This window comes from Sinohyriopsis cumingii, chromosome 5, assembly GCF_028554795.1.
Source record: "Sinohyriopsis cumingii isolate HCF-2022 chromosome 5, ASM2855479v2, whole genome shotgun sequence".
NCBI classification, from domain to species: domain Eukaryota; kingdom Metazoa; phylum Mollusca; class Bivalvia; order Unionida; family Unionidae; genus Sinohyriopsis; species Sinohyriopsis cumingii.
The window spans coordinates 103,504,719-103,572,107 of NC_142965.1; the positions used below are offsets into that span (position 1 = coordinate 103,504,719).

At 34.6% G+C, this 67,389-nt stretch overlaps 3 protein-coding genes across 6 annotated transcripts in view; 2 read left to right on the forward strand and 1 right to left on the reverse strand.

Moving 5' to 3' along the window:
- Positions 1-5,264, reverse strand: part of LOC149799913 (pseudouridine-5'-phosphatase-like) — a 28,528-nt gene extending 23,264 nt beyond the window's left edge. The window contains exons 1-2 of one of the 3 annotated variants that reach the window (XM_089959372.1): positions 5,174-5,264; positions 863-1,054 (exon numbers count right to left, since the gene is read on the reverse strand). In XM_089959372.1, coding sequence (XP_089815498.1) covers positions 863-920 — 58 coding nt within the window. In that variant the 5' untranslated portion in view covers positions 921-1,054; positions 5,174-5,264. Of the gene's footprint in view, positions 1-862; positions 1,055-4,762; positions 4,961-5,173 lie in introns of those variants that run through there. The other 2 variants (XM_089959371.1, XM_089959370.1) reach the window with 2 other exon arrangements.
- Positions 5,265-6,721: 1,457 nt separating this feature from the next.
- On the forward strand, positions 6,722-11,378 carry LOC149799914 (uncharacterized). Its single transcript, XM_089957145.1, has 4 exons — positions 6,722-6,968; positions 8,159-8,321; positions 10,214-10,289; positions 10,754-11,378. Exons 1-4 carry the CDS (start codon positions 6,829-6,831, stop codon positions 10,939-10,941), a joined length of 567 nt encoding a protein of 188 aa, XP_089813271.1. The 5' UTR covers positions 6,722-6,828; the 3' UTR covers positions 10,942-11,378.
- Positions 11,379-29,270: 17,892 nt separating this feature from the next.
- On the forward strand, positions 29,271-60,736 carry LOC149799915 (medium-chain acyl-CoA ligase ACSF2, mitochondrial-like). Of its 2 annotated transcripts, none has more exons than XR_016421256.1 (18): positions 29,271-29,370; positions 30,087-30,270; positions 31,057-31,191; positions 31,791-31,838; positions 35,657-35,736; positions 36,315-36,368; positions 36,981-37,098; positions 37,804-37,899; positions 41,238-41,410; positions 42,395-42,486; positions 46,852-46,922; positions 47,216-47,323; positions 47,808-47,956; positions 48,645-48,792; positions 53,960-54,045; positions 56,574-56,626; positions 57,280-57,337; positions 59,098-59,124. XR_016421256.1 is itself a non-coding variant. In XM_089959373.1 (18 exons), the coding sequence occupies exons 1-18, from the start codon at positions 29,330-29,332 to the stop codon at positions 59,745-59,747; spliced, it is 1,749 nt and encodes a 582-aa protein (XP_089815499.1). In that variant the 5' UTR covers positions 29,271-29,329; the 3' UTR covers positions 59,748-60,736. The 2 variants fall into 2 exon arrangements, 1 of the variants encoding a protein (XP_089815499.1); XM_089959373.1 differs by lacking the exon at positions 53,960-54,045 and adding an exon at positions 59,679-60,736 and having other exon boundaries at positions 59,098-59,169.
- Positions 60,737-67,389: the final 6,653 nt, after the last annotated feature.

Consider the following 67,389-nt stretch of genomic DNA (forward strand, 5'->3'; position numbering starts at 1 on the left):
CTCAACTGGTTTTCATACCTTCCATGTAAGGAAAGATATGGATATCCAGCTGACTTTGAAAATAAAAGACTACTAGATGAATCTAATCCACTGGGCGTCTGGATTGACTCAACATATATGTTTACTGCAAGCAAGCAAATGATCCATACTGCACCCTCTAAATATTGGTTAGAACTCAATAAATTTAACTTACGATCAGTTTAGTTACAACTCAAGTACATGATTATTTCGGGCATCAAGCTTTGGCGGAAAATTCCTAGGTTTTTCCCAACTTTCATCAATTTGCAAAATTCAAAGACTTTTCACAGTCAGAAAAAAGAATTATCATTTCTAGAGTCTTTTCCCCAATTTCCCATTAGCGTGGGAACCCTGCACCTACATGGCGGCAAATGCACACATCTTCAGATCATACTGTTCATCCTAATTTCTTTGTTGTGGATAAAACATTACCATAACTAATTATACGTAACACACTAAAATGAATAAAATTACAGACACTATTCCTTTATAGTCGGTATATGAACAAAGCCCGTATTTCCAACCAAACCAGACATGTGAGTGCATCTATTGTCAGAAGGAGGGGTTTTTGTAATGTAATCACTCACTTTATATAGCTTCATTACAACAGTCCACTGATTGAATTGCAAATTTTTGGTTTATTTTTTTCATCTACATACTTTAGTAATTTTAGGCATTTGTTAAATAGTATCTGGTTCACAGTTTTTTATCTGTATTTTCACAAATATGAGTCAAGTCATTTGACCTTACAGCACTTCTTGTGAATTCCGCAACATAGCATTGTCCCATACATTTCTTACCTACATAATTGCATTTTACAGTTAAATCTTAAATAACATAATACCTGGGGGCCCCAAGTGGCTGAGTGGTCTAAAGCGCTCACCATTATGGATCACTGCCATCTCACCTCTTTCAGCGAGGGTTCGAGTCTTGGGCTTGGCCAATGTGGGTATAATAATAACAATAATAATAATGAGGACTTTGTATAGCGCCTAATCTTTAGAAGCTCTAAGCGCTTTACAACATTAGACAACACCTATAAGATAAAAAAACATATATAATAATATCACAAAAACAAACACCATGGAAATTTGAAAACATAAAAAACATGCTGAGAATATTTAAGGTAGAAACATTATTAGGTCTTTAAGTTTGTTCTTGCAGTCGAAATAAGTGAGTTTTGAGAGCACTCTTGAATGGGATCACTGTGTCTTTGTGTCTAAGTTCAGTTTGCAATTCATTTCACGTTGCTGGGCCCTGGTATGCAGAAGAACGCTGTCCATATGACTTTGTTTTCATAGTGGGAATAATGAGTATATGATTGTCAGAAGAGGAGCGTAAGTATCTTGCTGGTGTGTATACATGGGTGAGGTCGGATAGGTATGTTGGACTAGAGTCCGTCAGTGAAACATAACACAGAGAACAAATTTTGTGTTTGATTCTGGATTGAATGGATAGCCAGTGTAGGGTACAGAGCATCAGGGAGGTGTGCTCTGATTGTGGTACTCTAAGTGTGATCCGAGCAGCTGTGTTTTGAACTTTTTGAAATTTCTGGAGTAGATATTGAGATGAACCAGACAGAATTGAGTTACAATAGTCCAGTCTTGAAGGTACTAATGAACACACAAGTGTTTTAGTGGCATCAACTGAAAGATATTTGCAAATGGAGCTGATGCATCTCAGCTCAAGATATGCAGCATTGCATATGTTCATGACATGTTGGTGCAATGTGAGACTACTGTCCAGAGAAACACCTAGGTTTCGTGCAAATTGTGTGAATTTAATGTTGGTGTTGCTGATTTTGTTTGAGGTAAAGGATGTGAATGAGAAAGTCTTTGTGTTGAAATCAGAATGGCCTCAGTTTTATCATCATTCATCTGCAGCTTGTTCCATGTCATCCAAAATTTCACATCAGAAATGCACATCTCCACACCTTGGACGGTAGCATCAACTTCAGTTGGGTGGCTAGATCTGTATATTTGGGTGTCATCAGCATACAATTGGTGAGACACTGGATGATGATCTATGACACTCGAGTGTAGCTGAGTGTACAGAATGAAGAGAACAGGTCCAAGAACAGACCTCTGTGGAACACCACAACATAGATCAACTGGGCTGGACTGTTTTCCATTTGCAGACACAAATTGTGTCCTGTTGACCAAGTAGGACTTGAACCATAGTAAGGCTGTATCATGAATGCCAAATACATGCTGGAGACGGTGAAGTAATATATCATGGTTTATTGTGTCAAATGCTGCAGACAAATCAAGGAGGGTGAGGACTGTAATCTTTCCGCTATCCAAAGCAGAGAGAATGTCATTAATTACTTTTAGAAGAGTAGTTTCAGTGCTGTGGCAAGGGTGATATGCAGATTGTACATTGTGAGAAAGCTTCTTGTGGTTCGGTGGTTCTTTCTGGGATTATCCCAGCTTCCTCCTCCACCATTTATAATGGTCGCCATGTACAGCCAAGTATAGTCTATCTAGTGCTGAAAAATGGCGTTGAACCCTAAAACAACAAGATATTACCTAGGCTTTGCTTTCTATGAATTGTATATTTTTCTCAATATATTTGCCAGATGATTTATGAAAAGAGACAATCTAATAAACTGGTACTTTAATCACAGACACAGCGATGTCCACCATTATTTCTCCATTAGCCTACTGGTTCACTTACAGTTTCAAACTAATTTTATGATGAAAATACTGTGCAAGTTAAAATATTCAGATCAACAATTCTGTTTTTAAAACATGAATTGCTATTTATGTACTATTGTTAAAGTCTCGAAACACAAGTTTTATTATTTTTATCATCAAAGGATAACATGCAGAAATCAGGCAGTGATAGTTGCTAACTTTCTCGGGAAAGGCTTAATAGTCAATCAGCTATCAAAACACATGTCTGTGAATATGCAAGAGTTTGTCTGTCGGCGTAATTGATATCACAACCAGGCCTAACTACTGAAGGCTTGACAAATACATTTCACTACAACACAACACTAGAACTAACCCACCTAAAGCAAGGGGGCATGTAAAAAAGTATGGTCAGTCAATGTACCACTAACAAAAACTCACAGGGCGAAGCTGTTTTTGCTTTCCTAACAGAAGATGGTGAAGTTTACATTTTTAGGTGACTTAGTCGGCAAAGCACATAAGAATTTTTTTTCAAAAATATTTTAAAATAGTTTTAAAATGTTGCTCTTTCTAAATATCTGTGTTGAGCGCGTATCTGGTCTATTACTGGTAAGTGGATCAAATGCAATTTAAACATTTCATTGTTCCTTTACTCACTTTAAAGCATGGTAAAACAAAAAAAAATTATAATAAGGCTAGATTAAACACGATTTGAGGATTTTTCTTTGCATAAATACTAAAAATACCATGCGAGAAGTTATCATCTGAGTACAAGGTATGGTGCAAAAACAGACCTCTTTTGGACTCCGGGTCCAATGTTATTTTACAAAAACTGCTTAGAGTTATCCTCCCACCCATACTAGACATAGGACTGTCAGGGGACATAACTGTTTCTGGCTTCCAGTTTTCTGTGGCTGCTTAGGTTCCAAAACAGTGGTCTGCTTTTACGGCATATTTTTGAGATAAATTTGGAATTTTTTAATGTAAAAATGTTGAAACCCAACAGAATAAACATCTGGATATAAGTTTAAGGCACTAAGCAGTCAGTGGATGGAAAAATAAGTATTTTTTGAAAGTGTTGAAAATTTTAGAAGTTTTATTTACATACATTAAGAGGAGGTAATAATCATAAACACAGTAGGTCTTCAGCTGCCAACCCTTTTGAATGTATCCATGTATATTTCATATTTCTGAATAACCTCTATTTACCATACGAAGCCTCAATTCAAGAGTCCTATCTGGTCATTTCAGCCATATCTGCAATGATCGGTGCATAGGCCAAGTTATCCCTCAAATATTTAGTGCGCTGACCCCATTGTTGGTCAATGGCGTTATTGTGTGAAACTTGATTTAATAAGATAACTTCTTGAGGTTATTTCATATATATATATATATATATATATATATATATATATATATATATATATATATATATATTTTTTCATTCAGATAAACAAAATAGTGTTTATGTTTCTTCTCTTGAACTGTATGTATTCAATTTATTTAACTTAACAATGTCATGGCAAGATTATACCTGTATGAATTTAGTCCTAGAAAGCTCTATTCAAAATATTACAGATAAATGACGAAGAATGATGTAAATGATGATTTGGGTTTGTTTGACATATTTCCTATTCTTCTCTGCTAGAAACCTTCAGTACAGAAAGTTTGATGTGCCACCTGCTAAAAAGTTGGGGTTTTTTTTATAAATATTTTGCACTGTTGGTAATAGGAAAAGGCCCACTGAGTTATCTCCCCCTTACTGCATACCCTTTACAAATAATTTTCATTTCTGAAGTTTAGTATTTATTAAACATTGCTATACTCTGTTGAAATAATTTATACAAACATATGAAACAGTTGTAATGAAGGTCCAACAGTTGAGTTACATTTCATGAAAACAAATATGGGGTCGGGAAAAGGGTACATGCATTCTTCAGCAGGCTGACGACAAATGTGACTTGCTATAGCTTTCATTGTTTGTCCTAATTAAAACTGAAGCTATAAACATGTCTTTTGGCACTATCAAGAGTTAGAGACTGTTCATTTTCATGAAATTAAGTGGAACCGTGTTTTTCTGAAAACTGACAAAAATGCATTTTGAGAATTACCCATGGGCCATTCCCCACTCCTTTCGTGTCCCGAAATCACGCCAAGCTGCATCACAGAGACAGGTAAGACTTCATTTTTATCATTCTTGGATACATCTCCACTGAAAAATAGCATGGTTTACCTGCAGAAACTGGTACTTCAATTTTCATGTCCTACTGTATACATACCAATACCCTTTCCCTCCATGGACCACAGGGGCTCGTTATAAAGAAAATCAAGGGATGGGGGTTCTAACCTTAATATTATTACAGGTTAGAACCCCCATCCTTTGATTTTCTTTGTAACGAGCCCCTGTGCATGGACCTAATATTTTTACCGTTCACCATTGTTCATGTTGGGCGATTGAACTCAGATTTACGCTTTAAAAAATACATAAGCTCTGTTGCTAATATAAGTGAGAAATGACTCACCAAGAATTAAACCATCAACGTCAAAAATTACATGTGTCACTTTTGGTAAGCACGGAGACTTCATTCTCAACTGAAACCGGAAACAAACTGCATTTGACTATTATGCATATCAAATATGCTGACAGCGGATCTACTAAGTGTGTCCTTGTAGGTAAATCCGGATTATATGTTCATTAAGCAAAGATTTTTTAAAAAAAAATTCAACAAAGGAATAATATATTATACAAATAATAAATCTGAGGACATTATTCAGCATCTTTGAGGAACGTGCTTTATTTTCATGTTACCTTCTCTCTTCAAGCTCGTTTAGCAGTTTTTGGCGCGTGTATATTGGTGATAGCGTGTGTGTGCGTGGGGGGGGGGGGTAGTTACTTATGTAAGTATTGGATAAAATGGTTAACCATTAAACCTTTTCACTATCTGATAGTCTAATGACAAATAACAGAACTTGATAATATCTAACGGTGAGAAAATTAATACGAATAACCCTTAATGGTAAAGCAACCCCACCTCCAGTCTCCAGCGTCAATTATCTAAATCGAATGTTCTAAAAATTGCCAGTGTCACATGAATGGGAGAGCACGCGCTCTATGTCACACGATTGCTTAGATATCAGTAAGACATCGTTGTTCTCAAGGTAGAAAAAGGTCAAGAGATACAGAAACGTTGGTAACGCTGTATTACTGTGACTGGGCTGAATGCATGACAGATATGCGAAGATATACGTTTCACAATATTTTATTTGCAGCAATTTCTCGAAGATACTGAGAGAGAGAGAGAGAGAGAGAGAGAGAGAGAGAGAGTGTGTTAAGTTACTACCTTAAACTCTTGATTAGCCAGAGGCAAAAGATAAGCACCCTAACCAGTGATATGTATTTATACAGGAATAATTGCTTATGCTGACGAAAGAAGTTCATGGGAATGTCATTTTGGTGAATAATTTATTTTATTTTGCTTGCGGAAGGGGTGGGCGGCTCCCTACAAAAGGAAATAAAGGCATAAATCATGCTGGGCAAGTCGATAAAGCTGGCACATAATCAATAAATCATATATAGCAGGCTTCATTCATAAGATCGATTTCATCTTTTGAAAACTGAAGGTACCACGTGGATTAGAAACGTAGAATACTCTAGTCACTTGTCCGATCTTAAGGCAATAGTACCAAACAACTACAAAACTATGGTGAGGTTGAATTTCAAATGGAATAGCCTAATGGAAGAGTTTGTAATGTATGTAGGTATGCGAGATTTGAGATGTAGAGTTAGTATTAGGTATAGGTGTGCGAGATTTGATATTTATATTCATATATGTCTTCCCTTTTGCATGTTGGCATACCGACGTATATAGAAACTTGAATTATCTTACCATGTCAACAGCGATTTCATTTTTCAGCCATGCGGTACTAGCATTAACTCAAGAGCAAAAGAATATGCACATTTGAGTGCAGGTGGTTGACTTCTCCATTTAATCTTGACCCTCGCCATTATTTCGTGCTCTTCTAGCATTCTGCTCAAAGAAGAAATAGTGGTTTGATACCTTCAAGTCACAACTTATATGTGACCTACATGTGATGATCAGCTGTCACCACCCGTGTCGGAGTATTTAATCAGTTTAAGGTGTATAACCCAGCACCACTACCCACTTCGTCAGCCGATATGTCTGCAGTACACATTTTCAGCCTGGCAGTTCTTCTGTATTGTCTGAATTATATTTCTGCCCATACAGCTGCACAAACATGTATGTACAAAGATCCTGCTACGGGGAAGGTGTATGACTTACGACCATTGATCAATCCGTAAGTAGAAATATAAATTGTCCTTATTTTCGTAGATCATTCTGATATGCGTTGTACTAAAATCAAATTACACCATTTTTTCTTAGACATAAAAATACCTTACTAATCTATCTTCGATTTTACACTGTTCTCTTTGAATTATACAACATACTGAATGCTACAGATCTAACATCTATGTTATGGCTCATCGATTTATATATGGTCACTAAAAATATCTTCCGGCATACTCAACAAGTTGAAGCAAACTAGTTGAAACATAATAAATTTAAAAGTTTAATTCTAGTAGAAACATCCATGTACACTTGTGCAAACACAGCGGTTTTTCTCTTTTATTCTTTTGTTTTGGCTATGTTTCGTATTTGCCTTTTAAAAAGACTCATGAAGAGTCGAAAGCACTCATGCTAATTAGATACTAGTTTTGCACTGTTCGTTGTCAGTTGCATATATATATATATATATATATATATATATATATATATATATATATATATATATATATGTGTGTGTGTGTGTGTGTGTGTGTGTGTGTGTGTGTTCATCTTTATTAATAGGAGCGCTCAAACAGATCAGATTTAAGTATTGTAATTTTTATCAAATTACCATACCAACTAACCCCGTCTTTACCTGTAATGCGGGCGACGTGATATATTTTATGCAAATGGAAGAATTATTCATGTTGTCACTATTATGTTTTTTTTACTTGTGTTCGTATCGGATCAAAGTTATTTCGAACACAGTCGTATCGATGGATTTTAATCATCCTTTCTTATATTTACACAATCTTTAGAGTAGACACTGTTAACTGAACCTTGTTTAACAACTACTTTGATCCCTTGTACAGTATTCGTTATTATGCAACACAGATGTCGTTGAAAACGCCGATAACGTACGTATGGACAGGGTGGAGATGCATCTAATTGTTGAATATCTGTACTTTTATTCAATAAAAGAAAAAATCCTGATAATCGCAAATTTAAGGCCAGTATCGTTACTCCTTTTACTTCAGTGCTCGTGCTCTACGTTACTATTCCAAAAGTATATATATAGCACACAGGTCGATTCCTGCAAATGTCGGGATGGAATCGTGGCATGATCCCGAACTTTGATCGGATTCACCTAAGTTTTGCGAGTGACACGAAAAAGAACTCGCTGCTTTTCAATGATGACCATATTCTTTTTGTACGACTCAGACAAGGATACTACAAATGGACCCAGTCTATCTGGTCGATTGGTGGGAATTCCCTGGACTCTCTGTCCGCAGACACCCAGATGAACGTTACCTTCTACCTCCAAGTCTGCAAGAATCTTGCAACGCCGCCGCCACCTTGTAAAGACGTTGGCTTTGTGTACTCGGTAAGTGTAGAAATGAGATCGGATTTCTAAGTATAACGAACTTTTCTTATAAGGTCTAGTTAACGCAGTAACAACATATACGCTTTGCACGTTTTCAGTCCGAGGCTAGATCGCCGGTCCCTACAAGTGCAACTCATTATGGCTGCCAAATCATTTGTGGTTTTCTACGGATTCATAAAATATCTCCGTTTGAATGACAAGACAAAACTTTGTTTCTTTCAACGCCAATCGTTACCTGTTATTCATTTAAGACTCTGAAGCGTTTTCTCACATTGATTCAAAAGAGTTTGTATATTTGATGAATAATTAAATTTCTAAATAAACGTATGTATTCATTAGCCGTGGCAAAATAATTGTATTGTTCTTATGCTCCTGTCGCCATAGATCTAACTGTCTAATAGTTGCTTTGTTTGGGGTCCTTAACATTAGTATTTGGATTGTGTTGGTTTTATTAGTTAAGGACAGTTTTTCTATATACTCAAATACACGCTGAGTGAACCATTAACATTTTTAACAGTATAGTTGCGGCCTTAACTGCTCGAGTAGCAACGGATAGTTTTGTAAATTGTCCCCTTTGAAATTTCTTAGCTTAAGACTACGATGTGACTTTTTCATTTATTATTGTTTAATAACTAAATACGTGGATATATTTTTAATGAGATGTTTCTTGCTTTTGTTGTTCTTGAAATTGATCCGAGGCAGGTACACATCCCATAGTTGCCTCGTAGTATGCAGACAGAGATAGTTACCCATAGCAGTAGACACACGGGTTCAAGGCAAGTAGAATATCTCAAACAACGGCCTGGATGGCAAACATTTTGAACTGCATCCAGCTGCTTAGAACACGGTGTTTAAAAAAAAATTATCACATTGGAAAAGAGCTTATGTTTGCACTGTGAGCATCACTTTGTTTCAAAATTGACGTTTGGACGTGAAAAACGCAGGTTTAAATTTGGCGTTGGAGTGCATAAACTTATTTTGCTGTGAATTTCCATTTACTTGTCAGATCAATTGAATTTTACTTTTGTACTCTGTTCTATTATAACTAACCTAAAATATAGACCTTTTTGATGTCATTTGTGTACACAATATTTTTTGTTATGAATTTTTAGATGGCCGGTTGGATTCGGCATTAAATTTGTACATAACAACTGTCTCTAATCCTAAATAAATATTGTTAAGCTTCAAAATTAATTCTCCCAGTCGTATAATTATGTTAAACATGTTCCGAATTGTTATTATAGTAGTTATTCTTGTATGTGTTTAATACCCACTGGGAATGACTGTGTTGTTTGCAATCTGGAGCAGAGGTGAAACATCATCGCTCCACGATCTACACATACAACAGTTCGCTCGTCAATCATGTAATTCTCCAAACTGAAATAAATAAGCTGCACTTATAGTTACCTGTGCTGCAGACACTGGCTGTGCAATGTTCCCGTTCATACCAGTCGAAATCACACCATGAAGAAAGTAGTCTGTTCCGATCTAGTAGGTTTTAGGCAGCGACAGCCAATGGACAAACCGTTCAAGATGGTTCCGTTATTTATTAAATGAGAACAAGCCTATATCACGTTTTAAAAAAAATCATAATTAAGAAAACTAGAAAGAAGTCGTGGGCACTGTAAATCACACTGTTTCTGAAACTCACTTTAATCAAGACGTACGCTGTTGAGTAGTCTTTTACAGGTGAGAGCGTAGCAGCCACAGCAACGCCTAATCTGTATCGATAATAAATCGTTAGACGGAGACGTATAAGTTTCCGTAAATGAACCACATAATTATTTTCCACTAAATAAAACTCCATGGTCATATTATTTATTTCTTAACATTCATCATCCGATGACGAGTTTGCATCAATCCTATCAACGAAACACTCGTCTGCATTCCAGGTGACGGATGACGGTACCTGCACGTCGTGGGGGAATGTAGACGTTGCCACTTTTGACGTCGTCCCATTTCAAGACGGTAAAATTCTCATTTTATTTCACCTTGGTTATGTTCTATTCGCTTGTTATCCTGAAACTAATGTAAAGAATAAAAGATATGATTACTTTTGTGGGGTTAATTTTCAGTTGCATAAAATAGACCTTCCTTAAGAAATTACCCGATTTTGATACAAGAATAATATCCGAAGATATTAAAGATCGCTGTATCATATTTCGGGTCATGTAGTTGAAACAATTTGTGAATTCCGTGTTTCACTTTGTAATTATTTTTATCCCTGCGTTTACGTGGTATTTTTTTTTCTTCTCCATTCTAACCATTAGATTTGATAAATGAGTCGTTATTAATTTGGACGTATTGCTGTTTTACTTTAATAAGTTTAGCAAATTAAGACGAAAATGTAATTTCATGTTTTTTGCTCATTCGATGATGCTGCATTTATTGCAATTATTTATTCACTGATTCCGTGTTGTTCTTGCTTTTAGGAATCTTCCTGCAAGCATACTATGGCACCGTTGTGAACCACTTCAGCCGTATGTCATCTAACGTATACTTCATATGCAACCAGTTCAATAAGAAGTCCAAGACTACAGCCGAAATGCCCACCTTTGAGCACGTAAAAGCAAGCATAAATCAAGCTCATTTCCGGTTTGAAACCGCGCATGCATGCTAAGCGGAAATTTTATATGAAACATTTTTTAAAATTTTCTTGAATAAATATAGTCTGCATACGAATATATCATCTGAAATATGTATTTTCTTTTTGAGTATTAAAAATGCATATTTGAAAGCGGAAACATACTTTGTGCTATTTTCTAAAATTAAAATTAACAATCCGTGTAGGGGGCTCAAGAACAACTCAACACACTTTGTAATATCTTTTAAAATTAACATTGCCGCCTTGTGCTTCGATACGAGGATACATAATCATAATTTGTAATTTGTTCTACCACCAGGGGCAGATGCACCAAAATACTGAGGTGGGTATTTTATTTTTTAAAAAATGGCAATATCGTTATTTGAAAAATACGTTTGTTCAAAATATGACTATATTTTATATTAAAAAGATACTTTTGCGAATTAGGTAAAAATAAAATTGTGCATGTTTGATTTCGTTTACATTTCTGAAGATCAGAAGTTAAGTACGCATTATATTTTCTAATTTAAATAAACAAAAAAAGCAAAGATATATACTGGAGTTTGTTTTTGTACGAAGAATGAAAATGAATGACAATTACGTGCAATATTTGAACAGAATTTTCACGTAAAGATTTAGAGATTCATTCAAGAAATTTGAAATGAGTACCGGTTTTGCGGCGGTAACAATTAAGACTTCTTTTGAATGTTTTATTGACACTGAACCATGCATGAAAAGGAAGCCACATTCACAAAATGTTAAAATTTTAGTCTGTTAAAAGATCATTTAGACTTGAAGATCAGATTTATAAAACCAGATATCAAGGGAAGGTAAATTCGAATTTTACTATAAATGCAGGTCAATAAAAGTATAATTAACAGAGATGGTATGGGTGATGTTTATGTAATTGAGAATACGAAATCTGGATTGGAAATAAAAGAACAAGATGAATATCTGGAAGGATTGAATATATAACGTTGCAGAGAGATGTGTAGCAACCGCTCGGAGCACAGTAATACACCTATTTTCTTAACTGGGTTCTGAACATTTGGTGTGGTATAAATGGAAAAATAAGACATTAGATGCTTTTCCTGTTCCAATGGAATCAGTTTTAAATACACGTACCTAAAAGCTTCACAGATCGTATACATATAACTTACTAGCTCAATACACGACCGGTTAGAATAGACAATATTACATAAATTGAACTTCAAATCGATATACCTGTAAATGTATATGAACTATTGGAATGTAAAGCTGTTGATACAACTCAGCAAAGCTCCTGGCAAAAGATTAGCAATGGCGAATTTTGGGTGGAAAAAAATTAAATCCAACAAAATTAGATTTTCGCCTCTATATTTTGTAATGCAACTAGAACGTCCATATTATTTGGTATCATTGTAGAGCTACATCACTCTACCTTTCTATAATACCACCCGCTTTAGCGTATCAGACATGACCTTGACGCTACAAAGCTCAGCAGTAGGCTACTACCTCCTGACCCGTAAACGCGGCGCCAGGGGTTAATTAGGTAAACAGCTCGATTGATAAGATTGCAAAAATAACGTATGATGCAATGAACCTAGAAATAAAGTCTTATGGTATTCAGAGAGTAGGATGAAATAATTATACTGCAACAAATACAGGAAATCACTTAAAAGGCAAGTACATAGAATTGCACATAGCAAGTATAACTTAAAATGCAGATTATCACGAATGTAATAATTTATTTATTCACAATTTGTCTGCGCATTGCAGTCAGTGATGATCCTGGTGGAGAGGCCAAAGTAATTCCGAATCACAATGAATGCTATGTCTGATTTGATTTTATAATTATTAGGTTTATGAAGAGTGATTGTATCATAAGGGACCGAGCATTTAATTTTCTGGGGATGGTGTTGTTTTCTCTAAGTAAGTCTAAGGAGCGCAGCGTTTTACTTTTCCAAGAAACTCATTAACATTTTTGTTGTAAAACTCATTTTCTTCATCAAACTGTATCCTTTTAGGCTTTCTCCAATTGAACATTTATTTGCAATATCATTTTTCGCTTTTACCTTTCTAAACTTATTCGAAACGATTTATACTGTTGACAACAATTTCTGCCTGCCACTAACTGGTATTAGTCTTTCTATTTGTATAAGAAACTGGATTTTCAAGATCGTGTAAAGATCACTTAATAATTATTCTTTGTCTTGCTCTGCAAAGTTTCCTATGGCAGCCATTTAAACTTGTATTAAACCATCAAAAGAATATTCTACGCATGATTAATTGTTTAAAGCGCTATCTGCAAACCACCTAAACATCCAATGACAAAGGGATATTGATTTTATTTAATTGTTTGCAATTCTTTATCCTTCAGACATTCGAATAATTATAGATTCGTGTAACATTATGTCACACCTATGGTTGATTTAACCACATATATTGAGACACTGAGCCCCCATGTACTGTTTTTAATCAAACTTTATTTTCCATGAAATCTAATTCTGATTTTGCTGAATCTTTGTATCTTTACTGCAACGTTAGCCGAATGTACATTTGTATAGTATTGAGACTTAATCAAGTACATGATGTATTCTTTCTTCGTACATAACTGTTTTAATAATGTCACTTTCGGAATTGGTGACGCTCACAGTTACTATCGCATTTCTTAAATATTGCAGGATATCCTTTATAACGCTTGAAACCGACAGGTCAACATTTCTATTTTCTTGCAAACAACTTCATAATATAATAAGCCTTGGCCACAAGTACATCCAAACTTTAAAACAAATGCATTTTATCTCTAGATTACGAAGCTGATTATTTGATGCTGAAACTCACAACTATTGATGTCGTTGTTCTGAAATCCATTGAATTCATTACAGTACATATCTTTTTGTGTCACTATTTAATGTCGATATATATATATATATATATATATATATATATATATATATATATATATATATATATATATATATATATAGTATCTTGCAGTAAAGCAAACGTATGATGAAAACATTTGTGTAGACCAACTTTCTCGAAGCAAAATGTATGCCATCCACCATGATAAATAGTGGGAAGATCACCAGCCATGATTTAGGAAACGAGCACACACTTGTTCCTCCTAATTTGGTATTTAACTGAGGGGAAACACTTACTGCATGGTAGTGATTCAAAAGATATTAATGATGTTCCATTTACTATGCTTTTGTGTTGGCTCTTTTCTAACGGTACAGTTGAGACACTGATTACCCTTTATACAATTTAGTCCGATTCCCAACATTGATTTGGTGTTTCGACCCCCTCCAAAACCCATACACAACAACAACACACATACATGAGGAAAAAGGATCTGTGAATAATGTGGGCAATACACTTATAAATTCCTCGAAACAACATGCAAAATAAATAAAACAAATTTAAGTGTGTGTGTGTGTGTGTGTGTGTGTGTGTGTGTGTTTGGATGTTTAACGTAGCTTAAACGATTTTAGTCATATCTCATCGACGTCTGCAGTGAAGCAGCTTATAGTGATGTTTAGCACTGAGGCATCGTGCCGCAGACATGTAGCATGATGTCACACCAAGTCTCATTATCCTGACACCAGGCCAGTCAGTCCTAACACTAACCTGTCAATGCTGAGCGTAAAGATAGGCAGCTGTTAGTACCATTTTATATAACATTATGTCTTTAGTATGACTCGGCCGTGGTTCGAACCCTGAAATTTCCGCATCTGAGGCAGACGCTCTAACAACTTAGGTCACCGGAGCGGTTATTTATTTTTATAAAGAAAAATGTACTAAACTATTAAATTCTTTTGATACCTACAACCAAGTCTGTCTATTTTTCCAAGAGTTTCGCCTTAACTCCTTCACTCACAACATGGGATATTGTGATACCTGAAAAAAGAAGGTCTATTAAGAAGTAATAATTGCAATGCCAATAGGGGGTAAAGGAAAGTAGCATTTCCATTGATCAGAATTCTACCACGTGATCCAAATTAACTCCGTTTATTTCTGTATGAACTGTAAGGAGAAATACTTTTCTAAGAATACCCACTTCTATAAATAGAGTCACGTGTACAGCATAAGATAAACACTGCCAGTGAAGGCAGACACGAAGTTAGAATTAAAGGAAAATAACATTCTAACAATTTAAAAAAAAAAAAAAAAAAAAAAAAAAAAAAAACAAAACATAACTGAATATATTTGGCTTCCACTGGTTGAAGGACTGGTATTATGATGACCTTATTACGATCAAGCAGGACAATCCCAAGTACTATAAACAGTTACGTAACAGAATACCCAAACATGTATTACTACGCTCAATTAAGATTTCTGTTTTTTAATGATGCAAACAAAATAACATAATTAATAATTGAAATTTCAATTATAAGAGTTTAACGATGTTTTTTTTTTCTTCTGAGTTTATCTTAGTATAAACTGTCAGTTGCCGACTCACACAGCTTACATAACGCCTTCGGGCGTTATTTGCTGTGTGAGTCGGCAACTGACCGTTTATACCACGATAAACTCAGAAAAAACAATGTTAAACTCTTAATTGAATCGTCATCAGCACCAAAACAAGCACTATCTATCACCACCACCACCACTGCTATTAAAACCACCAGTTTTACTATAACAACCGCACACATATATATGGTGTGGTATGGAGCATAATTAGTTCAAGTTGCATAATTAGAAATTTCCAACCAATTAAAAGCACAGAAAATGATGAACAAATTGACTTCATTTTATAAACCCAGAATAGGTTGAATTATAACCACTGAGCGCCAGATATTAGTAAAATTTAAAACATCTTATAATAAAGGCTGATGATAGTGGAGATTCTTTTTACAGAGAGAAAGAGGGTAAAAGTTGCTCCAGAAAGTTTTTGTTTTCACAACTATTTAGAAATGTTTCTGGAATAAGTTTCCAGGTTTGTGGAGTAAACTGATCTGTTTGGTTTGTTTCAAACAGATATGTACCACATTGGTTGAAATTTATTTGAAAATATAAGCTTCAAAACGATATGTAAGCCAATAAATACAAACAACAAGGTAGTATATACTTTTCTATCCAGCAAAAATGATAGTTATACTAGTTACCTTGATACGAACGATATTAATACATAAACCTATCAATTTGATCAAAATCTTACAGTGACAAAAGCAATCTGAAATTTTTATGAAAATTTCTACGAAGTGTAGAGACAATATGCAAGAAACAAACGTGGCATATATAGCTTGAATACAAACTAAATAAATAATATGTAACTTATTACCACATATGTCAATGTTCATCAATATGAGAATAACCCGTCATTAATGTCCAGCTTTTGCGAGCCTATATTAAAACTCCTCTCTCTCTCTCTCTCTCTCTCTCTCTCTCTCTCTCTCTCTCTCTCTCTATATATATATATATATATATATATATATATATAGACACACACACACACACACACACACATATCTGCCTTTATTTTCAAAAGCTCAAATGGTTTCTTAGCTCATTACTGGTTTCAAAGTATTTCCTTTATTGCGCCAGCTGAACAGAGAACAGACACCTGTACATTACTAAATCTCTGCATACAGTCTAGCAATTTTCCCTGAGTAGGATATATATTGATTTGTAACAAAAATAATACAGAATTAAGTCTGGAATGGATCACGCAATAAATATAACAATTAGAGCTGCTCCAAACATCACATTTCCTTGATGGCCCTACATACTTTAAATGGTACATTGTTTCACTCAGTTTTGCATTACTTCACTATGACAACTGGATCTTTGGTCTACCAAGACGACCAAGTAATTTTCTGATCGAAAGAGGTCCATTTTCTTGACTTGAACGTTCATAAACCTGAACGTGTGCACTGAAAACAAACTGATAGACTGCATAGATAGTTAAAATTAGAGATAGTTAAAACAGTGTCCTAACAATGCAGATTTTTTACATATACTGTCTTTCTTTTTTATTATTTATTTATTTCCTTTTATGGTTCAGTTTTTCTTTCTTTCTTTCATCGAAACCAAACATGTATAAACATAAAACAACAGCAACGATAAACACACACATACACCCCAAAACATCCATTTAAAAAAAACATTAGACTGTATTATATTTTGTCGAAAGAACAGTTCTGATATAGATGTCCTTTATTAAATTTTGTAAAGGTAACTATCAGTGCTTTTACAATTTCTTTACATTAGTTGGAATTGATATTTAAACAAAGATCCATTACTTCTCGTTATGAAATAGCTCTATAAAGTCCCCAGTTGACTCGTCGTCCATGTCAAGATTTGATGGTGCAAGAACCAATGTGTCGTCATCATAGAAATAGTAAACGGGCGGCAGATAATGAAGGAATATCATGTCGTCAGTGAAAGGACCGGGTGATCCAAAAACCTCTTCCTGTAAATAAAAGATGAAGGAATATATTTTCGTTATTGAAGGGATTTGATATTCGGAGCACCTCTTTCCGTTAGTAAAAGATGAAGGAATATCATATCGTTATTGAATGGGTTCGATATTTAGAGCATCTCTTCCTGGGAGTAAAAGATAATGGAATATCATGTCGTTATTGGTTGGATTCGATATTCGGAACACCTCTTCCGTAAGTAAATACGAAAGAATATCATGTCGTTCGTGAATGGATTGGGTGATAAAAGCACCTTTTTCTATAAATAAATATAGTGTACATGGTTCCATTTATAGAAATTGCGTCTTTTATTGGTGTAGGTAAAGACTGAAAGAAATGGAACAAAGAGAATGATGATTATCGTCCTTTAATATTTAAGGGCACAATAGCGCAGCTGAAGGTGAATTTTCTAAATAATTAATTTTTAGTACTGATAAAGTGATTTCGTGTTGTTAGAGATTTCATCGTACTTTATTGATAAAACGTCAGACCTCTGTGTTTCAAACAATGCGAAAAATAATTCGTGTTCTGCTTTTCCAAGTTAATACGTTATTTACACAAGGCTTTAAATAAGAGCTTTTTTTTTTTAAATCTGGGACTGGAGTATGGAATCCAGGTCCAAAAACTCAGGGATAGATCATAAAAAAGGACACACATACAAACGTACAGTCACTCGCCATTTGCAGTTTTTCCACCGTTTTATTCTTGCACATGTTTATTGGGTATTATGCACACTGAGTAATTAGAAACATAGACTTCGCTTTGGTACCCATTCGAAGAAAGTCGGGCCTCTTTTTACATCCCCACCCCCCAACACTTGACTTGATCCAGTCCACAAATCTTAATCACAACCTCGCGTGTATAATTTTTTGATTCTCAATTAGCACTATAGTTCTATTCGGATGGTATTAATTTACTCTGCCCTACCAAGTGTTACCAGCTTACAAATCTGCACATCGGTCACTATTATGACCAACGCATTGTGAGTTACAAAGGTCACAATTACAATTATTGTCCAGACTCAGACAGTATTTAAAGATACCCAGACCAAAGTAAAGACAATGATTAAAGAAGAACATGGTCAGTAAACAGAGAAAATTCATGTTCTGTACGAATTCAAATAAACTTGGTCAAGTAAAGCGGATGAGAGCAATATTTTATGGAATTGTTAAATGAAACTAACTAGATCTCTATAATGCGTTAATCAGTTTTGCTCAGAGTAAAATCGACAATTAAGTGCCATTTATTATTACGTTGTTATCATAATTCATTTCCACCTCCAATCGCATTAAAAATTTGTTTTCGAAGACGTTTTTATCGACTGGTTCTTAAATCAGTGGTTGAAATGACAATTCGTGTAAACAGTACTATAGTCACATGAAAAAGTAGAAATAAAGCCAGATATAAGGGATAAATGGATCAAACCAATCAATAACTAATAAAACAGGTTTCTCAATGAATGAACCGATTTTGTCCCTTAATTATTAAAACAAAGATTCTTCTTAGGTTACCAAACTGCCTTTCCAACGAGCATATCCAGGTCAAACAGCTGAACGCAGGTCTCAGCGCATACGGTATGTGTTTTCTTCACAGTCTACGTCTGTCTTTTTGAGAATGTATACAGGGACTATATATGTTGAATATCACTAGAAAATTTGTAAATATCAAGGTTTCTAATAACAATGGTGATAATTATTTCCCAGTACAGAATATATTTTTAATTGGGAACAATATGTTCGTATATCTTTAAGAATTGTATTATGTGTCATACTATACTTTTGCTTCCATCACTATGTACAATGTAAGATGCGGTGAGAGACTCGATCTTCTCGGCTGCGCTTATTAAAATTCTGAACGAAACATCAAATGGTGATACTGATGCATACATAAGAACATTGCATCTAACAAACCTGAAGTTTATACTATGTAATATAATTACGTAGTGAAATATCATTCCAATTTTTGTGATGGCAAAGAAAAGGACAGAGTTAGAAAAATAACGTCACCTTTTTCCAAACCGAGGCTTAGAAAGTCACACGATGCAGCATCTGCCTGGAAACGAGAAGAAATAAATCACAAATTATTGTATCCTATCCATGACCGAATACAATATTTTATTTGGATATTTTACAGATAATTTGTCCCTTCTCGATGACGAAATGCAAATGAAATCTCTTTTCTTTAGAGAGAGACTCGGTGGCTTTGCAATACATCTGTGCCAGTTGAGTGTGAGGTTTACCTATGTTCAATATACTTTCTGTTTCTAACGTTGCATACATTCTATTGAATACCGAAATTTATTCACATGTGATTGTTATTTAGTCCTATGAAATACCTAAAAGAAATAAAATGACACTGTATGATGCATTAGAGCAAATAGCACTTGAGATCTATCAAACTCAGAAGAAGTTGTAACAGTTGAAATACAGGTTTGCAACAGTATGATGAAGTAATGAACCAAATTGTTTCAAACTTACATAGGAAACGTGTACACATGATATGCCGAGTGAAAAAGTACGGTTACAACCATAAGCGTTCAAATTCTACAGAATATTTATGAGGTTATACTCTTCCCGAATATGATTCACCTCCCATTGTAGTTGTTATTGGGTATTCTAACAGACAGGTTACTGTAATTGCTTTAATGTCATTTATTTAAAGCACGTCGCTTCTCGTTTTCTTTTTGAGAAGGGATCTTTCGAACTGGATACATACTATTTCTTTTTTCTGTCACTTTTGCGAAACTTCTGTAATTCTAATATTGCATTCTTTGAAGGGAACTGTTTGCCTATAGTTTTGTCTGGTGAGGTGTTGCACTTAAATTTAAGGCGTGGGGAGTATATTCTACCAGAGAAAACATTAGACGGATGGTTCCCAAAGGATATGCAACTAACAGATTTATGATACCATGAGGGCGGCGCGTGGCAATAGTGCCCGCTGAAACAGGTGTTACTAGGTGTATCATACCGAAGTCATAAGGAAACACACACTGTACTTAAATAAACCCCATTAGCCGGCCAGTAGGAAAAAGAAAAGTTTTGATATCATTTACTTAGAAATGGTAATAAATTTGCATTCTAGTGCATTGCTATTCGCATAAGAATATAGAATCTTCCGTTGTATCAGATTTGACTGTTTATCAGGGATAAGTTCCCTCGTGTATGAACATAACATGGAGGATCTCAAAAAGGCAATGATTTAGTACTGAATTTCTTATTAAAAATGCAATGATTTGGTACTGAATTTATTATTAAAAATGCAATGATTTAGTACTGAATTTATTATTAAAAATGCAATGATTTAGTACTGAATTTATTATTAAAAATGCAATGATTTAGTACTGAATTTATTTTTTAAAAATGCAATGATTTAGTACTGAATTTATTATTAAAAAGGTAATGATTTTGTACTGAATTTATTATTAAAAAAGGTAATGATTTTGTACTGAATTTATTATTAAAAAAGGCAATGATTTTGTACTGAATTCATTATTAATAAAAGCAATGATTTTGTACTGAATTTATCATTTAAAAATGCAATGATTTAGTACTGAATTTATTATTAAAAAGGCAATGATTTAGTACTGAATTTATTTTTAAAAAAGGCAATGATTTAGTACTGAATTTACTTTTAAAAAACGAATGATTTAGTACTGAATTTATTTTTTAAAAAGGCAAAGATTTAGTACTGAATTTATTATTAAAAAAGGCAATGATTTAGTACTGAATTTATTTTTTAAAAAGGCAATGATTTAGTACTGAATTTTTTTTATAAAAGGCAATGATTTAGTACTGAATTTATTATTAAAAAAGGCAATGATTTAGTACTGAATTTATTTTTTTATAAAGGCAATGATTAAGTACTGAATTTATTTTATAAAAGGGCAATGATTTGGTACTGAATTTATTTTATAAAAAGGCAATAATTTAGTACTGAATTTATTTTATAAAAAGGCAATGATTTAGTACTGAATTTATTTTATAAAAAGGCAATGATTTAGTACTGAATTTATTAAACAAGTTGAGTGATATCCAGCTTTTGACCGCCTTGGTGAACAAAACCTGAACTTGATTTATTTTACTGGAAATAGTTTGGAGAGAAATAACTAAATAATTTCGTTCATTCGGACTCGGACGTTGCACATGTCATTTCTTGCGCATGAAAAGATAGCTCCATGCCTAAATGAATTAATAACGCACAGTTCTATAACATGTCACATTTAAGATAAGATTTTTTAAAATAAACATAATCCAAAACCCAACTGTCCATCCAAATTAATAGAAGGTTTGACGTAGACGGTACAAATTTTCAACACATGATATCCAAAGGAAATTCCTGTGCTGTCATATAGTTGACTATGGTTAGGTTAGACGAGCCATATACATCGATTTCAATGATAATGTTTACAATGTTTCCACCTAAAGAGTGGTAATTCCACTACTAAGCATTCCAAATGTTGGATATTCATGTGAAGAAATTATTTCTGTATGTAAAAATGCTGGATTTACTCTAATGCATTTGTGACTGGATATCTGCATATACTGGTATTTGACTTGGAACAGTAGACATAGACACATTTTATTTGGAGTCAAAATTGAATCACATAATACAAAAATGGCTCGTTGGAGTTATTCTACTGCGTAAACATGTTGTGGCTGGATAACTTTATGACAGCTGGGATACCGGCATATGTCCACGTTCTTCTCTAAACAGAGGTGAGTTTATTTACTCCTACAGGCTAATGTTTACAAACAAGCTAAGAGATGCTAAAAGCAACTGGAACTGCATCCCGTTGGTAAGCATTTGTCAAAATAGTACATATTCGGTAACAAAAAGCCAAAACAATGATATTGCATGGGACAAATAGGAAGAATGCGGAAAACATCTGATATGTGTGTTTTTGCCATAAACACCCCCTATCTAGCTATTTTATACATGTGATGACATTATCAATGCCTTCGTAATGTGCTACTGATTGTTGAGTTGGAATTCCATCGTTAACCGCATTGCCCGGTGAGAAGAAAAAGTGATGAATTAGTCTGAAAGACCCAGGAATTTTCTTTTCGACTAGGCCCAGGGGCGAAATGTATACATAGGGATATGATTTTGTACGAAATGGCCCTGAAAAGCGACCTGCTGACAATTCTTTCTGTATCTTTTCTTCAGTAATTGGGGCATTAGTTTGAGCTGATTTCATATTATTGCATACGCGTGTATGCAATGTACCCTTAAACCCCGCATCAAAACCCATTTGAAAACCTAAAAGCAGGTATTCCTTTGTGGTAGATCGAAATCTTGGAGCCACTAATCCAAGCGGCCAATTCTGACCGGGGTAGGCAAAGGATCAGCACTATTTGCCGAAAGGTTCCTTGTTGTTCGGGTTAGTGGTTCGAGGTTGTTGGGATCGTTGGAAACGAAAAAGCTGGTTGTTAGTTCGCTGCAGTAACTGGCTGTATTTTGGAAGTAGCTTAAATGGCTGAGAAACTGGTTTGGGACAGCGAATGAATGAGTGTCTCCCTAAACAATTGACGCACCTGTGCTGAAAGTTGCATGAAAATCCCGATGAACAGCGACCGCTTTTATGGTAACTAAAACAAACTCTCTTCAGATACTTTATGTTTGTAATTTGTGAGGGATTGTTTTTTGCGTAGTTGTTATGACCCGACTCTAGAATAGCCTTCATGTAGAGTTCTAGATTTGTGGTACCCCATTTAGCTTCCCCATTTGCAACCAATTGTTCAAAGTTTTCATCAGAGTCCATCCAATCAGCGCGTCTCTCCTCAAGTTTAAGGACTTCTTCTATGTGGTGGGGAAGAGAGGTACTAACCAGGGGATATTTTTCACATAGGACACTGGCTAACCTACTCCAAGCAAGAATCCACTGTCCTTTTGTGAGTTGGACGTTCCTAATGTTTGGGACAAGTACTGTGCGTATCTAACTGAAATTTTAAACCCGCATCCTGCGAGTTAATCTGGCGGAAAATTGTAGACCCAGTCACACCTACCATAAATGTCCTTACGCAGGAGTAAATCGTTTTGTAAGGCTTCATCACATCAGCAAGCGAACACTCTTCAAAACTCCTGATTTGCCGTTTTATTTTTCGGGCCTAATATCAGTTAAATATTTATCTTTTTCATTAATATCCAATCATGATTAGGTGTAATGTAAAGTTATTACATATTATAATATTTCAGATCTATGGTGTTTGTTACATTACAATCTTGTTAATCAGATGATGTTGCTGAATATTCAGACAAAGGTTTACGTATTTAAAACTATACATGACACCCGTGTATCGATTTTACTAATTCTTTTACACTTTGATCTGAAAAATGTCAATAACGTATACCGTATACAACTATTACCACCCATTCTACTCAGTTTATTCGATTCTGCCAAAAGTTCGTTTCACGCTCTGTTCTGCGTACGTTAGCAAACTTAACACTATCAAATAAGAATGTGCATATATTGCAAAAAATTGTCAATGTGCATGTAAACTAATCTTTTTCGTTTTGTGGATTTAAAACTGTTTAAATACTTTTTGTTAAAGGCTTGCTTTGCTGGGGCATTAAAGTGAGTTTCAGAGCAAAGATATGGTGCACTGTTTTAATAATCTGAGGTTCATTATTTGCTTTTTAGAATTTACAGACTCTAACTAATTCATAAATAATGACACATTACATCTCTTGTTTTCGGTTGTATGTGATTTGCTTTGCTAAGATATAAAGTTTCTCATTATTCTCTACTCGTTTTTCTGTGATTTTTTGTCTCTTATTTCCTTAGTCTGTACATGCCGACTAAAATACATGCTCGCTATAGCGTAAACAATGAACAAATATACACATCTGAGGTCGTTAATTTCTTTCCCCGAATACGAATATGTAGATTATCTTTTATTTTCTATCTTTTTAATAATGCGTATTATTTCCAATGCTTTGCCCATCTTGATTATATCTGTAATTGGATTATTTTCAAACTCCTAATATTTCCATTTATTTTATATTCACTCATTTTCAGAGTAATTCTTATTAGTGTGTTCGATACCTTACTACTGTGCTACCTTGAGCAGTTTAGGTGGATTCCCATATATCCAGTTCCGATGTAAGAACTATTTATTTCTATTTTTGTCAGTGAATTCATTAAAATATCAGTTACGTTAGCTTCCTATTTATGACGTCAACTGTAGAGTCTAGTCCCTTTTGATCCAATACTGTACTTTGGACTTTTGCATTTATTTTGATGGCGTATCCATTAAAGAATGTGTAGTTCAATTGTTAGATATGAATACGCTGAGAACAATCAACAATTTTTTAAAAAGAATCTAATATATACGTGTACATATATTCCATATTGTATGGTATTGAGGTCCAAATGGAACAGGTGGCGGTAATGTAAACAGTTACCACTGGTATTAGCGAGTTACCTTGAACTGATTCAGAAACAAAAACGTATCTGTCCAGTATTGACGTGTAAGCTTGAACCTATGCAGAAAAAGAAATGAATCAACCAAACCCCCGTTATACCCAGCTATTTTGAACCTAAAGTGAAATGGAAATGTATCCATTCAGCATTGAATATTTGTCTACAACCTATAGGGAAATTGAGTTGCGTCCACCCTGTATAAGCGAGTTAACTAGAATCTATGGAGAAAAAGATCTGTATCGACCTGGTTTTCAAGTTATAACATTATGTGGATAATGTTGAATGAAAGACACCAGGACCGTGATATAGTACAAGGCTAACAACCGAACTATGATCCCCAATGAGCTGACTTGATATTTGTCCTCATTCAACCCCAAACCAGTATCTTCATGATACTGTATCGTTAAACAGGACAAGGTGGTAAATAACTACGACGATAAGCTTATTTAGCAATAAACATACTATTCCCTCCCTCCCTCCCTGTCCTACTCCTCCTCGTTATAATCCAGTCTAGTTAATGGAACGAAACCAAGATAACACGAATATGGATTTACGCTCTTCTTCAAGAGTTAAAAGAAAATACCCGTCACCGTTCTAGATTGTTATATCGGTTTCTGCACTTTAAAGGAAGGGTTTGGGGGTTGGGAGAGAGGCATTTTTTTTTAAGTCGTCGACACTTAATGTTGAATAAAGGAAGAGTTAGGATTGTTAAATGGATCTAAAAGTCGATTTGCTTTCCAACATTTAAATTTTTTGAGGTATATACAATTATAGTTATATGTTGATTAAAATACCATATAAAGCCGTTCTGTTATTATTTTTTTGCATTACAAAATCAGTTATAAAGCTATTATTGAATGTCTAGTTTTTCATACTATTTTTTATATTTGTAATGACGATCATCCTATTAATGTAGTGTACTGTCTGCCTTTTTATACTTTATAATATATTTTTCATTTTTTTTGATTTCATTTATCACAGACATTGCCTACAAGATATTATGATTCATTATAACTTATTTTTTATTTTTTGTCATGATATTCATTTTCGGGGTGAGTGTTTTTCTGCTCTCATTTACAATCTACCAGTTACATCCCTGAAGATTTTTCTTGTTTGCCACGTTCGCTGATATATGCGTCACAATCTCCGTACTCGAGAGCTGGCAGAGTACAATTTAGGCTTTTGCCAGACAAAAATATGCATCAGATGTATTAAGGAGTATCAAATTTACATTAAAAAATCATTCATTTTCCTTGCCGGCAATTTCTCTGAAATCAAGAAACCCCAGTCTATTCGGTCTACCATGTCTTTTTTCTTTTCTATAGGATTAACCGATTTATTATAAATGACAAATAGTCGCAGCTTCTCGGTCGATCTTTGATTCATAAATAGCTATGGTGGTCCGAACTGCTGTTTGCAAACATTAGATGTATCAACCGCAGGACTGACCTCGAAATTGTGAATGCGCTGATATATAAAATCTTCCATCTTAGTGAAAATATTGAATTTCTTGTTTCCCCACGATGCACCGCGCCACATATTCTGGTTCCAGGCTGTCTGTTACTTTATTTCTCCCCTAAGCGACTAGCTAATGGAAGATATATCTACAACTAAGGCCGGGTACCAGAGAAGTTGCCAGAAATGTAACGTGGACAACAGCTATTGTACATTCTAAAGATTAATTGTTTAACAATAATAGCATTGGTACTTCAGAAAAGAACTAAGATATCACGCGGAGGAAACTGACTCTATTCGAATTGTAACTCTATTTTCATCCATAAAGCAAATAATTTGACTATTTCTGATTTCTTTTACGATTATCATTGGTTCAAATATAAAGCTCTGTGCTAAGAGTGAACGAACTGCAAATTCTCTAAAATGCTAAACATCGCCTTCGTCGTAGCTACATATTTAGCATGACGACGTTTATTACACCCATTAGTTACTATGTATGGGTGCTGAAGTATGTGTGTATGTGTGTGTGTGTGTGTGATTAACATTTTTAACACAGCTTTAGCATTTTTTCAGTCATATCGCTACGATACATGCAGTGTGGAAGTTTATAGTGGTGTCTAGCACTGGGGCATCATGCCGCAGACATTTAGCGTCATGTCCCACTGAGTTATATTATACTGACACCAGGCCGACCAGTCCTAACACTAACCTTTTAATGCTGAGAGCCAAGCGAGGCAGCTGTAAGTACCATTTTTATAAATCTTATGTATGTATGTATGTTTTATGTATGTATGTATGTATGTATGTATATATATATATATATATATATATATATATATATATATATATATATATATATATATATATGTGTGTGTGTGTGTGTGTGTGTGTGTGTGTGTTTGTAGGTAGCGTTTTACACCACATCAGTATAAGAATTACTATATGGCGTTAACTAAAGGTAAAGTTCAAAATAGGTAGAACGGAACTGCACAAATATTTAAAAACATAAACCCTTCTAAATGAATATAATAATCAAGCACACCAATATAAAATGCAAACATGTTAAACAAAATTCTGCAAAATCTAAATAAATAAAATATAAAGATGACATTCAAAATACCTAAAACATACGGAATAAAGCTGAGTATACAAATTAGGATTAACGACTGTACATGCAACAGTGATTAGAAAATTTTGCTCCATGTGAATGCATACAACAACAACCACTAAACTGCGTATGACAATATAATGAATGTAAATTTCATCTGAATGTACTTCCTGCATATGGCGAAACCTCAGAGCCAAGTTCTCGGCAAAGGTATTCCTTTGGAGAAAAAAGCGACACTGGGTAACTAATAGGGGATGTTATATTGCTAACCAAATAGGTCGCTCCAGTGCATTATTGTTTGGTCACTTAAATTAAATTTTTGCAAATGATAATATCAAAACGTTGGCAAAAGTAAAGATCAAAGACCCATATTAGGCAATGATATGGCACCTGTTGAAAAATACAAATATTTAGATCGGACTACATCCTAATAATTGCCGAGGATGCTTGAATGGTTGATACGAGGGCAGAGAAACTACGGTATAAAGATAATCTACGAAATATGACCCCATCAACTAGTTTTGAGCTTTGTCCACATTAAGCCCAATGTCAGTATCCTTTTGATTAGGGATTTAATGTATGTATGTATGTATGTATGTATGTATGTGTCCTAATATACCTTCCTGGATACTCAAAACTGGCAGTGCGTGATCTATCTTATTTAGTCATTTTTAGATATCATCGGGTACATTACCTACGTATCTTTATCGTCATATACGATAATGCGCACAGACATGTTCTAGTTATTTCTCCTTACCGTAAAATGGCTACTTTGTATACTAATAGTGAACTGACCGTCATGTTTGTCACTACCGTACTGAGGTAAAACACTACCTTACTCCGTAAAGTATTGTTGCGTTATTTTTAACAGTGCATTACTGCCTGAGATAAAAGTAATCGCTGCTATGCTCTTTCTGAGTCGATAACAGATAAAATTTTTTTCCTTGGTCAATAATTTAGATAAGCAGAACATCGATAATCGATAATTATTCTAAAAACCTTTAATATGAATATTCATATTTATTAAGTGTATTTGTACGTGTTGCTACAATTTTTCTTTCCAATTTCCGTTGAAGTGTCTTTTTAAGTGCCGATTTTCCTTTCAAATGTTTAATCCCAATGTATATTTGCTATTGCACCGTTCAAACACACACACACACACACACACACACACACACATATATATATATATATATATATATATATATATATATATATATATATATATATATATATATATATATATATATATATATATATATATACACTTTTGGAATAAATATTGACTCCTATCTAAGCGCACCTTGATATTAACCGAATCTGATAGGTTTGAGTACTGATATAGGGTGGTTAATTAACAAATATATACTCCTAGCCATGTGATAGTCACGCATCCAGTAATTTCATAGTCGTTAGCTACTTTAGAAAGAAAAGATATACATTAAACCTCAATCTGATTTTTATGTGCGCCCACGTAAGTGATAAAGTGGAATGCATACATAAAGTTTCATTAACATATATTCAATAGTATTTAGGAAACCAAGACATATATAAATGCAATATTCAAGAAAATATACAATGGATGTATATCACTTCTACCTGCATTATTCTGTGTGTATTGCTTTTACATGGGAACACACCCAGCATATTCATGATTATATATACAAATGGTTATATGAACTGGAAAAGTAGGTTACATTGACATACGTTTGCCGAAACTTATTAATACATTCCAAGCTGAAGGCACCAATAGATTTCTTGACTGTGCATAAGAGAAACAGAGCTAAATAAAAATGCTTAACACGAATACGTCATTGTATGAATTCTCGGTTTGTCAAAAATCTAAGAATGAGGTAATACACACATCGTGTATTCATATTCATACGGCATTTCAAGTACATTGGTGTATAGCTTTCGATAACGTGATCTGTCATGTGATACACGATCCTTGTACATATTGCCCGCACATGACCCCGTTCTAGTTAGCGGCTATCACAAGTTCAAAGAAGAAAAGTGAACGTTACTTAAAATACCATGACAGAAAAGAAACAGAGAGAATTAAAATCCTTAGAAAGGTATGCAAAGTTTGTTTCTATTTTCAACTGCCAAGAACGACATTTGTCGCAAACATAATTTCAGTTTGAACTAAAAATAATTGCATGCAGACTTACGATATATATTATATCGCCTGTATTGACCACACTGTTTATATTTGTTTGGTAGCATGGGTTATCCTACCTTTATGATCTGTACTGAAAATTTTGTTGCTGTTATCGGTTTAAAGCCGTTTTTCAGTACGTGAAAGGAGCTACTTGGCGGCCAGAATGTGGAGGAAGAACCCGGGAATACCTCTAGAAGAACAACCGACCCACGGAAAATTACTGGCAAGCTGTCTCAAATACCTACGTTAGCCAAGCCCGAGACTTGAACCCACGCAGACAGAGATGAGATGTCAGTAATCCTTGAAGACCGGAGCCTTGGGCCACTCGGCCACTTGGGGCCCCGGACAGATTATATGATTGCAAGGCAATGACAATACAGTGTATTCACTTTGTGTACTGCCTAATAAGCGTAATAACAGGAAGTATAGAAATTTATGAAAGATAAAATTATTATATATTAAAGAGAATATTTTTTCACCTGTATGAATTAATATAAAAATGTCAACTTGTTTATCGACGTCCAAGCTGTTAATAATATAACCTGAACCAAGCTTATTTTTTCATTGTGAATCTTTGTAGCTAATGTAACAACGTTGCAATAATAAAACTATATCTCATACATATAACAGGGATGGATGCCCTGCCACTAAGCCCTTAAAACTAAGTTACTATCATGGGGTATGCAGAGAACCACTCAGTCCGAAGACGATTGGACAAGTATTGATGAAAGCTTCTAAAGAAAGACCGGATCATGTTGGTTACAGAACTGCCGAATTTGATGAAAATATGTCATTTGGAGAACTGCAAAAGAGGGTAAGATGTTGATATTGGTTTGCTAATGAGTGTCAGTTTAGTAGTTAGTAAGATGATATCACTCTCTGTCTCTCGTTATATACATATTCAGTCAATGAAATGATGCAAGATAAATAAATCACTGATGACTTAATTAATGTAATGGCATTCATGATGAAGCTTGAGTGTCCGCGATTATCTACCTTGATGCCTCTAGATGAGGCTGGGCTCCTTTCTCTCAGTAGGACCCAGATATAGCTATCTGAAACAAAAAACAGTAATCCCGTTTGGAAAGCATGTCACTATCACCCACGTTTTAGTCGGTGATGAAGATATTAGAAGAAGCGCAGTTCAGCAAAAATCAGTATAGTAAAAATCAGTAACATTCCAGAAAATTCACACTATATTACTGCACGGTCCGAGCTTTGTTCAGTAATCTCTTTTTATATTAGCAAAGTTCGCTTTTCCTATTTTCAGCAAGATTAATTATGAATTAATCAGCGGAAATGACATCGATGTAGATCCCAAAAAGAAAGTGATGTCGATTATATATATATGTATATGTATATATATATATATATATATATATATATATATATATATATATATATATATATATATATATATATATATATATATATATATATCTTTTTTGAAGTCGTTAAGTAAGTAACTTTGACATCTGCTCTGCATGAACAATATAGTTAAGGAATAACTTAGATATAAAAATGTTTGTAACCATATTCCACGAAGTAGCCAAATAAATTGCAGAAATTCATATAGTTTTCATTCCATTTATTTTACCAGGCAGATAAAGTTTCCAAAGCCCTCCTCAACCTTGGAGTTAAAAAAGGAGATCTAGTTTTCCTCACAGGATTGGCAGACATCGAATACTATGTCTTGTTCTTCGCCGTTACCCAGATTGGACTTGTATTTCACTTTGTAAGTTCCATCTGAATTTACAAGATTGTATAGATTGCTTGTAAAAGCATTTAATTATGATTTTGTGATAAATATAAGCAAAGAAAAATACATTAATATTGGTATTCAATTATGAGCTATGAATATGATACATAATGATAACAATTGCATTTGAGAATATAATGGCCAAACCATATTTTAACGAAGTAAGACAGGACCATTATGGTCTCAGAAACATGAAAGTATCTTTGCTGTTCAAACACTTTATCACTTGATAACTTTAAGATGAAACAAAACATTGAGTTATGTAAATCCATTATTTTTAAAATTATTGTATCTTAGCTAAAGTGTTTGCCTACTACGAGTCTACACTGGTCACTAGCATGGACAAACCTTCATATACGTTTTACGTTCTCTCTCGATGTGTAAAGTGTTTGCCTACTACGAGTCTACACAGGTCTCAAAAATGGACAAACGCTCACATAGGTTTACGTTATCTCTCGATGTGTAAAGTGTCGAAATTTCACTTTCAATATAGATCAGCACTACGCTTTGATGCTAATTATATAAAACACTTTATTTTCTCAGGTTCAGTGTCTCCTGTTTCGTTTTTGTTTCAGCCGGAAATATTGCTGCCCTTTGAGAAAGACTTCAGGGATAAAATTAAGGTCTCTCTCACTCTCTTTCTCTCTCTCTCTCTCTCTCTCTCTCTCTCTCTCTCTCTCATTTAAATTACAAAATCCACAATAGCAATGACAACAACAAGATTAACATTGTAGCTACATCATCATCATAGCCACCACCAATTCTGACAACAACAACCCATAACTCTCAGATTTGCGAGGTTGCAGACGTAGCTCAGCTGGAGATATAATGGTACGTTTGGACATAACCAACACCGAATGCTAATTTGGCACTAGGTAATACAAATATCTGAAGGAAATGGTTACGCAAAAGTCAAAGAATTCGGGTACATGCAAGAAAAATATTTTAGTCGTAACTGATGGGTGGGGTGAGGTTTCTTTTGTTTTTTACATACGTTGGTAGTGCGATTACTGATATGAGTTGGTTTGATTGATTTTAGGAACAAAACTGCAACTCTTTTAAAACAATATGTCATTGAAATCGGTTAGTAATCTCAAAATTATCATTACGTTTATAGCTAAAGACAAATATATCTTATACATGTTTCATAGGATGAAGTATACAGAAGATGGACACCAAAAAGCTTATTTTTTATCCGTAATGTTTATTTATTAAGCGGTCAAGTTAGCTTCGAACCTCACAGGTGTAAATACGCATGAACTGGTTGAAATTCGTGGACTGATATAACCTAATCATCAAATAAAGACTAACTGTAAAACGACTGTATGTAACGCGATTTCTGATTGGTCGAAAGCTTGCTAAAATCCACACAAAAACTTGTCGGAAATTTCGATGCAGTTATGAACTATTGGTTCATCCTGTGGCGTTGTGAGTAGTGTAGATATTAGCAGAACTGGGACACTAACGGATACTTAAACTTTACAAATCAAAACTAGACAATTATAAGACCGGCAGGACTAGGGTTATTTTTTCAAAGTATACATAATAACTACACCACATTTTTCATGTGTCGGTATTAAAATAAAACTTAAAAAATATACTGGACCATTTGTTTCGTTAGTCTGGAACAATAAAGGCAGACCAGAATGAATTATTCCAAATTCCGTATTGTAAAAGGTAAGCATAGCGAATCTACGTGCATGAAGTGACCGTATATGACCTTACACCTATATAAACGTGACGAAATTGAAATAGTTTCAGCAAAAATTGCAATACATTATAGATTTTCTACAAGATACAGCATTTTGATTATATTTTGAAAAGGGTGTAAGATACATATTTTAAAAGCACAAGGCAAGATTTGTTTTTGCCCTGGGAACAATTCATTTGGCAAAGATCCACGCACGGGTAAATAGAGCTTGGTGAGCTCATGCATAAGAAAACCAATAGCAATTAATACAACTATTCCATCGATATTTCAGAAGACGGTCCTATCTTGCTATAGACTAGCTTTGGTAGTAGGATGCTGTATATTACTATTAAATCTATGTCTATTGATGCTTGTAAAATTATAATTACAATATTTGGATATGTGTACGACTCTGTAATCTACAAATTCTACAACGTGTTAGGTAGGTAATAGTTAAAGTGAGGTTATAAAGCTTATTTGATTTATCCAGGTCTCTGCAGTATTGTTTTCATGTCGTGCAGTTTATTTTGGCGATGATTCCAATTTTCAAATAACATAGCCAATGCAAATAAGCATCAGGGAATTGGATATAGACAGTGTTCCAAATAATCCATGCCTATCTTTTACGTTTCTCTTTGCTCTGTAAAATAACTAGTCTGTTTAAATTTGATTCTTTCGATGTAGTGTGTCAAACAAACTGTCTAACGTTACAATTTGTGTCTTTTATGTTCTTGTGCAGCTGATCTCTCTGCCACAGTAAGCTTTTTGTTTTCACTGCCTGACTGGTCTAGAAACTTTTTCATTTGTGAAATAATGTCGAGTCTGAATGGCCCAATAAATATATTTCTGTTTTTATTTTATTGCTGACGTACAAACATTTGAGTGATATAGTAATATTCTGATTTTCAAAACACCCTTAAGTTTGCATTTATGATAAAAATCGTATAGTTCTCGTATCCAAATAACAGATTTTGATCCACGAGCCATGGGAGCACGCTGGCTCGGTAGTTAGGCTCATGAACGGACGGGTGAGGGTTCATTAATCATCATCGGATCAGCCCAAATTGGCAATCAGTGTGTATTGTGCTTAGCAAGGCCCTTGAAATCTACTTGCCTCGGCACGGCCTTACATTTCAATTTGCTACAGTAAAACAGACATAAACAACCTCATATCCTCAATTCAATGTCGTTATCCTCAATTAACATTACCATTACTTGATAGAATCTCTACGTGTAATTACCAGTACAGTTTGGAAACGAGGACAAGGATAAACAATCAAAGGAAATGGAATTACAGGGTATCTATTAGCGTGTCTATTTTCATCTCTTGGTACCAATAGCCTGGTTTCTGTAAATGAGCAAACAATGCATCTTAATACTGGCGCTATTACTTCCTCGGAGGTAAACTGCGACTTAAATTATTAAGTTATCTAGGATTAATTAATTTACTCTTGGTAGTGGCACTTAACCGGGATTCACTGCTGAATTCGGTTTGCAAGTTAGATCATTTGTTTCCACAACCTCGGGCGGAGCATTGATTGAGTATTGACGGGGAGCGCGACTTGAGCGCGGATCCATGCTCTCCAATGCTCCCCAACAACTGTCCACTGACAAAGTTCCCCGGTCGACTGCAGGCTAGGCACCTTGCTAATGATGACGTTATTAAATGGCTGAGCACGCAATGCACATGATACTACTACTACTACTACTAATAATATAATTAGTTTATTCTGTTTACACGGTGAGCACGCACTGCACGCGATAATAATAATGATAAAATTAATAATAATAATAATAATAATAATAATAATAATAATAATATAATTAGTTTACTCTGTTTACACAGTGATAATCTGAAAGTGCGAATTTGTAAGTTTGAGAGTGTTGTCGGACAAAGTCGTGTCTGACGTAAAATAGTAAAATACATACAGGCTCTGTTTTTAGAATGCATGTTTGCTTCTGAAAACGTTTCCACTATATATGCACCGTTTATTATGTTTTGGAAATTACATAATGTATCGTAATTCATGATGCATTAAACCGGCATATCTGGATGTATTGTTGCATGTATTCATATTTGCTTTGGTCAAACGAATATTGAGCATATTTGTTTTTGGATTGAATTCACTGAGAACAAAACACATATACGTCAAAGCTGGCATATGTTATAAACAGGAATCTTATTTGTTTTGTTTTCTCCCAGCATTTGGCAATTTCCGACTGCTAGTTCTGCATATTTCCCGAGCTTCGAATTCGCTGGCACTTGATCTGAACTGGAAAACCAATGTCATAGGCCCGTAACTTCTAAAAGCTGAAACTTTCGTCTGGTTAGTCTATGACACAGTAAACTAAACAGTGATTTTATTTCCACAACGTCCAGTTTGGAAACTTATCCCTGTGTTGCAGTGATTAGCTGTTTTTTCACATTGGCTCGGTCCATTATGAGGGAAATGCAGAATGATAGTAAATTTTGCGGTCTAACAAGCACTGGAAGTGTGACGCAGTTGCCAGGAAAAACTTACAATGTCTCCTGATAAGTTTTGGCGAGTTTTTACATGCACAGTCAATTTACAGTTAGGACTATGCAAAGCTTTTACTCGTTTCTCGTTTAGCTTCACTTCAGTTAATACAATATAGGTCTTTTAGTATCTACAAATGATCTTAAAATAGTTAACCATATTAAAGATTATATAAAGGAATTTTATTATTATTAATATTCAAAACAAAATCACTCTCACCTTTTCATTTCAGGTTGATCCTATTGCAATCTTTGCAGGAAGTTTATCACCACCAGAGGTAGGGAGTCTTACAGCGGAGTATGCCAGATCTGGGTGTGTATATATATATATATATATATATATATATATATATATATATATATATATATATATATATATATATATATTGAATTTATGTATATCGTATCATATAAACAATATATAAACTGTGTAGTTTTAGTACAATTAATTGCGTGGACAATACCTACACAGAGTGTCACTTCTAAGTCCTAACCAGCTCTGTGTTAAAAGGTGTCAACATAAACGAACATTTAAGAAACTTAAATAAGAAAACCAAAAGCAAAAACATATTTTTATACAAGCAACAAATAAAAACAGAATAAAAACTTATAACACGATGATAAATAGGTGCGTTTTTTACTATATGGTCTTTAAGAACTTTTTGGTATACCTTCATCTTATAATAGAACTCGTGTTAATATTTATGTTTTTTATATAGATTTGTCGATTGTTTCAGTTGATACGCATATAGTTTAACGACAAGCAAATCTAATTTACACAATGAAAAAAGCTATGAATAATAACGCGCACACACACACACACAAATATGTGACACTTAAAAATAAATCAAATATGACATTACGAAAATGTCGTCTTTTGGATTTCTTCAGAAACAATGTTGTCAAGGCAGTGGTAGCAGTGAAAAATGCTTCTTTACAGTCTCAGTAAGTCTCTCTCTCTCTCTCTCTCTCTCTCTCTCTCTCTCTCTTCCTCCCTCTGTCTGAATACACAAATGCACGCAAAATCGAAGTAACATGTAGAGATTTCCAGTACTGAAGATCGTTTTGAAAAAACAGTACCTGAACGGTTATCGACATTGTCGTTGTCTCACCAGTGCAACAAGTGACATACTTTTCAAGTTGTATTGGAAGATAATTTTCTTTGCTACTCGCACATATGTAATGTCAAAGAATATACTTAGAAGCTAGATGAAAGATGTCTTAATGAAATTGTATGAATGTAGCTGTAGATAAACTGAAGTTGACAAAATTTCCATTTCGCTTTTTTTAAGTTGCTTTTATTTTCTGTCTTTTGACTGCCAATTTTCAAATTTGAGCAATTCTTTAATGAAATACCAATATGTTTGTTAATCTCGGGCATAATCGAAATTTTATATTTCATTATGAATATCAGATTTATTCTGCAAAAGGAAACCATTCGAATGAGTCGTTATGCATGAGGTATGAGCGTGAGAGCTTCATGTTAACATTGCTTTTTATCACCTACTGTTTTCATAGATGGAAAAAGATTTTAGAAGGATATTGTTTGTCTTTTAGGGATGTGGTACCGTATGAGGACTTTGTAGACCTATCAAGAAATATCACTGATGACTCGCTTCAAACTGCAAAAGGTCAAGTCAATAACCAGGACATTGCTGTGATTTTTAACACCTCGGTAAGTTTCTTATTCAATGACAAAACTATTACTTCTTTAAGCTACAGTGTATATTTGAAGGTAAATTTAGCAAAACTGCAAGTAATATCTACAGTAATTTTTACGCTGTCATAATTTTATGCTCATTCGCATCCACCTATTTTTTCTAAATTGATAAAAAAAATACTTCTGTATTGGATTAGTCAGTCGAGCCATCTGTCTATGTAAGCATCCGTCCATATATCTAATTCTCTTTTTATCTGTCTAGAATAAATAATATAAAAATGGAGATGTATCGGGTTACACTATTGGAAAGTATCATAGGCCTTCTTTTCACTTCAATTGAATCAGATATTGGAATCAATCGAAAACACATCAGCAATAATTTTTTACATAGTCTAGTTCATGATGTGTGGATAGGGTATATTACTGATTCGTAAATAAAATGTGCGCCTTTTAATTTCTATTTAAAACCATTTCATGCGTATCATCTTTCCTCCGGGACAGGTTTGGTGTTTACAAAATGTGATGATATTTCGCCAAACTTAAAAATAATTTTGTTTTTGACGTTAATAGTGCAACTAATTTTGGAAGTTTGAAACTTGTATTGTTGATGTGTTCAATTTACTTTGAATGTTGGCATGTTTGTATGGTTATTTATATTTTGTTTATTGGAGAGAAGGTGAGACGAAATTAGTTAAACGTATGTATTACCTTTTATTGTAGGGAACCACCGGACAACAAAAGCGAATTTGCATGACACATTTTACATTGGTGAACTTTGCCAAGTTTACTCATTTAAGAGGATGCCCATTCAAACAGGTTTGCTTTGGTTTGCAACTCAGCTGAGTGAACAGTGTTTATCAAAGTCGAATTTTAGCATCTGTAATTTCGAAAACGTCAGTAAGGCAAAGAATACATTCATAATGTAAAAAATTTGGCATATGCGCATTTGGTGATAGCGCAGGGATTTAATAAATTCTTAGATTTTTTTATATTACTTGTCTGATTAATGGAATTCGGTGCAACATAAATGTTCCTTTGCCCGAAAACATTATCCAATTACTAGGAGCAAACGTCACGGAGTAAAGTGTTAATAAGTTTCCATGAAGCTATGGTTCACTAGTGGTGAATTCAGGTCCAAACCGAATGAGTATCCATGGAAAGTCCCTAATAAAATCTAATGGGATACATTGGTGGTGTGACTGCAGTGGCAGTATCTACGGGAGGAAACCGGTAAATTACACAATGGAATCAATAAGAAGGGACTCGGCAGATACCGTTTATGTCGCCATGTTGGCAAAGGTGATGCAGCTGTACTGGCAAAAAGGGCCTGGAAACCATCGTTTGACTTGCCTAAGGTGGCGTAGTTAAAATAGTTCCCTGTGTTAAGCGACAGTTGCATAGTTTCTACGGCAAGAACTGCTGGCGGTACGGAATCATAACAAAGGAAACCATGCAGATTTGCGGTTGATAGACATTTGGCAGGTTGTGCGATCTGTGACCTTGCACTGATTAGAGTAAAACTTATGTATAAAATGGACATGTCGGGCCTGCTAATTTACAACTGAAGTTGTACTGAAGTCTTTGGAAATTTGGGGTAGACTTATGACTTCTAACGGGAATCGCGCCAGGGGTTGACACTGGTTTGTAACAATACCTCTATTCAAGTAAAGACCCCTGGTTGTATTTTCCGCATTCACATACATGGACCACTAAATATTTCTCTCACTGAAAATATAATTCACTAGACCTCTCCTGGAGTATGCCGATTTTATGCGGTATTCCTTTCTGACAAATCTTAACAGGAGATAATGTCCAAAGACAAATAGCAAAAATTAAGAGTTTGATGTTATTTTTTGTGAGTTTATCGTGGTATAAACTAACTTGCCGACTCAAAGTAAATAACACCCAAAGTGCGTCATATAAGCTGTGTGAGTCGGTAACAGTTTATACCACAATATCCTGAGAGAAAACAACAACGTCAAACTCTTATAATTCCAATTCCTTATAATTTTGTTTATTTATTTTATTATTTGTTTTTATATAAGATATTTCCTATCAATGTTAGAGTCTTATTTAAGTGTATGAATCCTTGTTGAGGGCGTATGCTACGTAGCTATTTATAGAATAGGGGATTCTCCATCTGCAACGAAACAGCTACGTCAACATAAAAAAAAATAATTATACCAATGGTAGGCTATCTAAAGTTTTGAACATTCCACAGTATGGTCTTATTTTTTAAATCTAAATTGGTATCTGTGATCTAAGAAGTTCAATAATCGGAGCAAAGGATGTGTTGTTTTGTTTCACATACAAATGACTCTTGGAACTGATGCTCTTATGGGTTCATTGTCACTTGCCAGACAAGTGAGTAACCAATTTTCGCTTCATTAAATCTATTTTTTGTGTTCATTAACAATTTAGGCTACCAACAGAGGCTACTTACAAATGAAATTAAGACTATCGAGAAACAGTATAGTGATGGGGTCCAATAGTCAAACAGTGCAATACCTCGACCCTGACAGATACGATGGGGAGTAGCGGGAGTTTTACCCCCAACTCCACCCTCCATATCGTACTATCAAGGTCGGCGTCTTATATTGTAGGACTGTGAATCCAATTTTTTAATGCTAGTCTTTGAACCCTCTCCCCCACTCCCTATATCCATATACTTATAGTGTTAAATTCATTTGTAACGAGCTACATTGAAAGTGCTTTACAACATAGCCTCAATGTTTGTCTTGGCAGACTTTGAGTTTCCAAACTTTTCTTCAAACCGAATCAAAGAAAGAATTATCTTCAGAAATATTATAAAGATTTGCTCTTTGATTCTGTCAAATCGATTTATTAAATTTTCTAAATGAAATATAAACCCACCTTTTTTCGTTTTAAAAGGTATGCGGTGTGTATACGTTCCGATTCAGTACTTACATTAGTTACTTTGCACGCGACAATATTTATAGAATTATAAAGTAATTTTCGTTCCAGTTTAGACAGAAATAAACGCAAATGGGTCGGATCACATGTTTGTGTTCTGATCAATGGAACTATTTCTTACATTTATCAACTGATGCAACTGCAATTATCAAATGGCAACCGAAGAGGATTATCCTATCCTGAATGCCACGGACCCTTGGCTCCCTACTTGAAGTAGTAAAGAGAAAGAGCAGATATGATTCAAGTGTGTAAAATATTGGATGAACTTAATAGGGTAATACAAGTTAAATTTTCAACATTTCAGCATAATTTAGTTCAAGCGGTAACAGTCAGAAAATCCTTTAAATCGAGCTCCTACCAACTTAAAAAGGGGAATACCTTGAGTGATAGAGTGGTGGAGTCTTGGAATATATTTTGTTAGGAGCATACAATGCAAGAGCCTTTTCTGATGACTTTAACGATATACTTGAGAAACCGTATAGTTAAATCATAACCTGCAAATGTTATGAAACCTGATGCCTATAAGCAATTCTGAAACATTGCATGATTAAAAATATATTGTTTCGTGCCTGTGCAGAGGAAGAAAGCGTTATAATTTAGTAGTAATACGACTATACGATTTTCAAAGCGTTGACATATTTAGCTGATAACACTACATTTAGAAACAAATAAAAGAAACAAAACAAATCCCAAGTAAAAATTATTGGAGTATCAACACGATACATTAAGTCACGCAATGAACACCATATACCAGGCTGCATACGATGCATAACTGTTGTATCATTTTGTCAAAATAGCATTAAATTTGACTAAGAGAAAGCGTGCGATGTGCTTTACAATCACATATCTCTACAAAAGATAGCATAATAAACAGATGTACTGCATAAAGAAAGTGGTTTTGATACAAGAACCGGTAATCAAAATACATGTCATCACTTTTGTACTTGATTTTAAAACTGGAACTAATACTGTCCACCATTCTCGTCGTCTAAATAATGTTTTCATTGGTCTAACATTGAACCTACGGCAAGCTTTACAAAATATCATTCAAAAGTTTATAGTAATTAAGAGTCTCCCTGCTTCAAGGAAATGAAAACTTTATTTTGCTACGATAAAGGGTGAAAATTTAAAGTATGTCATTCCTTTCCTTAGTATTATTATTATTATTAGTAGTAGTAGTAGTAGTAGTAGTAATTTATTTATTTATTTATTTATTTTAGAAAGAAAATATAGGAATTTTGGGCCCAGTTGCAGATGACGTATCTGGCTTGCTTCAAAATATCCGTCCAATTTATAACTACGATGATGACTTCTGTTTAATCATGGCACCATCTTCCATCAACACGGACAATCAGTCTGCTAAGGAATTTATGGAATTTGTTGAAAAGGAAAGGTATGTATTTGCTGAGCTAGCTGCATGATGACGGTCTAACACTAAGAATGGGACATTTTGAACTGTTATTGTAAAAGGAAACCGAAATCATTTTTCATGCTTTTGTTGAAAGAATTGTCGTTGGAAACCGATGCTTATAATCTTTTTTCTACATGGAATTAAGATCCAACGCTATTTTAAAATTCTCACTCATTTGTAAACAAAAAGTTTAAGTATCATTTTGTATTAAATAGACCAGATGCATTATCAATCTTTGACACATTTGAACACGTTTCTTTTTATATATATTCTTCACCGCTCCGGTGACCTAGTGGTTAGAGCGTCCGCCTCGGATGCGGGAGGTCGTGGGTTCGATCCCCGGCCGTGTCATATTAAAGACATAAAAATGGTGCTAACAGCTTCCTCGCTTGGCATTAAGAGGTTAATGTTAGGACTGGTCGGCCTGGTGTCAGGATAATGTGACTGGGTAGGACAGCATGCTACATGTCTGCAGCATGATGCCCCAGTGCTAGACATCACTATAAACTGCCACACTGCAGACATCGTAGCGATATGACTGAAAAATTGTTAAAGCTATGTTAAAAATCTAAATCACACACAATCACACACTCACATATATTCTCCCTTAAAATATCGTAATCACAAGTCTTTCTAACATTTATGTTTACTTAAATACAATGAAATATGTATCAGATAGAATTAAGAACATCTTAAGAATGATTGATCTCCGAAAGATCAGCAATAACGAACTCAATTTAAACTTTGCTGGATGGATTATGCAATAAAATATTTATGGTCCATTTGGGGTAGATGGTTTCTCGTTTTCACAGCCTCATTGACTTTCACCTGCTTTTAAGTAATCGATTTGATATTGTATTATAAGATATTTTCAACTTGCTGCCTTATTATCGTACAATAAATATATATATATATATATATTAAAATGATTTAACCATGTGTCTGTAATATTTTGTTTCCACCCAGGATTACTTGGTATCTCGGCATGCCTTTTGAACTGATCAACACAGTGAACAGTCCTGATATTGATAAGCACGACCTCTCCACGCTTAGAGGAGGTAACTATGTGTCCTGCTTGTGACAAGATAAAACTGTGCACTTGAATCATTTAAAAAAAGTTTGGCAGTTTCTAATTACTAATTTTGGCAACATGTGAATATAAGCCACTTTCAATGTCCATAGTACTCCCTTGTTTTCTATCTATGGGCCGTTTAAACCTGCATCAATACGTCTAAAATTCTGAGTCTGTTTGCCTTGCCACTAATCCACCAATCAAAATCGTCAAGTATGTATCACTCCAGCCCTAAATATTTTCCAACATGATGAAGTTTAACATGCTCTACATGTGCTTCTATTAAAACACGTAAATATTTTTTCCTGTGCTTTGAAACTTTATCCCAAGTTTGTAATTCGTTTTGTCTTCATCTTAGAAATTCTGTCCTTGTGCCGAGAGAATCGTATGTCTAATCCTATTTTAGAAAAATAAATGTAGTTCCTGCTAGATTTTTATGAATCGGGCTTGCAGCGCATGGCTCCAAGAACATAATTTTAAAGATATTAGGCATTATTGTAAATCAAGGCAACGGAATACCCCACCTGAACCCCAAATCCTGAACTCACAAAACATACAAATTTAGAACACTTCCACTGTTAACGTTATCTGCACGATACGTTCACTGGTATAAATAGTAGAGCAATGCAGTCAGCATTCAGGTCTATGTACAGTATCGCCTGTACAAATAGTATATCTCGTCACCGTCAGTATTCGAAGTTATGTAAATTATTACCTGTAAAAATAGTAGTTTGCTGTAAGTACTATTGCCCATTAAAATGTCATAAGTTTATGTAGTTCGCATTTGAAAGGATGTACAGGATCACTAGTACAAATACTGTAACTTGTTAATGACCATGTTCAGAGATATGTATAGTACCAACGGATACAAATAGTCTAGCTGGCTGTAATCCATATTGACTGTTATATAGAATATCACGGGTACAAATAGTCAGTCATGCGTCAACAATGCAAATAGCAAGACATGCTGTAGTCCATATTCAATTATATCTACAGTACCACCAGTACAAATATCAAAGCATGACGTAGTCTGTATTCTGAAATACGTGCATTATCACCGGTGTAAATATTACAGCCTGATATAGTCCATATTCAAAACTATGTACAATATCACCGGTACAAATAGTATGTCGTACTTCATGGTTCTTTCGGAGCAGTGCACATTGTCACCGTTGCAAATAACACAGATTCCTGTAGGCTATTTTCAAAGATGCATACAATAGCACCGATACAAGATGTATAGCTTCCTATACAAGTCTATGTATCGAATTATCTCTTGCTGTGGTTTGTATTTGAAGAAATCTACCATATCACCTGTGCAAATAGTAAGCTTGTAGTAGACTCTGTTTTGGGCTCAGTACAGTACCATCTCTAAAAAAATCATATATTGCTATAATTCGTATTTAAAGTTATGTATGGTATCACCTGTAACCTGTATAGAAAGACACATAGTTAAGCCATAATAAACATCCAAGATGTTTGACGTGTTTTCTCGAGTAACTATAATATGCAACGTAAGCACGACGTGACGTACAATATAGAAGAAATTTACACATACAGAATGTTCAGTATTTATTGATTTGCCTCCTCCCTCCCAAAATTACTCGTAATCTACTCGGAATATTTTTAGTAAGGCTCCGAATCTAATATAACGAGAGTGTTACGACTCTAACCAACAACTTTGGCTAAATAAAACAAACATTTATTTCCCAGGATTTACGAAGTGAAAATTGTAAAAGAACTGACCTGACATTATTATGTAAATCCCAAATAGTCCCAAAATGTCTAACAAAATCCAGCGGTGCTTCGAATGAATTCCAATTTTGAATCTGCTGATGTGTCAACAGCCTGCAATAGTTTTGATATGTTAACAGTCTCTGTGATATAATACAAATGTCCTTGAATGAATTCACAATAATCAGAAAACAGTGATATTGTCCAAAATCAATTAGCACATTGTAATTCCAATGAATAATTTAAATAAATAAATTAAAGTCCCTCGAATGAACACAACAAAAACCGATTCCACAAAGACTGTTGTTAAAATATAGAATGAGTAAATCTGAAAATAAACAACTTCATATACCTCTCTACCTAACCGATGTAAAGAAAAGTCTTCTGAAAATACTCTGTCATCTTAATGAAATTTTTCATCAAATTAGAAAATAAGGTCAGGTTTATTTACTTAATGGAAAGGGCAGATATACCATACCTTTCTGAGGGAAATATCAGTGTCTTGAATACAGATCTAAGTAAACCTATTTACCTCAAATAATAATAATCTTAATATATAATCTAAATTCATTGTCAAAGATTAGCTATGTAATATGTTTCTTATATAAAAAAGACATCAGTCAACTCCTACCCTCAAGTATCGATAACGGTCAATCACGCGATACAAATGAATCATACTTACAAAATGTCATTCCCGATTTTATTTACAGCAGCAATTAGATCATCTTTAAATGAACATCGATTACCGTTTTCTGAACACAAAATGTAAAAGATCTACATACGTTTTCAATTATATTTGAATTCGTACTTTGTGGCAGCCATAACAAAGTGTGGATTTGGTTTTGCCTTCTTTTACTGAATTGCCCTGTCTAAAGACCTGTGGGAGTATCATCAGCTTGAATAATTCATTGACTTGGAGAAATTGTTTGCAAAAAATAAGAAATAGGCAGTGGTCTAAAATGTTAATATATTTGTCAGAATTGAATATTTCTTTAGCTTTGATTATTTTCCCATCCCCTTGTAGGTTATGTAGCTCAAAAAAAAGATACCACATGATTCCATTCTTGATCACTAAATTTGCATTTGAAAATCGGAGAAAACTAGTTATCATTTGCTCTCATCGCAATAAATCTGTATTATTTACCCTATTTATATTTCATTACTAAATATCACCTTACGTGGGTTTTAAAATTCCAGTGAGATTTGCCTCTGCAAAACACTCTTCGTTTTGCACGATTTACACTGAGAATGATAGTCTTAGCGATGACTAGTCCTACACAATACCATCATTGCACTGTTCTGGTGAATTGAAGATAAAAATAGTTATCAAGTCACCAAACGTTTTCCTCCTTTTTATTCTGGATGAAAAGCAGACGATAGTCTGTCTTGTTGTCTGTTTTCTTCTCGAAATGTATAATTCCTTTCCTCACATCGCTCCAAGCCTTTTAAGATAGTTTTCCAATTTACCAATGTCTACATGCTATTTATTTAAATCCGTATAAATAAATTCAAATTCTTGGTGATCAGTGGCCATCTTGTATCTTTTGGAACCATGTTTACCAGAAAATAAAGTCAATGTTGTAGATGACTGACGTTACATAAAACTTAACAAGACGATTTCGTCTAACCCAGATCCATTCAGCATAGTTTTGTAATATTTTAGCGAGGAAACTTCTATTTTGTATTTTATATGCATACCCTGGGCCCTTAGGGGAGATTTAACTTGGCATGACGATGTATATAGTTATGCATACAAGTCATTTGTTAAAACTTGATACCATTGAATGCTAATATCCTGAAAATCGTCTGAAGAGTTCCTTGACATGAGTATGAAAATCACCTGGCCAATCATTAACATACTAATAAAAGGTAGCTTTATGTTTTTGCACTGTTGATGAATACATTGCTTTAGCTTAGGCATGTATTTATATACAACCTTTAAACATATGTTCCAAAACTAAAGCCTGATTCAAAGAAATCGATCTTCAAAGGCTACGAAAGTAAAGCAACAAAACAGAACGGACTTGGAAACTAGAATTATATATAGGAAACATACAGCAAATGTTAAGGCTGACCTAGAGAAAAGGGCTTTTATTTGAATTATGGATTTGTCTGAGAATGACATTTTTAGCTCTTAAACCAAGAGTGATTACGATGGTGGTAAAATTCTTAGTACTCTTGGTGGGGAAGGTGGGGATAACGGCAATGGTTGTAAGTTTGTAATACTACTTGCATTTGTAGTGATAATGAAGCTTCTTTCTCTCTCTTTCTCTCTCTCTCTCTCTCTCTCTCTCTCTCTCTCTGGTATCTACCATGGCATTGATAGATTAAAATTTACACTACAAAACCATGACCTAGGTAATATAAACAAGCCTTGCTACGTAAATGGTATGTTCAATAATGTATCAGATGCTTGTGGCCTGAGAATTATTCAACCAAACCAAAACTTCAAGCTCCGTTCTGAAAAAATAACGAAAAATGATAAAGATGTAGCCTTGAGCAAACTAAATATCCAATATATGTCACATTTCAGGCAATCAATTTTGATTTTGAACAAAAAATATGAATAGCTGGATATTTCCCAATTATTCACTACCATTTGTCGTTTTGTTTTCAGGTATTCTTGTTGGCCATTTGATAAGCAGCCCATTAAAAACAAGAATGCGAGAAGTGTTTCCAGACATGCACGTATGAATTCTTGTTATGTTATAGCCCCGAGAATAACTTCATGTTTGAGAAACTTCATTTACCTAGAAATGGAAAATCTTTGATTCAGTCGGTTTCAAAGGCCTTCTTCTGATTCTTTTCTGATTTTCTTATTTTAATTCTTGATAACATTTTATATTCATTTAAATCGTACAAATATGTAAATTTTCACGTTCGTATGAAGTTGTTAAGTTCTTGGATGGAGATAATAATGAATCCTAATATGTTTTGTGAGAGTGACGCAACATTTCGTTTTACTTTTCCTTCGTCCCCAGACAGCCTATGGTTCCACAGAAGCGGTGGCAGGAGCAGCAACGTCAGTAGTATGGTCAACAAAGGAACAACAGATATCTAGTTCAGGGTTTCCTTTCCCTCACGCAGAAGTATGAGAAGTTGAAAAGACTTTCCTGTATTTAATGACTAAAACGAAATAACTGCAAACTATTCATGTACTCTCTCTCTCTTTCTCTCTTCGAGTCGATTGATGCTAATAATGAAGTCCAGACACAACAAGCAAAAGCGAAATAAGACCGAATGATTCATAATTCGATGAAAATAATGAAAGAAAGGATGATGATGATTATGACAACGAAGATGTTAAGACAATCAGGAGATACCTATCTTTCTATATACGAATATTTTCTGACAGGCCTAGCGTTGGTATATTAGGAATATGCCATCATAAATCGGTGCATTTGTTTATTCTTTATTCCTTCCTGCCATTACAACACAGAACAAAGATGACACAATGCTTAGATTTAAAAACATTGTATGACAGAATACATGATCAATGAAGCCATATTTCCTCTGCAGGTATGTTTTAGATATCACTGTCAATATACAGTATCTATACCTTTCTTTCAACAGGTTAAAATTGTGGACAGCAATGGTGTAATCGTTCCAATTGGGTCAGAAGGGGAAATCTTCTTGAAAGGTTGGCACACCTTCTGGGGATACTGGAGAGACCCGGAAACGACGAGACAGGTGAAGGATCCAGACGGCTGGGTGAAAATAGGGTAGGTTGTTCTTGAAACAAGTAGGAACTAATCATTACTGTCAACACATTTAGCTAGAGTTTGATTATTTAAATCTCTGTAGGTACATCACGTTACCACGTATCTGACCGTCAGGGTCAATTCAAAAGTAAGAAAGAGACATATTAGAACATAATCTAATATTTAATACAAACAAAGTGAGCAATAGTTCATTAAAGTTATTATTAGGCATATTTTATTCCACGTACTTTATATACGTATTTGCTTTTGCACGTTCAAGTTCATATTGAAGATTATATTTTTGCTGTCAATTTTTATGTCATTAGGTATTGTTTGTATCGATTCATCGATGTCATCGGTGAGAACAAATAGTTAAAATGAACTGAAATAAAGTTTTATAATATAGTTGATAATATTCGAAATGAATCATTCTGAAAAGCATTTGATTATTAACAGTTGTTAAAATTCAAACCTGTACAATTTGTTTGACGGAAAAGCAATACCAATGATGAAAATTGAAACCAAGAGTATGGATGCAGCTAATACGTACTCTCCAGTGGTTGTAACTGTCTGAAATGTATTATAAAAAGAAAAGAAAATAAACTGACTCTGTTCGATGGCATATCCACATGCGCGTGCCTAATGATCACAATGCTTTCTTTTTAAGATGGAACTCGATTTCTCATTTTATTTGTCAATTTGATTTCAGAGATATAGGTAAAATGGATGAAACAGGACACATCACCTATGTTGGACGAGCCGCCGAATGTGTTAAATTCAAGCACATGGGTGTTAGTGTATACCCGTCTCATATACTAAATGTGGCAAAGACTCATCCCGAGGTAGCGGAAGCAAAGGTAACATTTTCCTAGTATCATTCCGAACAAAATCTCATTGTTTTATAATTTCCGACCATTGTTATGAAAAATCTCATTGTTTTATTATTTCCGATTTATCGTTAGGTAAAATTTCCTTGTTTAATTTTGTCCAATTATAGTTAGAAACAATATCCTTGTTCTATTTGTTGTGTTTAAGACATATTAGTGTTACAAACTGGATAAAAATCAGTAATTCGTGCCTAAAGAAAGTGATGCTAATAAAGCTTTCATTCTTTTTTAAATCACGGGAACAGTTATGAGAAGACTTTTGTTCTGACGTTTGCATTGATCAACATTGTCTAAACGCAACTATGTCAGTATCTAGAGATAATCTCTATTTGCTTACACATTTGGACGGAATATTCTACGGATATTGCTTGTTTGCTTGTGTAATAAGAACGCAAAAGACAGCTTTAAAGCATTTACTACGCTTCTGAATGTCCAGTTGCTTATACAAATATCACTCATTTCCGGCGAAAGAGATGGAGCCAAATAGAAATTAAGATACACTTCAGTGAGAGGGTGGTTACCAGCATAATCTACATAGACATCGCACAAACAAGAGATAAAAATATTTCCACCTAGAAATGGAATTTGAAAGAGACTTTGATGAACAATGGAAAACAAACATTGTTAGTGTGAAAGTATATGAGAAAGTCAGCAATGAATGCGAATAGATTTTGCAAGCCACATATACTTTCTTGAAATATTCTTGGATTGAACACGTGAAACTAACTAAAGGAGATGACATATACTATCTATGATTTTAGAGTAGTCCTTAGAAAGAATCATGTATGGAGGGCAAGAGATTTGCAGCAGAAACGTTAATGACAAGACAAGTAATTTTATTGTAAATTGTCATGTACAAAGTGTTAGACCTAGATACAGAGGTTATGTTTCGCGAACGTGAGTTATACTTGTATGACAAACATGATAACATATATAAGGCTAAACCAGTTTTAACTACATGGTGATTTGTTTGGCAGCTGGCTGTCAGCTGACAACAAAATTCCAGCAAATAATTAATACTTTCATTGGAGACGATTTACCAACGTTTTACCTTTCATCCAGAGATCTTTTCAAATATATTACAAAAACAGCATTGTTAAGTGCATACAAACGTTGCATTTTAAACGATATCAAGTTTCTAGAATGAGACAGTTGTCAATGAACAGCGATTAGAGCACGAAGGAAAACATCCACGTCATGTGAATTTGTATTGATAATAAATGCGGGAATATAAATGAAATTAGAGGAAAACATCCACGTCATGTGAATTTGTATTGATAATAAATGCGGGAATATAAATGAAATTAGAGGAAAACATCCACGTCATGTGAACTTGTATTGATAATAAATACTGGAATATAAATGAAATTAGAGGAAAACATCCACGTCATGTGAATTTGTATTGATAATAAATGCGGGAATATAAATGAAATTAGAGGAAAACATCCACGTCATGTGAACTTGTATTGATAATAAATACTGGAATATAAATGAAATTAGAGGAAAACATCCACGTCATGTGAATTTGTATTGATAATAAATACTGGAATATAAATGAAATTAGAGGAAAACATCCACGTCATGTGAATTTGTATTGATAATAAATGCGGGAATATAAATGAAGTTGGATCTGTACTATCCTCTGTAAAGTCACACATTTGCGAAAACATTTATTTGCACCACACCTTAGTATACAAGCTGGTTAATAAAGAATATCACAAACGAAATGAAAAGTGATATCATTCAAGGATATTTTGTTGATTCTAGCTACGTATGAAATACCAAAAAAGATAGAATGTTAACGACCACAAGCTAATTGTGAACACAAAAATAACTTATTAACTTTGGTGCAATTATGACATTTAAATTTCTTTAAAAGTGTATTTAACCAAGTAATAATAGTATGTCACGTGAAAGTATTGCAATATTAAATATATATAATTGATCTAAAGTAATTTCTTTTTCCAGATGCACGAAGCAGAATATATATAACATAGTTTCAACGATTGCTAACTGTTGACGGAACTATTAATATTATTATTATATTATTATATCAAGGTTATGACTCGTATCAAAATATAGGAAACATTTGGAGCAAATATAACATATTTCAAAGGGACAAAGGGACATTGGAATATGCTGTTGGCGATTTTTGCATATATCTGGTTTCCGAGCGATATCGTTATCAAAACTGGTTAGTATCATAAGATACAACACTATACAGAACTGAAAAAGATGTTTTTTTTTTTTAAATACGGACATTTTTTCCATTATGCATGCATATATGCAAATGACAGTCAGGCTTTTGACAGGCAATTCTCTCATGTTCACTGCATTGTTTACAGCATTAATAAACAATGCAAATAACAAAAGACTATTTTCAAAACACGTAGTTGCGCGTGATGAGCTAGAAAATAAATCATTTGACCAGTACTCCTCAGTAACCTAACTTATCAGTCTGCCAGTAACATCAGGCAGTTCAACTAGTACCTTTGCGCTAACTCGGATAAATTTTATCCTTAAAGTATTCATTTGCATTAGAAGGTTGAAACGTATGAGATGTAGCAAGTGAAATAGGAGCTTGAGGCGTAGACGATATGGAAATCTTATGTTACGTGTTTAGGCTCGAATAAACAGTAACAAAAGAATGAGTGAAAACAACAAGCTTTGAAATATTTTATAAATAATTTATTTCCCTGGAAAAACACTATAAAAATGAAAAAATAAGAACTTGCGGTTTTACAAATCAAATCCAAAAATAATCCAAGAATATTCCACTAATTAAATTTTAGAAGTCCTAGTAATGAAATGTTCTAATGAATTCAAGTTCGAGTCCAGAAGAAAAATCCAAAATGGAGGTCGATAACGTATATTATAGCCTTTATGGTGTTGTATTGTTTATATTTCTTTTTTATTCCACAGTCATTATAATCCGATGTTTGAATTTCCAAATAAAATTTAAATAAATGTCTTTGTCCAAGAATTCTGTATGAGTACTCAAATATTTCCACAAAAAAAACCTAATCTTTAAGAATCCAAATAATTTGACTAAAATTATAACTCCAGACTGCCACAACAGACACTTTCCAGTGTACAGAAAAAAGCCCAACTGAGAGATCTCTCTTTAATCATCACTATTAAAACTAACTATTGCTCAATTTCGGAAAGCCCATAATTGCGAAATGGAGGCTTGTTGCATATAAACAAAAATCACGTAGCCACAGTATGACCTCGATAAAAACCAATCATGTTACTCCGACAATAAAAAAATAATAAAAAGTTATTTACTTATCTCGCTGATTTCTAAATCAATGTCGGGAACTAGGTCAGCTTTGGGTGTTTACAACTGAAGAGTCAAGGTCAAACTATTTTCGTAAAAAATATCGAGTTCCTAGTAAACAAAACTACATTATTTTGACATGTAATGAAACTAAAATAAAGATTTTAAAACCTACAAACAATTAAATTAAAACATATATAAATTATATCAAATATACGTAACAGAAAAATCAAACTTAAATAATAAAGATTTGATTTAAACAGAAAGAAATCAAGAAGAAATAACAATCTTTTAATTGGTAACAGAGATATTAACATTTCCAAGACAAAAAACTAGATGCTATTATACATAGACCGTACATCAATGAGTTTTACCGATATTATCAAGAGCATGCATAATAAACTGAACAACATCAGATGGAATCAGATACTTCGCTGGAGGTTTAATGTTTAAGCTAGGTATCTCTCTATTTCGATCTATTACCAAATACTGCAAAATGTTCTGGGAACACGGACATAGACCGTTCGCCAAAAGAGGACATGCTTAATATGCTGCTGACTCATTTGTACCTGTGACTAGCTCTGCAACATTATCTCTAAGTTTAGAAGTGTATATATAACATACAATAAATTCGATACTGGAGAAACACTCCAGAAAATAGTGTTCAACTTCTCGTCAATAATGGCATTAATCATCCTGGATGATTTAACACTTCTTTGATCTTTTTTCATCTCAGAGGGGAAATTTATCATTTTGGGATCTTTTGAAGCTGGCAATTGTATACATTGTGTTCAGCCAGTCAAAATATTTCCTTTGTTGCTTTGGATCTGTTAGATGAACCGACAAACATGGAATGGCACGGCCAACGTCTACAAATCATCTTCACTGACATCTTTTAGTTAGGTAACATATTTTTTCATTTTTGGTAAGAGTACAATAATGGAACGTTGGGTGTTTTCAATATTGTGTCTGATTTAATGGTGTATTGTTTAGTACTTGTCCTGTTCACTAATCCGACTTTTTCTTTATTTGCGGTATCTTTGTCTCCTGTCATTATTTTAATGCTCTCTTTTAAGGTATTCTTTGCAGTGATATCTGATTTATTTTCTTCATTTGTTAATGTTTCTTTTTGTAGTCTTCATTTTCTACTTTCAACATATTCGTGTATTTATCTTGGCACGGTTTGCATGTTTATTTCCGTTGGTTTTCATTTGTTTGTGTGTGATAAACTAAGTTATATACTATGCTTACTTGCGACAAGAACACGTCCAGAAATTCATTGTTTTATTTACCAACTTAAATTTCAAATTATGGTGAGCTACTCGAGCGATGACCGATTGCACATGCAGCACCCGTTGCCATGGAATGATGACTTACCAAAATTTATTCACATCTTGGAATCTTATTAAGGACAATTATATTGATCAGCTTATGAAACTACGTTACAGTGAACAAATTCAAAGTAAAAACTGAAAGCAAGGATAGCGACGAACCTGAAAGAGTTACGTTATCAAACTAAAAGATCTACATAAAAGTTGAAGTTCGCAAACTTTTAAACCGTCAGTAACAGTTAGAAAAGTCAACACCGAACGTTTAAAGGAAGAACAAGAAGAGTCGGGTCTGCGACATCACAATATGCCATATGAACACTACTAACCAAAAAGATACGAGTTCCCGGAAGTTGATTATTTAGTCTCTGATATTCAAACAAACCATATTACCTAGAAGGAGCTTGTTTAGCTGTTTGGGTTGTTCATTTAATCAAAAGTTAAAGTTTTTTCTGTTTTAAAAGGTATCAAATAGCAAAGTCTGTGCAACAGTTAATGTTGTACATAAAAAATATATTTATCTAAATAGCGACAAGAATACTCAGTCGTCAGCACACGTGGGATGAAAATGACACAGCACGCTGAAGGCAAGGAAAACAACGGGAACGAACGAAGGTTAGTTTAACCTGACTTTGTCGACGTGCAAGAGATAAGCGTAGACTTCGTCCATCCTTTAACCCTGAAATGTTTCAACTATTCTTGCTAATAAAATCATCTCTTTTCCCTCTCTCTCTGTGGACAATCAGTACAATTAATCGTGACAATTTATAATTTACTCTCACTGTTGCCTACGCCATGTTTTTCAAGAAGTTATGGAGGTATTCTATTCGAACATGTATATTGAAAGTACTCTAAAGCTAATGTTTCTCTTAGGCAGACTACTACTGACTACCTGATACCAAATCACCTTTCACTACATACAGTGTTTACCTAATTAATAAATATGCATAACACAGCCTCTAAATCTGAGTAGATAGTGTTGCTTCTACAAGGAACTGTGCTTCACATCTTCAACGGTCTCTAAGTAGTCTCTTTTGTTCACATACATACAACAAATATGGCCGATAAAGTGACATATTTGTCGCCATGTGGGTTTGGGATAAATACCTGCTTATATACTGCTCTAAAATGATTTGTTCAGTGACACAGAAAATTATAGAGGTGTTCGAAAGAACTACAACTCAGCATATATAGTTTTAAGCCGAGTGTAGGTTCGTATGGCAAGATTTTCAGTGGCACTAAGATTTGGGATTACTTGATTCGGTTAAAGGAAACATGATTAAAGAATCATAACTGATACATTGTGAAATTGGTATCTGAAGCGGCTATTGCACACAAAAGTGGTACCAAACCTTTCAAATGTTTTTGTATGGAAAAATGAAATGCTTAATATAACATTAAACGTTCAGATTCTGCTAATTGGTCTCTGTATCTCAGTATTCGTCCAGATTTCGTCTTCTAAATAAGATTTTAAAAACTCTTAGTAGTGATAGAAGGTGTAAAAATCGGTGTCTTTACACAACAGAAGAAAATAGAGCTGGAAAAATATAATCCTGCAGTAAACCTGCTTCAGAATCAATTAATTAATCAATACATTAAACATGTAACGAAAGAAAGAATTATCGATGCATATCTTTAACAAAGCCCGCTTTTGATTCTCGTAAAATAAGTGCTAAGTGTGTTTTGATACTGTGCAAAATGGGGCCCCGAGTGGCCGATTGGTCTAAAGCGTTCTCCATCACGGATCACTGCCATCTCACCTCTGTCTGCGTTTGTTCGAGTCTCGGGCTCGGACAATGTGGATATGCGAGAAAGCTTGCCGGTAGCTTCTCGTGGGTCGGTGGTTCTTTCCGTGTTTTCTCGGGTTCATCCTCCACCATTAAAAGTGGCCGCCATGTATAGCCTATCTTGTGCTGAAAAATTGCGTTAAACCCTATAACAACAACAACAACAATACTGTGCAAAATAAGTGGGGAATGTAAGCCAGAAAAGTGTTACAGCCCAGTAATATAAAAATATATAGGTTCTATGTAAAAAATCAACATTGCTTGTTTAGCATATAAATGCACAATACACGGCCTTGACCTTTCATACACGTCATTTTTTTATCTTACCGTCCCTGTCGAAAGAGTACTGATGTCTACTTCAGCATATCAATGTGACATCAAGCTAATTCTCCTGTATATTCCAGTCTCAGTAATCAAAGACATGTCATAATCCGTCGCGAATTCAAGTTGTTCTTCTTATTATCTTTCGACTCATACCATGGGCAAGCCATGTTACATGACATCAATGTGTTGCATTTAATTTCTCATTTTTGTCACAACGACATTGTGAAAGCCCTCAAATAACGTATACAACGTTAAAAATTATTCATGGTATAATATTGTTGCACATCTGCCAGTGATTCAATTTATATTACCGTAAGGCGTCGTTATCATATTTAATGATCATTATTTAATATGTTTCAATTTTCAGTTCATAAATATCACTTTTCTTAAGGCAGTATTGTAGTTTCGTTCAATCGTTTAAAGCTATCATAGGCTTTCCACAAATGTGTAGGTATCTTATTGTAAAATGTTTCGGTGTTTCTATAAATTTGAGATCATTGAGGTGTTTTTGCCGAGTGATCTATTTTCTTTTGCAAATGAATTTATCTACACGACTGTGTATTAATGTAATTCTAAAAGCTTTAAATTCATTTTTAGGAATCTCTCTCAGAACTGTAGCATTGAGTTCGAAGCCCAACTATCTGAGTAGCATATCGTCGGTAAATTAGGGAACACCTCCGTAGTCTCTAAGATTTTTTATATAATGCATATATTTGCATGTTTACTGCGACTGCAGGTCGACCTTGGAGTTTTGACGACCATTGTCTATCAAAGAGACTTTCAATGAAAACATCTTAAATGTAATTTAACTTCAGTGAACTTATAAAGGTTCAAAGTAATATATCATACAATTGTTTCAAGCAGCCTTACTAAATAGCCTTGCTTCTTCTACAAATCATCGGGTAATGAGTTAGATCTAAAATCACACCAAATAATAGTACTGAATACAAGCTTTCTTAACAGGAAAATATCATGACGTTATGGATCTATTCACTTCATTATGATAATAATGCTTTCATTCAATATTGAAAGGTGATAGGAGTTCCCACCGATAGTATCGGGGACATGATATGCCTGTGTGTGCAGTAAGTGTATATGTTTATTCATTGACGTAATCGATATGATACAATTAGTAAAAACCCTAACATTTTCTATATTACATAAAAGTAATAATATATCATCACATCACATCAATAAAGGCAAATAGCAGTAATATCTAAGGCATTCCAATTATACTTTAGTCATTGCACTATACGAGTCTGTGATATAATTAATACATTAACTGGTATTTGAACTGTGAAAACTAGAACCTTTCGTATGTGGTAAGTTTAAATAAAATTGATCAAACGCGTTATAAAATTTTTAGATTTTTTTAAAGATTTTTTAAAACTCGTTTCATGCATTTCGGTAAACAAGGGCACTTATGTAGTATTTTAAATCGTCTCCAAATAATTTGAATATGATTGCCAAATAAATGTGTTGCTGAGTACACGTGTTTCATTTCAGATGTAACATCAAAACAGAAAAACCTGAGTGTATTTGTACACGAACATCTGACAGCTATTTTAATCCTTTAAAGAACGTTTGTGTGCACAGTATGAATTTCATAAAGCACTGTCGACAAATACAGTAATAATTATTTACAATTTACTCTTTCAAAACAAATGAGAATGCATTTTAATATATTTGTCACAAAATAATCAATCGTTTAATAAAAGTAGATAACCTTTTGTTCCAGATTAACTCCGTCATCGACTTTGACCGAGGACCAACTGAAGGATTATACGGATGATCAGGTACATGCCTAAATTCATCCCAGGCCCATGATTGCAAAATCTTGGATCAGTGCAAATTCTCTTATAGTTTTGCCTCTTCATCACTAAATCAGTTTCCCTGCTTTAAAATAACACGGGCTAATTATAATTCGAGCTCCAAACATGCGGTTTTAGCTAATGCAATTGTTAACAAATTTTAATACTCATGAATTTCCTAGATGCGAATGAGTCTTGTTTTTGTAAATGAGTTATGTCCCCACTGCAGACAAGAAAAAGTTGAAAACGAAAATTAGTTTAAACAAATTATGAACATTTGGAAATAATGCCTGAGTGAATTGAAAATGTAATTATGCTCATTCGCATAGTTTTATCTTGTGTAGTCGTACTGGTGTTTGCGCAAACCACCTAACAATGTTTTCAAATAAAAGAATCTATGCTAAAACTTAATAGAAAATATAAAAATGGTATGGTGGTCTTAATATCTTTAGTGGTCTTAATATCTAATTAGGTCATCTACATTATGCTTTAAAACATGCCTGTTAAATTTCACTTGTATGTGGCAATTTTATATGTAGTCAAGCATACAAGTCTCCACGAACAAAATTCAATTTAAAGCATTGTGCTAGAGATCCTTTTCGTTGCGTGCTAATTTAACCAAGTCATCTGCGCTTGTCACAAATATCTATGCCATATTTCACATGTATGAGAGAAGTGTTGCTGTGTTTTGGTATTAGCAGCTGCCTCGTTTGGCGCTCAGCGTTAAAAGAATAGTATTATGACTGATCGGCCTATTGTCAGGAGAATCTGATATGGTGGACATAATTCCACATATCTATATCATCAAATGCAAGACATCGCTATAAACCGCCACACTGCAGACATCGTAGCGCAATGACTCGAATTGTTAAAGCAAGGTTTTCAAAAAGGAAAATCTTTGTCGAAGAGGTTCAAATACAAAAAGGAAAACTAATAAGCGACGATATGAGGTGCCCCTTTCATACAAATAATACACGTACTTATACATGCACCAAAACAAGATGGATAGTGTAAATGCAGATATGAAATAGGTATACATATAAAACATAGTGTGGACAAGGTAATGATAGAATGAAAGTAAAAAGGTACAAAACAAACACGTTAAAAGAATGCACGACCAATACATTAATTTATTTGGACCGGATTTTTTTGTTTGTTTTTATTGTTTTGAATATTAGATAACAACGCTATAAACATACCGCATATGTATTTAACACAGTAAACTTTACATGTATGTTTGATATATTTTACGCATAGAAATCAATGTTTTATATTTATTTGTTGTCGCCTTCTATATACACTTAACATGTTATAAAAGAGAACAACATATTTATATAGATTAATGACAAAAGCAAGAAGATATGTAATGCATTTTATCTTTGTTCTGTACAGCTTCAGATTTAATTTGAAACTGTGTGGGCAGGAAACATTGATATAGCTTGAAATATAAATACATTGATATACTTGAAATATAAATACATTGATATGTCAGTACAGGTGTATCAGATCTCTGGGTAATTCGTCATAACCTCACCAGACAGGGTGGAAAACATGCGCTGCAAACAGTTTTTAAATAAGATTACTTCATCTGTATGAAAATAATAAAATAATAATCTTGAAAAACAAAATCTAAAAGCCCTGGTATAGTCAAACAACAATATAGATAGTCATAAGAAAGAATAAAAAGTTTGACCCCAGTATATTTTGGTCTGGATCACTTGTGACGTCTTTTTTCATTCTTCCAGCTACTGGATGTATACCGAACAGACCGCTGTTTCATTTTTCAGGAGCTTCCAAGGACTGGGCTTAGAAACAAGGTAATACAATTTTAAAACGTTCATGTTTGAAAGGTAACAGGCTGAATAAAACACACATAATTAATATAAACAAAACGTTTGATATAATTCAGTTTCCACGTTACTGTAGTTTAATAGCTACGGGCGACATTTCCTTTGAACCATAGTCAGTACATCGCAACATATATGTCAGTGTGATTGTCAAATAAGGTTCCAAGAACCGGCCATAAGAAGATTATTTCACTTTCCGAGTGTCTGGGGTGATATTAAATGTGGTTTCACTGAACAGTTATAGCTAAACATCCTAGTTAATTTGTTATTCCTAATACAGCACAAATCAATGCATTGAATGCTAACAATTGACAGGAAAAGAAGGCAATCTCATGCAGTAAACCTCCATTCGTTATGCTTAAATTGTAATACTAGTATAAGCCTATTTAAGTAAACTTCGATTATATTACCTAAATTTTGTACATGAATGCTTTTCATCTGATCAATATTTAAGTAAAAATTTACTTACATTTTCAAAGGTTTCGATGAGCAAGCTTCGTGAACTCGTAATTCAAAGACTAGACCGTACAGCAGAGGACAACCAGTGAAATAAATTGGTCAGAGTCAGACAGAATGTTGTTGAAAACGATTCCACACATCAGTTCGATTCTGTAACCACTCTGCGGACTAATTTTATATACAACACAAAGCAATCAGACGATTGCCTAATCACTTGTCTTGTCTGTGAGAATTTAGCAAAACATAAGATCAGTTGAAATATACCGTATCACTAAAACAGCAGAAATAATTATATCAGTAATTGTGGTTTTGGACTGTATTATAGGAAGCATCATCTCTGTAGAGCGTGTTATGCAACATTTGAATTTGCATCTTCCTGACCCGTTTCCATATATTTGTCTGTTTGTCAGAGCACAAGTTTAATAAAACTTGTTCATCTGGTCCTTAGTCGATGCAATTTCACTCGAGTTGCACCGTATTTTGAATATAAGACTATTTTTACTTGTACTTTCTTTGGATATAATGGGAAACTCTGCGACATGTCCTTATGGCAGATTCACAAGATGAATCCAAGACACGACATATCCTTATGGCAAATTTAAAAGATGAATCAAAGACACGACCTGTCCGTCCGGCAAATTTACAAGATGATTCAATGACAGGACAATTCCTTATGGCAGATTTACAAGATGGATTAAAGCACGACATGTCCTTATAGCAAATTTACAAGATGAATCAAAGACACGACATATCCGTCTGGCAAATGTACAAGATGAATCAATGACAGGACAATTCCTTATGGCAGATTTACAAGATGGATTAAAGCACTACATGTCCTTATGGCAAATTTACAAGATGATTCAACGACACGAAATGTCCTTATGACAGATTTACAAGATGGATCAAATACACTTGAACATCATAGGACGTGCTTTCATTTCTGATTTACACTTGTCAAAGTTCTCCTCAGTCCAATTAGTATGTGCTGTGGAATATCATTTTGTGATATGCCTTCATTTAATTTGCCGCCACAATGTGCTCGTTGTTAATGTTGCTTGATTAATAAACGAATACCAAAACCGGAAGAAACAAAAATGTTTTTGAATGCGTTTTATTGCATTATTTCAGTAATATTTAAGTATTACTGGGTATATACGGCAAAACATCACAAGTTAAGTTCATACAGTTAATACAGCAGTTAAACATTCGTCTCAAAGGGTATTACTCTATCTACTCCCGTATAAGTTCAGTTTAATTGGAAAAACATACACCATTTTCTGCCATTGCGTAATGTACCGACAGATCAGAGTCTATATTGTTTGCTGTACTGATAATTCCCAAGACATTGAATAGATCCAGATCTTCTGGCACATTATGGGAAGGAAGAGCTGTTCGGTCTATACAGTTTGCAATTAGTCTCAGCTTTTAAATGTGCAGACGGCTAATGTTTTTCATGGTAATAACACATATCATGAGTCATTATGTCAAAAGCTACAATTCTGAAATAGTGTTTATGATGTTCATATGAACACATCTGTATTATTCATTGGAATAAGTGTTCATTACATCGTTTGTTTTATTTCTGTAAAGATGTTAATCACGCTGCTGGATATTTGCACAGCGTCAAACATACGAACTTGAAATTTGTGAGGATGTCTAATTGGAATAACTTTATCTGAACCTTTGTACTATTTTCGCAAACAAATCACTTCCAATCTTCTGAATTTAACGTAGGTTTAATACATTACGTTTAACACAAAACGTTTCAATAAAATGTATTGTGAGCGAACGAAATGTATAACAAATTATTGATTGTAAACTTAAAACTTAAAATCCGTGCAAAGGACTGCCTAGAGAATTGTATTTGCTGAGTAATGCAAATAGATTGTATTCAAATGCAGCCGTTACATGCGTTTCTCTTTTGCCACACTTTATTCACGATGACGTCAGCAGAGTTTCCTTTGCATTATTTTGTACAGGTGTTTATGTATCGTTAGACGTAAATCCAAAATAATGTTCGTAACTACATATCAGTGGATAGTAAACATCCCATTACAGTGTAAATATCAGGTCTCTATCTAAATTATTGAAGGATTTTGAGTCAGAACATATATATTTAAAATAAAATAGGGTATAGGTAGACCCTAACGCTAAGTACCCTGGTACCTAAAATAGGGTATAGGTAGACCCTAACGCTAAGTACCCTGGTACATAAAATAGGGTATAGGTAGACCCTAACGCTAAGTACCCTGGCACCTAAAATAGGATATAGGTAGACCCTAACGCTAAGTACCCTGGCACCTAAAATAGGATATAGGTAGACCCTAACGCTAAGTACCCTGGTACATAAAATAGGGTATAGGTAGACCCTAACGCTAAGTACCCTGGTACATAAAATAGGGTATAGGTAGACCCTAACGCTAAGTACCCTGGTACCTAAAATAGGGTATAGGTAGACCCTAACGCTAAGTACCCTGGTACATAAAATAGGGTATAGGTAGACCCTAACGCTAAGTACCCTGGTACCTAAAATAGGGTATAGGTAGACCCTAACGCTAAGTACCCTGGTACCTAAAATAGGGTATAGGTAGACCCTAACGCTAAGTACCCTGGTACCTACTGGATATTAAAGGTAAAGCAAAAACTTAGCAGAAATCTATCAGACTGGATAGGTGGCGTCATCAACATGGGCACATTATCTTGAAACCTTTCTAGAAACTTGAGATCGCGCTAAAATACCCAAAATCAGATACTATTTTTTGGAGAAAGACTGTGATTAAAATTTAGAATCGTAGTAGAGGATTACAGTTTTACAGTTTCTGGAAATCTTTATGATTTTCGCCTTATTGTTCTAAAGCAACATAACTAATTTCAGGTTTTGAAGTCGTCTTGTAGTTCTGTACATTCAAGAACCTACATACCTACCTGCCTATCTATCTATCTATCCATCTATATACATGCATACATACATACACACATACATACACACAAACATACATACATATATACATACATACATACATACATACTGCACTGCTAGTATACATTGACCAGAAGTCGATCATTTGGTGATGAGGAATCATGTTTCTTTGCACTTGCTGATCTGCTTCAAAAGAGATGGGAAGATGACGTGTTAGTGATACGGGTACGAAGAGGAGAGGACTAATCAATAACAGCAGTTTTACTTTAACTTTATTTTCAATTATATTTACTTTCGGGACAGTAACGCAGACATTATATATTTGGTACTACGATGGGCACTCGTGCCCCGCGTGATCAGCAGCAACTGCAACATGTTGATGATGTTTCAAGGGGTTGACGCACTTTGCCTTGAAAAGATTTATTTAGTCTTCTGTGCCGTCGATTACATGTGGGATGGGTTGTGGAATATGTCACAAAATTTACCAGGGACCAATATAGTTTCGTCACGATTAACTTGACCGATGGACCGCACAAGTATCGCGCGTGTTTGGACGCGAATTTGTGAAGCAATATAACGAACAAGATAAATATACACTATATAAAAATCAGAAGAATCAGTGGTTGAAAAGCTCTTCTTTCTGCCGGTTATGCTATATCATATGCCGCTGTACGGCGCAGCATCGCTGCCAGCGATCAACCTGAACTTGTACGCGATTATATAGGTTTCTGCGAATGCGTCAAAGATATGATTCAATCAAGGCAGGCCGAAGAACTGTCAGCGTATTTCAAACAATTGAATAGGATGATGCGGACAGACACAAAACCTGATCCAATTGTCACGACGGTCAAATGCATCAAGGATGTCATAAAAGATATTTAAGAAAACGTGGTGACCATTGAACGCTTGCCATAGGCTATTAAAAGATTCAAAAAGTCCTACATGCAACCAGAGACAAGCCCAGACAAGATATTTCGCATCAAGCACAACATCATCCACACAAATAAACGTCCTATTTTAAATATCGCCAAATATATTTTTTTAGATAAGTCGCCAAGAGATCGAGGAAGCAGTCTTAGCATTTGAAGCTTCTTTACCCAAGAACAAGGGACATTTCGTACAGGAAAAATACAAGAATCGTCCCAGAAAATAAAATAGCATCTGCAAACAAACTTAAGTGGATATTTGGGACCCAGGATGGAAGGAACCTCACTATGACGGCATAAATTATAACAGTAATCTTCAGAAACCGCATCTGAAAGAAGGCCTTGATGTAGGTGCGTAGACTCTCGGAAGATGCACCAACTTGTGTGACAGCTAGTAACGCATAAAGGATAGGTTTGCGGTCGCAATAACACGCCAGATGGCTACCGCACACCAGTGAGCGTGCTTCCGTCTTTGTATTTCTATCGCAGTTGGCCTGTGGCTTCGCAGAAAATAGGGTGCTTGCTTACTTATTTTAGTTCCTTGAACGGGATGACTTTCTCGCATTAATGTATCGTTTTGTGTTTACCCAATAGCGTTTTGACCTACATCATGTTTGTGCGGACATGTTTCCGGTCAACAGACCATTCCTGCACTGTCCAGGCTGATTTCTGAAACATTTGCCTCTCAATGTATACCATCAAAGCTTGTTGTCTGGTATTGTGTGTGGGGAGCTCCGAGTGGCCCAGTGGTCTAAAGCGCTCTCCGTTACGGATCGCTGCCATCTCACCTCTGTCTGCGTGGGTTCGAGTCTCGGATTCAGTCAATGTGGGTATGTGAGAAAGCTTGCCAGTAGCTTATCATGAGTCGGTGGTTCTTTACGGGGTTATCCCGGGTTCTTCCTCCACCATTAATACTGGCCACCATGTATAGCCTATCGTGTGCTGCAAAATGGCGTTAAACCCTAAAACAACAACAACTGGTGTTGTGTAGCGCGTCTGAGGTGATAGTCGAAAGCCCGTGCAATGTGTTCTGGTGTTAGAAAAGGTACAACGATGTTTATTTTTATCAGACAGTGGACCCCCATCTCGTTTCTCATTTGTCGTCTTCAAGCTAATGGAATTAAACCTCCGCAGAATGAATGGTCTGGCACCAGTGGAAATAACAATCACGAATTGACGTCAATTGCAAGATATCTCATTCAGCAGCCCAAATCCCTAAAACATTTAAACAAAATATATTCTTAAAGAAAACTAATTTTAATACATATAACTTGCATATATCGATGTTTTTACTTTTATGAAGAGGCTAATATTTATTTTTAGTGTTTGTCTCTACAAAGTAAATTGTTGCGAATATTCCTACCAGTCTCAAAATCAATCTCAAAGCCTCGGACAGTTGGTGCACCTTCTAGCAGCTCCGCCATGTTCTCTAGCACCAAAAACAAACGTTAAATAAAACATAAACAAATATAAACTCTTTAAAGGTCGTTTTATTACGAACCGCTACCATAAACTTGTTTACTCAGCGTAGTTCATTTTTATATCATTTAAGAAACACATGTTGAATACTTGCAGCATAATAGTCTTCTCTGCGTCTCCTAGATATAAGTGCAATACAAGGGAAACTATTTTAAGATAAGACAAGATAACATGACAGTGGGCAACATTTCTCGCGACATAAATATAGTTATCAACGAACCTTAAAATAAATATTTGCTCGTTATCAGGTCGGGATGAGGCTCAAACTCAAACTGTGAACATCATTATGGTATTTGCTGGCTTAAACAGCTGATTTTGGACTACGTTCTTGATCTGAAAATATGCAAACTCAAAATGAATTTGAAGGGGGAAGAAATCAATCAAACAAAACCCCATGTTATCAGGGGGAAAAACAGATTAAATGATGGCATTTTGTTTGTAATACTTTTATCCGTTAAATACGTTGCCTGTTTTCCCATCTTCGTCGTTTTGGCAGCCATGAGATCTGGTGGATGGTTGTTCTGTTGCTTGTCCGGTTTGAAATCCGCTAGGTCATATTGGCTCGGATGCATTGCATAAAAAAAACCTCATATTTGGCATGGTAGATTACCAATGACCTGCCTATAAACTTAACTTCATATCATACATTCGTTTCTGCTATATGGTCAGAAAGCTGTGTGTCAGTAATGGAGAATATGAATTCTAGGTAAAGGATGGCCATTACAGTGAAAGTATGATTATGTACGGCAAGCGAAAATTTGCAACAAAGGAGAAAATATAACAAAGAGAAAATAGTATGTTTCGTGTGGAATCGAATCGAACATTGTCCTTGAATTCAAAAGCCTTCCCATTATCAAAATTTTGATGGCGTTGAAAAGGCACTACTTTCTATGATTTGGTTTTGCTGATAGTCAGATAGAGAATGCTGTAATAACAATATTATGTGGAATCGTGTAATGAAGACATGATACGTGTCTGTATTTATCATGCGAGTAAGGGGAGCTGCATTTTAACATCTTGAACAAGGCAAAACTATGATTCTGATAACATTTAGCAATGCCGTTTTAAAAATTGTCCGTGATAATGAAAATAAAATTAAACAACTTTATTGCCGCAATCATCAAAGCAAAAAAGCACGTACCTGTGCCGCACGTACTGTCTTTGCGTTCGTCGCATGTACCGCAAACGACGACGTGTTGGCGTTTCATCAATATTCCACATTCTAAACAACTGATCGAAGACAGTGCACGCGAAAAGCTCAACAAAACGTAACTATTAGGACAGACACTTTTAGTAAAAGTTATAAGATTGAAATTTTCTCTAAATTGTGTTAAAAGTAACTTTTCTTTAAATTATATTGAAAGCAATTTTCTACTAAAATATATAGAGATTAATTTCGTTTATTTCTATATAACAATTATATAATATTTTAATAAAGATTGCGCCCTCATGAGCAAAGGCAAAACTCTCTTGCCCGATACATTTCTCTTGTATCGTAAAGTCAGCAAAATTACACTCGGTAAGTTGTACAGATTGTGAAACTAACGGATTCCAAAAATTCATTCTGAATGAGTAAGAAAGCTGATGTAGCAGAATTGTCTGTCTGATGACTTGGTCAACACAGTCACTTTCTGTGAGAAGACACGGGAGCCTCGTTCTGATTAGAGTCGAACGAACGCAAGAAAAATGTACCTGTGTCCCTATTTGGCCATGGGCATGCATTCAAAATTGCGTATGAAAAGAGAGTGGGCTTGCACAAAATCAGAATCATTCGTAGAGGAATCAGGAGACTGTCTGTCTTTTCTTACAGTCGATTCCGGCGTACCTCAGTCCCCAAGATGTAGTCGTATCTGCACCGTCATGAGTGACACCGCTTTGAGAGCCTGAACTTTTTCTTCTCTCTCTCACTATCGGCAAAGACATTTCATAACTTATGAGTAATTTCTTCTCATAGCAAGAAACGAGAAGAAGGTTATGATACACACAATCCTTATCATAACATAACTAATAAGTAGTCCGTGCAGTATTTTACAACTCTTCTTGTTAGGTAATAATTCTCGTATATTGAAGAGCAGTTATGTACGAGGTTAATGGTACTGACATAGAGGAGGAGCATAATATACCGGACGTGGCCATTGCGTGGCTCACGTACGCCTGTTGTCACGAAATTGTGTACCGAGTTATATCAATATGTATATGTTGTCAAAAATGTACTCTGGTTTCGTTGCCGCGTACAGCGTCACCCGAGGGTGGTATATTTTTTCGGCTTAGTTATTTCGAAATCCTGAGCGAAACTCAGACCCCTGCACGTGCAAATTGCCTGCAGCGGGAAACTTAAGTATCTAGCTGCGCATATCTGTCACAGCTAGTGTACATATAGAGCAAATTCTCTATATCAAATCACAT

Excerpts from the sequence above, each read along its gene's own strand:
- LOC149799914 (XM_089957145.1), top strand. The coding sequence starts at position 6,829 with ATGTCTGCAGTACACATTTTCAGCCTGGCAGTTCTTCTGTATTGTCTG. Across the intron at positions 6,969-8,158 it reads TTACGACCATTGATCAATCC|ACAAGGATACTACAAATGGA; the intron begins GTAAGTAGAAAT and ends TGTACGACTCAG. Across the intron at positions 10,290-10,753 it reads CGTCGTCCCATTTCAAGACG|GAATCTTCCTGCAAGCATAC; the intron begins GTAAAATTCTCA and ends TCTTGCTTTTAG.
- LOC149799915 (XM_089959373.1), top strand. The coding sequence starts at position 29,330 with ATGACAGAAAAGAAACAGAGAGAATTAAAATCCTTAGAAAG. Across the intron at positions 42,487-46,851 it reads CCTCTCCACGCTTAGAGGAG|GTATTCTTGTTGGCCATTTG; the intron begins GTAACTATGTGT and ends TTTTGTTTTCAG. Across the intron at positions 59,170-59,678 it reads GGACTGGGCTTAGAAACAAG|GTTTCGATGAGCAAGCTTCG; the intron begins GTAATACAATTT and ends ACATTTTCAAAG.